General features: G+C 41.7%; 3 protein-coding genes and 1 long non-coding RNA gene across 5 annotated transcripts in view; 2 read left to right on the top strand and 2 right to left on the bottom strand.

Moving 5' to 3' along the window:
- Positions 1-24,583: 24,583 nt before the first annotated feature.
- LOC123081792 (CCR4-NOT transcription complex subunit 9) lies at positions 24,584-28,663 on the bottom strand. The gene is made up of 9 exons (XM_044504319.1): positions 28,289-28,663; positions 27,562-27,636; positions 27,241-27,330; positions 26,540-26,582; positions 26,283-26,389; positions 25,898-25,993; positions 25,106-25,317; positions 24,946-25,015; positions 24,584-24,814 (listed from the first exon to the last, which is right to left on the bottom strand). Exons 1-9 carry the CDS (start codon positions 28,475-28,477, stop codon positions 24,698-24,700), a joined length of 999 nt encoding a protein of 332 aa, XP_044360254.1. The 5' UTR covers positions 28,478-28,663; the 3' UTR covers positions 24,584-24,697.
- Positions 28,664-30,782: 2,119 nt separating this feature from the next.
- Positions 30,783-32,823, top strand: LOC123085266 (uncharacterized). The gene is made up of 3 exons (XR_006439645.1): positions 30,783-30,896; positions 31,773-31,887; positions 31,988-32,823. It is a non-coding gene; the product is annotated as an uncharacterized lncRNA (long non-coding RNA).
- A 56-nt stretch (positions 32,824-32,879) lies between these two features.
- On the bottom strand, positions 32,880-38,348 carry LOC123085265 (microtubule-associated protein 70-4). The gene is made up of 10 exons (XM_044506888.1): positions 38,059-38,348; positions 35,936-36,021; positions 35,718-35,783; positions 35,274-35,444; positions 34,995-35,165; positions 34,731-34,886; positions 34,504-34,650; positions 34,348-34,419; positions 33,593-34,256; positions 32,880-33,300 (listed from the first exon to the last, which is right to left on the bottom strand). The coding sequence occupies exons 1-9, from the start codon at positions 38,162-38,164 to the stop codon at positions 33,651-33,653; spliced, it is 1,581 nt and encodes a 526-aa protein (XP_044362823.1). The 5' UTR covers positions 38,165-38,348; the 3' UTR covers positions 32,880-33,300; positions 33,593-33,650.
- A 31,322-nt stretch (positions 38,349-69,670) lies between these two features.
- Positions 69,671-72,089, top strand: part of LOC123085264 (probable methionine--tRNA ligase) — a 6,129-nt gene continuing 3,710 nt past the window's right edge. The window contains exons 1-6 of one of the 2 annotated variants that reach the window (XM_044506886.1): positions 69,671-69,913; positions 70,026-70,170; positions 70,415-70,568; positions 70,651-70,806; positions 70,941-71,171; positions 71,244-71,387. In XM_044506886.1, coding sequence (XP_044362821.1) covers positions 69,799-69,913; positions 70,026-70,170; positions 70,415-70,568; positions 70,651-70,806; positions 70,941-71,171; positions 71,244-71,387 — 945 coding nt within the window. In that variant the 5' untranslated portion in view covers positions 69,671-69,798. Of the gene's footprint in view, positions 69,914-70,025; positions 70,302-70,414; positions 70,569-70,650; positions 70,807-70,940; positions 71,172-71,243; positions 71,388-72,089 lie in introns of those variants that run through there. The other variant, XM_044506887.1, reaches the window with a different exon arrangement.

Below are 72,089 nucleotides of genomic sequence, written 5' to 3'. Positions count from 1 at the left end.
ATCATCATCAAAAGCTTCATGCTTTTCAAACAAAGAATCAATTTCATAAGCACCCTTAAAAGCAACAAATTCTTCCATTTGTTCCACATCATAGTAATCATATATACCATTAGCATAAGAAGCTAAGGTTTCATTATCATTAAATTCACATGAAAAGGGAAGGTGTGGAGCCTTCACCCTGGAGCAACAAGTATAATCATATCTAAAGCATAGTTGCCTAGCATACCAGTTCAATATATGAATTTGATCCCATAATAGTTTCCCTTTTTGTGTCAAGCGGTAATCCCTAAAGTATTCACGTTGATCCAACGTTACTCCCATTACATAATTGAATGGGGTTTTCTCAGGATTATTAAAGTAGTACATAATATCTTTCACATAACCAGCATCGAGGGTTTTAGGAGGTTCCCCATCTCCATGAGCAGAAAGTACACCTAATTTTTTTGGTATTTCGTGTTCCATATCCATAACTAAAGATAAAGAACAACTAAGAACAGCAAATAAAAATTACTTAGTGATAAAGCAAACAATCACACATGAGAATATTCACCCCACTCTATTGCTCCCCAACAACGACGCCAGAAAAAGTTCTTGATAACCCACAAGTATAGGGGATCGCAACAGTTTTCGATAAGTAAGAGTGTCGAACCCAACGAGGAGCTAAAGGCAGAACAAATATTCCCTCAAGTTCTATCGACCACCGATACAACTCTACGCATGCTTGATGTTTGCTTTACCTAGAACAAGTATGAAACTAGAAGTACTTTGTAGGTGTTTTTGGATAGGTTTGCAAGATAATAAAGAGCACGTAAATAAAAAGTAGGGGCTGTTTATATAAAGACACGACTAAATTAGTTTTAGTAAAGAGTGTTTTGTTACGAGAAAGTTATTTGTCCCTAGGCAATCGATAACTAGACCGGTAATCATTATTGCAATTTTATATGAGGGAGAGGCATAAGCTAACATACTTTCTCTACTTGGATCATATGCACTTATGATTGGAACTCTAGCAAGCATCCGCAACTACTAAAGATCATTAAGGTAAAATCCAACCATAGCATTAAAGTATCAAGTCCTCTTTATCCCACACGCAACAACCCCCTTACTTGGGTTTGTGTTTCAGTCACTCACGCAACCCACTATAAGTGAATCATGAACGTATTGAAACACCCTACAGCGGGGATCCCTCATGCTTGCGCAACACAGAGAGCACCATAGGACAGCACCAATAATAAAACATGCAACTCAAACCAATCATGATCATCAAATAACCCATAGGACAAAACGGATCTACTCAAACATCATAGGATAGCCATACATCATTGGGAAATAATATATAGCGTTGAGCACCATTTTTAAGCAGAGATTACAGCGGGTAAGATAGAGGTTACACCGCTGCATAGAGGGGGGGGAAGAGTTGGTGATGATGGCGGTGAAGTTGTTGGTGAAGATTGTGGTGATGATGATGGCCCCCGGTGGCACTCTGGTGCCACCGGAAGCGAGGGGGAGAGAGCCCCCCTCCTTCTTATTCTTCCTTGACCTTCTCCCTAGATGGGAGAAGGGTTCCCCTCTGGTCCTTGGCCTCCATGTCATGGGAGGGGCGAGAGCCCCTCCGAGATTGGATCTGTCTCTCTGTCTCTCTCTGTTTCTGCGTTCTCAGATTCTACTCTTTCACCGTTTCTTATATTCCCGTAAATCCGTAACTCCGATTGGGCTGAAATTTTAACACGATCTCTATCCGGATATTAGCTTTCATGCGGCAAAAGAAGGGCATCAACCGCCTTACGGGGTAGCCACAAGGGTCAGGGGCACGCCTGCCCCCCTGGGGCGCGCCCCCTACCTCGTGGGCCCCTCGAGCATCGTCTCGCGTGGATTTTTTTTCCCAAAAATCATATATATTCCAAAAAAATCTCCGTCAGCTTTTATTCCAATTGGAGTCTGTTTGATATGGATATTCTGCGAAACAAAAAACATGCAACAAACAGGAACTGGCACTGGGCACTGGATCAATATGTTAGTCCCAAAAATAGTATAAAAAGTTGCCAAAAGTATATGAAAGTTGTAGAATATTGGCATGGAACAATCAAAAATTATAGATACGACGGAGACGTATCATGATCCCACATGTAATTATTATGAGAGAGGAAAATACGGTTGTAGAAATTTTCATGTTACTAAATTACCTCTCGCTATGTTGAGATTGCTATTGTTTCTTTCTCCTTCCTTGCATATGCTAGTTTTTGCTTGTCTTGATAATTTATTTGCTTATAAGATGCCTATGCATAGGAAGCATGTTAGACTTAGATGTGTTTGTCATGTGTTTCACGATGCTCTATTTTTTGCTTCAGTTCTTGTCTTTCATGTGAGCATCATTTGAAATCTAGATGCCTAGCTAGGGGCGTTAAACGATAGCGCTTGTTGGGAGGCAACCCAATTTTATTTTTATTACTTGCTTTTTGCTCCAGTTTAGTAATAAATAATTTATCTAGCCTATGTTTTGGTTGTGTTTTTTGTGTTTAATTAGTGTTTGTTCCAAGTAGAACCGTTGGGAAGACTTGGGGAAAGTCTTTTTGATCCTGCTGTAAAAAACAGAAACTTTAGCGCTCGCGATAATTGCTACCATTTTTTACTGGAGAGTTATATTTAGTTAATTCGTTTTGCAGATGATTAATAGTTAAATTACTCACGTCCAGAAATTTATGTTAGAATTTTTGGGATTCCATAAGTGGTCGAAACCTACAGATTACTACAGACTGTTCTGTTTTTGACAGATTCTGTTTTTCGTGTGTTGTTTGCTTATTTTGATGAATCTATGGCTAGTAATAGAGTTTATGAACCATAGAAAAGTTGGAATACAGTAGGTTTAACACCAATATAAACCAAGAATGAGTTCATTACAGTACCTTGAAGTTCATGAAGATTTTCTTTTAAGTTTTGTGTTGTGAAGTTTTCAAGTTTTGGGTAAGGATTTGATGGATTATGGAACAAGGAGTGGCAAGAGCCTAAGCTTGGGGATGCCCAAGGCACCCCAAGGTAATACAAGGACATCAAAAATCCTAAGCTTGGGGATGCCCCGGAAGGCATCCCCTCTTTCGTCTTCGTCTATCGGTAACTTTACTTGGAGCTATATTTTTATTCGCCACATGATATGTGTTTTGCTTGGAGCGTCTTGTATGGTTTGAGTCTTTGCTTCTTAGTTTACCACAATCATCCTTGATGTACACAACTTTTGGGAGAGACTCACATGAATTGGAATTTATTAGAATACTCTATGTGCTACACTTATATCTTTTGAGCTATATAATTTTTGCTCTAGTGCTTCGCTTATATCTTTTGGAGCACGGCGGTGGTTCTATTTTATAGAAATAATTGATCTATCATGCTTCACTTATATCATTTTGAGAGTCCTTTAGAACAGCATGGTAATTCACTTTGGTTATAATTTTAAATGCTAAGAGAAGTTGGATGCTTGATAGATGGTTTTGAGATATAAAGGTGGTAATATTAGAAGTGTGCTAGTTGAGTAATTGTGAAATTGATGAATACTTGTGTTGAAGTTGGCAAGTCCCGTAGCATGCATGTATGGTGAACGTTATGTGACAAATTCGATCAAGGTTGCTCAAGCAATCATCAAAAGAAGATCCATAGACGGAGAAATCATCCATGAAAACCTCACAAATCTTTTCACAAAAGTCAGAGAATATGGCCATCATGCATCTTTGAAAGGTAGCAGGTGCATTACATAAACCAAAAGGTATACGTCTATAAGAAAAAGTACCAAAAGGGCAAGTAAAAGTAGTCTTTGATTGATCCTTGGCTGACACAGGTATTTGAGAGAAACCAGAATAACCATCTAGAAAGCAAAAATGTGTATGTTTGGATAATCTTTCTAGCATTTGATCGATAAAAGGTAAGGGGTAATGATCCTTTTTAGTGGCCTTATTTAATTTGCGGAAATCAATTACCATCCTATAACCTGTAATAATTCTTTGAGGAATCAATTCATCTTTATCATTAGGAACGACGATAATACCTCCCTTCTTAGGGACACAATGGACAGGACTTACCCACTGACTATCAGCAACGGGATAGATTATACCTGCCTCAAGGAGCTTTAGTATTTCCTTTCTTACCACTTCTTTCATTTTAGGATTCAGCCGTCGTTGATGATCATGAACTGGTTTAGCATCTTCTTCCAAATTTATTTTATGTTGACATAGAGTGGGACTAATGCCCTTATAAGATCATCAAGAGTATACCCAATAGCAGCACGGTGCTTCTTCAGAGTTTTCAATAATATCTCTTCCTCATGCTCTGAAAGGTTAGCACTAATAATAATAGGATATATCTTTTTCTCATCAAGATAAGCATATTTAAGAGTATCAGGCAATGGTTTAAGCTCAAACACGGGATCACCCTTGGGTGGAGGAGGATCCCTAGGATTTCAACAGGCAAATTGTGTTTTAGAATAGGTTCCTGTTTAAAGAATGCTTCATCTATTTCCCTTCTTTCATTCATAAACATATCATTTTCATGGTCTAGCAAATATTGTTCTAAAGGATCACTAGGAGGTACGGCAATAGAGGCAATACCAATAATTTCATCCTTACTAGGTAATTCTTCTTCACGGTGTTGTCTACTAAATTTAGAGAAATTAAATTCCTGAGACATATCATCTAAACCGATAGTAACAACATCCTTTTCGCAATCTATCTTAGCATTAACAGTGTTCAAGAAGGGTCTACCAAATATAATGGGATAAAAGCTATCTTGTGGGGAACCAAGAACAAGAAAATCAACAGGATATTTAGTTTTCCCACACAAGACTTCAACATCTCTAACAATTCCCATTGGTGAAATAGTATCTCTATTGGCAAGTTTAATTGTGACATCAATATCTTCTATCTCAGCAGGTGCAATATCATGCATAATTTCTTTGTATAAGTCGTAAGCCATGATAACAATGATCTCCTATTTGAACAAAAATAACAGCTATGCCTACCACAGTTTGTTTTTATCTTTTGCACAAGGTTTAGCAATTCTAGCAGTCTCATCAAGGAAATAAATAACATGCCCATCAATATTATCAGCCAAAAGATCTTTAACAATAGCAATATTAGGTTCAACTTTAACTTGTTCAGGAGGTGTATATGTTCTAATGTTGCTTTTACGAACCACAGTTGAAGCTTTAGCATGATCCTTTATCCTAACATGGAAAGGTGGTTTCTCAACATAAGAAGTAGGAACAATAGGATCATTATAAGTGATAGTCCTTTCTTCAACTTTAGTAGGTGCAGCTACTTTTACTTCTATGGGAGGATGATATTTAAACCACTTCTCCTTGGTGAGATCAACATAAGTAGCAAAAGATTCACAGAAAGAAGCTACTATCTCAGAGTCAAGTCCATATTTAGTGCTAAATTTACGGAAAACATCGGTATCCATAAAAGATTTAACACAATCAAACTTAAGTGTCATACTTGGCTCCTTACCTTCGTCGAGGTCCCAATCTTCAGAGTTCCATTTAATTATTTCCAGTAAATCCCATTTGAATTCAATAGTCTTCGTCATAAAAGAGCCAGCACAAGAAGTATCGAGCATGGTGCGATTGTTATCAGAAAGCCGAGCATATAAATTTTGAATAATCATCTCTCTTGAGAGCTCATGATTGGGGCATGAATATAACATTGATTTAAGCCTCCCCAAATCTTGAGCGATGCTTTCTCCTTCATGAGGACAAAAATTATATATATAATTGCGATCGCGATGAACAAGATGCATAGGATAAAACTTCTGATGAAATTCCAATTTCAATTGTTTGTAGTTCCATGACCCCGTATCATCACATAGCCTATACCATGTCAATGCATCTTCCTTCAAAGATAAAGGGAAGACCTTCTTCTTAACAACATCTCCTGGTACACCTGCAAGCTTAAATAAACCACAAACTTCATCCACATATATTAGGTGCTCATCAGGATGCGTTGTTCCGTCTCCTGCAAAAGGATTAGCTAGCAGTTTTTCTATCATACCCGAAGGAATTTCAAAGAAGACATTTTCATTTTCAGTAGGTTCAGTAGGTTGAGGAGCAACTCTTTGCTCTACTAGTCGGGGTGAAGATACCCCGAACAAGCCCCTCGAAGGATTACTTTTCATAGTAACAAGTGACAGTAAATTTCAGCACACTATATAAATTTTCCTTACCAAATTCCACCTACCAAAGGCGCTTCACTCCCCGGCAACGGCGCCAGAAAAGAGTCTTGATGACCCACAAGTATAGGGGATCTATCATAGTCCTTTCGATAAGTAAGAGTGTCGAACCCAACGAGGAGCAGAAGGAAATGATAAGTGGTTTCCAGCAAGGTATTATCTGCAAGTACTGAAATAAGTGGTAACAGATAGTTTTGTGATAGGATAATTTGTAACGAGCAACAAGTAACAAAAGTAAATAAAGTGCAGCAAGGTGGCCCAATCCTTTTTGTAGCAAAGGACAAGCCTGGAAAAACTCTTATATAGAGAAAAGCGCTCCCGAGGACACATGGGAATATCGTCAAGCTAGTTTTAAACACGTTCATATGATTTGCGTTCGGTACTTTGATAATTTGGTATGTGGGTGGACCGGTGCTTGGATACTGTCCTTACTTGGACAAGCATCCCACTTATTACTTCCCAATGCCTTCCTCTAGGCCCAAATAGTGGTGAAGTGTTATGTAGTCGACGTTTACATAACACCATTAGAGGAGAGACAACATACATCTCATCAAAATATCGAACGAATACCAAATTCACATGACTACTAATAGCAAGACTTCTCCCATGTCCTCGGGAACAAACATAACTACTCACAAAGCATAATCATGTTCATAATCAGAGGGGTATTAATATGCATATAGGATCTGAACATATGATCTTCCATCAAATAAACCAACTAGCATCAACTACAAGGAGTAATTAACACTACTAGCAACCAACTAGTACCAATCCCGGACTTGGAGACAAGAATTGGATACAATAGATGAACTAGGGTTTTGAGAGGAGATGGTGCTGGTGAAGATGTTGATGAAGATTGTCCTCTCCCGATGAGAGGAGCATTGGTGATGATGATGGCGATGATTTCCCCCTCCCGGAGGGAAGTTTCCCCAGCAGAACAGCTCCACCAGAGCCCTAGATTGGTTCCGCCAAGGTTCCGCCTCGTGGTGGCAGAGTCTCGTCTAGAAAGATGGCTTATGATTTTTTTCCTTGTCGAAAGACTTCATATAGCAGAAGATGGAAATCGGAGGTCCACCAGAGGGCCCACGAGGTAGGGGCGCGCCCAGGGGGGTAGGGTGCGCCCCCCACCCTCGTGGGCAGGGTGTGGCCCCCTGGTGAACTTCTTGCGCTCAGTATTTTTTATATATTTTGAAAATGTCTTCCGTGAAGTTTTAGGACTTTTGGAGCTGTGCAGAATAGGTCTCTAATATTTTCTCCTTTTCCAGCCCAGAATCCCAGCTGCCGGCATTCTCCCTCTTTATGTAAACCATGTAAAATAAGAGAGAATAGGCGTAAGTATTGTGACATAATTTGTAATAGCAGCCCATAATGCAATAAATATCAATATAAAAGCATGATGCAAAATGGATATATCACCGCCGTAACCCTGGCCATCCCAACTTTGATGCGTCCCACCTCCACGTCCCAACGCCCGCGCTTTGGCCGCCAGCAGCTGCGTCGGCTCGTCCGAGTGCCGCGCATTCACCCAACCAGCAGCAGGAGCGCCCCGGCCAACACCAACTACGGGTGGTGGCGGAACAACAGGTGGCGACTGTCGCGCCACAGGATGAGGAGCGTTGCGGCCTGCCCCAACGGCGATCGTCGGACCCTGCTTGGCGGGCGGCGGTTGCCTCGTGAGGGGCGGATGTGCACCACGGCCTGCCCCAGTGGCGGGAGGCGGGCCTCCGCGTTCGGCCATCATGCCGGCGACGGAGATCCTAGTCGCTCTCCCCGCTCCGAGCGATGGAAACCCGGGCGAACGAGAAACCCTAGCCGAAACAAGGTGAGTCGAGGAGGGCCTCATCGTCTCATGCATGTACGTAGAACCGGGCAACCTGGCTTGGGATTCTGACTAGGCCACATGCCCCAAGTTCAGAGAGCCCACGACTGGTGTCAGCTCCGATTCCACATCGAGGCCCAGCAACGAGTTCAAATGCGCCTTCCTCGCCGCTCGAATCACGCTAGCCGACGTTGCCACTGGCGATCGCTGCGGTGCCGGCCTCGATGGCTGCCCATTCTTGCCTTTCTTCTTTCTAGTGACTAACGTCCAAGACTCTGAAATAAAATCAGACAATGTAATGGGTGCACGAGATACCTTAGGGATCGGACCGATCCAAGGTTTAACAATTTTCTTCAAAGCCGGAGCTTTGGATCGAGGACGATCAATTGAATGTGTAAATTCCGGCGATCTCTCCGGTCCCAGAGTAAAAACCGCCAAAGGATTCTTCTTGGCATGCTCGATCTCACCCTCATCTTCTTCATCGCTCTCGATTAGAACCCAGAAACGTCCTCCCGGTCGATCATGCCTTGTGGTGTTCATTTTGTTCGTCAGATCAACCAAGTCCACCGTCATGATCTGATCAACCTGCACACACTTGCCAACAACAACAAAATAGTTATCCAACTTAAATCGAAACCCTACCTCGATCTAATCTCCGTCGGGGAGGTAGTCTCCGGCCAACACGTCATTTTCCAAATCTATCAGGGCCATCCACCGAGAGGATGGAGTGAACCGGAGCCGCCCCACGATCCAATGATCGGGATCTGTCGCATTAGCCAAATGAACTTGCCACTGCCACCACTTTGGCAGCCCTCCCGTGATCTCACCATCCGACTTGCCGCCAAGATCCACTCCTGCCGCTGCCACTAGATCCGCCCCTCCCCCAGACGACGACGCCGCCGCATGAGTGGGAGATTGCGTCGAGGGCAAATCCGCTTCTTCAGACTCTTGCGAAGATCCGGTACCCGCGTCGAGGTCGGCCTCATCCGCGCCGGCCGTGGTGGCGGTGGCCACAACGGGCACCCGCGTGTCGTCGGGTGGCCTCATGGTGTCCCAACTAGTGAGGGCTGGTCACAAAATGGGGGAGAATTTCACTTCCCGGGCCTCTCTCTCAGTTGCTATGTATGTATAGTGGTATGAATCGGTATAGCAGAATGATATGGGACTACCAAACATAAACATCGACGCTTACTTGAGTGGGGAATCCTATTTGGCGCTTTATAGTGTTTTTGCAAACCAGCGCCTGAAGCACGCGGTAGTTGGGCTCGGCCCATCTTTTTCATCTTTTTCTCCTTTTAGAACGCAAAAAACAAGCCGCGATAGTATGGTTTGAACCGGCGACCTTGCTACTCCCTCTATAAACTAATATAAGAGCGTCTAGATAATCTAAAAGCTTTTATATTAGTTTACAGAGGGAGTAGTATATACACAGTGCACTAACCACCCAACCACCTCAACTGCTCTGTTTATAGGGCTTTTCTTTTCTTTTCTTTTCTTCTTTTGTTTATCTTTTTCCTTTCCTTTCCTTTTTTTGGAACGGGTTTTTGATGTTGTTTTTTATTTTCTTGGAATGGTTTTGTTCGGTTTGCTTTTTCTTTTCCTTTTCCTTTTTTCTCTTTTTCATTTTTCTTTTTGCTGAATGGCGATTTTGTTTCAAATTTATGGACATATAAAAAATCCATGCTATTTAAAATTCGTGAAATTTTTTAGAACATTGATGAATTTTTCAAAAAAATGACTTTTTCCAAATTTCCAAAAAAACATTTTTCAATTTTGTGAACTTCTTTCCTAATTTGTGAACTTTTTTCAAAATTGATGAACTTTTTATAAACAAATGGACCTTTTCCAAAATCGATGAACTTTTTTAAAAATTGGTGAACTTTTTCCAAATTTGTGAACCTTTTCAAATAGATGACTTTTTTTCAATTTTGTGAACTTTTTCCTAATTTGTGAAATGTTTTAAAAATCGATGATTTTTTCTGAAATTGATGAACTTTTTATAAAATCAATGAACTTTACTCAATTTTTTTGATTTTTTTCGAAATTGATGAACTTTTCTTAAATTTGTGAACTTTTTCAAAATTGATGGACCTTGTTTCATAATCGATGAACTACGTTTTACTAATGGGCGAACTTTTTCTATAAAATCTGTAAACCTTTTTTTATTCCAGAAATTTTTCATAAGTATTAAAAAACCAGCCGGTTCTTTCTACCCGATCAACAGCACAAAAAAAAACTAAACCGCATAGCATGGGGCGTGCCTGAACGAACGAGGAGGGGAGCAACTGTCAGAGCTTGTTGGGCCGGCCCATGACAGGGGCTACATGAGCACCAGGATCCCGAACTGGCACCTGAAGCGCTAATAACGGGGAGTAAGTAGCTGAGGAGCGCTCGTCCGCAGCCTCCCCAAGGGTTACTTGGGGTGGACTGCGCGCTCTCAGCCGCGATGTGTTGCGCTTTGGACGCTCCCTTCAGATTTAATTATTTATTTTTCAGCACTTGTTTTCGGCTTTTGAGATGGGTTTTTTCTGTTGTTTTGGCTTTTTGGGTTTTCACCGGTCTTTATTAGCTTTTTGACCAATAACAAATGTTTGAAAATTTTGCGTGAAAAAAGGTGTTTATCTTTGCTTTCGCGAGAGGCACGGTTGTGCTTCTCCGAAACGAAAAAACGTGTTCTTTTGGCTTCCACGAGAGGCACGGTTTTACTTTCGCGAGAAACATGGTTTTTGCTTACGGGAGAGCTCACAAAAGAAAAAAAAACGTATATTTTTTCTTCCGGGAGAAGCACCGTTTTGCTTTCGCAAGAGGCACGACCGTGCCTCTCGGAAACGAAAAAAACGTGTTTTTTCCTTTCCCGGTTGGCATGGTTTTGCTTTCGCGAGAGACACGATCGTGCCTCTTGAAAATGTAAAAATATATGTTTTTTTTCTTTTTTTCTTTCGTGAGAGGCTCGGTATTTTTCTGGATGATTTCGAGAGAAAAAAATTTGTCAAACCTATCAATATGAGATCTAATTCTGAAAATCTCGACGCGAGAAATCCAATGATGAAAATGGTATAAAATTTGAACGCACGATTTAAGAGATAAAACATTTTAAATAAAAGAATCTAAAAAAACTCACCGATTGTGACAAGTGACGCACATGCGGTGTGTCACTTGTTACAATTTGAAAAGGCACGGAGTGACCTTTGAAATAAGTACTCCTCGATCAGTGATTTTGCTGATTAGGAGGGCCCTAGATGAATTTGATCACCCCAGCACTACCTATTTTTCTCACGTGACTCACGGCTTAACAAAGGCCTAGCAGCAGGCCATCTATTTCGGTAAGCCCAGTGGTGCAGTTGTTTTAAGCCCAGCGGATGTTCTATATACAGTTTTTCTCTCTTGCAAACCACATAATAGGCCCAGTTTTTCTCTCTTACATATTTTCACTGCATATTTTACACGTTATTTTAGCTACAGTATGTAACTGTTACTCAAAAAAGCTACAATATGTAACTTACGATTACGAGGCCTTATTTCTTAATTTTTTTTCTTATTGTTGCGTAATCTACGGGTGATCAAGCCTGATTTGGTTTTTTTTAAGAAAGGGGGGAAGACCCCCGGCCTCTGCATCTGGACGATGCATGCAGCCATTTAGACAACAGTAAGACTAAAGTCACCATCTAGACAACATCTGTCGCTACTCCTAACCAGTTGATGAAGGGGCGTTGATAGTCTGGGCCTAATAGCAAACAGACCTCGCATCCAAACCTAACATCTAAGACCTGAGGTCCCAACCAGGGCGCCTGCCAGATATGGGGTACCCACCAGTCCGGCGCACTCCTCAACCAGGACGCCTGCCGGGTATGAGGCCGCCGCAGCCACCTGCCACCAATCCATCTTCAGTGTTGTACTTCTGCATCTACCTTGCCCGGTCGCGCTGTTGTCGACGCCACCATGGCGCCAGACAGCTCCACCGTCCTGCGCTCGTCCATCCAGCCGCATCCGTCGTCGATATGCAGCTGCACCATGCCACCAAAACTCGTCGTCATCTATGCGGTAGATACAACGTCGCACCACCTGGCAACCTCCACACCGTCGCCACTGCTGGAGGTACTCGGAGCCCACCATCCACAGCATCTCTCCCCCGAACAGAAGGTCCTCCCAAGACGGCGCCTCCATGGAGGATACGACGCACAAGACGCCGCCGCCGCCCAATCTAGACTGAATTTTGGACTTTCGTCCGGGAGAGGTTTGGAGGTGGATAGGAGAGACCTCGGCTTCGCCTCCACGGAGGGTAACTGCGTCGAGTGACGTCTGAAGGAAATATGCCCTAGAGGCAATAATAATGTTATTATTTTATTTCCTTATATCATGATAAATGTTTATTATTCATGCTAGAATTGTATTATCCGGAAACATAATACTTGTGTGAATACATAGACCAACTAAAACGTCATTAGTATGCCTCTACTTGACTAGCTTGTTAATCAAAGATGGTTATGTTTCCTAACCATAGACATGTGTTATCATTTGATTAACGGGGTCACATTATTAGGATAATGATGTGATCGACATGACCCATTCCATTAGCTTAGCACCCGATCGTTTAGTATGTTGCTATTGATTTCTTCATGACTTATACATGTTCCTATGACTATGAGATTATGCAACTCCCGTTTGCCGGAGGAACACTTTGTGTGCTACCAAACGTCACAACGTAACTGGGTGATTATAAAGGAGCTCTACAGGTGTCTCCAAAGCTAAATGTTGGGTTGGCGTATTTCGAGATTAGGATTTGTCACTCCGATTGTCGGAGAGGTATCTCTGGGCCCTCTCGGTAATGCACATCACATAAGCCTTGCAAGCATTGCAACTAATGAGTTAGTTGCGAGATGATGTATTACGAAACGAGTAAAGAGACTTGCCGGTAACGAGATTGAACTAGGTATTGAGATACCGACGATCGAATCTCGGGCAAGTAACATACCGATGACAAAGGGAACAACGTATGTTGTTATGCGGTCTGACCGATAAAGATCTTCGTAGAATATGTGGGAGCCAATATGAGCATCCAGGTTCCGCTATTGGTTATTGACCGGAGACATGTCTCGGTCATGTCTACATTGTTCTCGAACCCGTAGGGTCCGCACGCTTAAGGTTTCGATGACAGTTATATTATGAGTTTATGAGTTTTGATGTACCGAAGTTAGTTCGGAGTCCCGGATGTGATCACGGACATGACGAGGAGTCTCGAAATGGTCGAGACATAAAGATTGATATATTGGACGGCTATATTCGGACACCGGAAGTGTTCCGGGTGATTTCGGAGAAAACCGGAGTGCCGGAGGGTTACCGGAACCCCCCCCCCCCGGGAGAAGTAATGGGCCGTATGGGCCTTAGTGGAGAGAGAGAGGAGCAGCCAGGGTGGGCCGCGCGCCTCCTCCCCCTGGTCCGAATTGGACTAGGAGAGGGGGGGCGGCGCCCCCCCCTTTCCTTCTCCCTCCCCCCTTCCTTTCCCCCTCCTAGTAGGAGTAGGAAAGAGGGGAGTAGGAAAGAGGGGAGTCCTACTCCTACTAGGAGGAGGACTCCTCCTCCTTGGCGCGCCATAGGGCCGGCCGGCCTCCTCCCCTTGCTCCTTTATATACGGGGGCAGGGGGCACCCCTAGACACACAAGTTGATCCACGTGGCCCCCTTCCACCATAATCCTCAATAATATTGTAGTGGTGCTTAGGCGAAGCCCTGCGACGGTAGAACATCAAGATCGTCACCACGCCGTCGTGCTCACGGAACTCTTCCCCGACACTTTGCTGCATCGGAGTCCGGGGATCGTCATCGAGCTGAACGTGTGCTAAAACTCGGAGGTGTCGTAGTTTCGGTGCTTGATCGGTCAGGCCGTGAAGACGTACGACTACATCAACCGCGTTGTCATAACGCTTCCGCTGTCGGTCTACAAGGGTACGTAGATCACACTCTCCCCTCTTGTTGCTATGCATCACCATGATCTTGCGTGTGCGTAGGAATTTTTTTGAAATTACTACGTTCCCTAACAGTGGCATCCGAGCCTAGGTTTTATGTGTTGATGTTATATGCACGAGTAGAACACAAGTGAGTTGTGGGCGATATAAGTCATACTGCTTACCAGCATGTCATACTTTGGTTCGGCGGTATTGTTGGACGAAGCGGCCCGGACCGACATTACGCGTACGCTTACGCAAGACCGGTTCTCCCGACGTGCTTTGCACAAAGGTGGCTAGCGGGTGTCAGTTTCTCCAACTTTAGTTGAACCGAGTGTGGCTACGCCCGGTCCTTGCAAACGTTAAAACAGCACCAACTTGACAAACTATCGTTGTGGTTTTGATGCGTAGGTAAGATTGGTTCTTACTTAAGCCCGTAGCAGCCACGTAAAACTTGCAACAACAAAGTAGAGAACGTCTAACTTGTTTTTGCAGGGCATGTTGTGATGTGATATGGTCAAGACATGATGCTAAATTTTATTGTATGAGATGATCATGTTTTGTAACCGAGTTATCGGCAACTGGCAGGAGCCATATGGTTGTCGCTTTATTGTATGCAATGCAACTGCGCTGTAATGCTTTACTTTATCACTAAGCGGTAGCGATAGTCGTGGAAGCATAAGATTGGCGAGACAACAACGATGCTACGATGGTGATCAAGGTGTCGCGCCGGTGACGATGGTGATCATGACGGTGCTTCGAAGATGGAGATCACAAGCACAAGATGATGATGGCCATATCATATCACTTATATTGATTGCATGTGATGTTTATCTTTTATGCATCTTATCTTGCTTTGATTGACGGTAGCATTTTAAGATGATCTCTCACTAATTATCAAGAAGTGTTCTCCCTGAGTATGCACCGTTGCGAAAGTTCTTCGTGCTGAGACACCACGTGATGATCGGGTGTGATAGGCTCTACGTTCAAATACAACGGGTGCAAAACAGTTGCACACGCGGAATACTCAGGTTATACTTGACGAGCCAAGCATATACAGATATGGCCTCGGAACACGGAGACCGAAAGGTCGAGCGTGAATCATATAGTAGATATGATCAACATAGTGATGTTCACCAATGAAACTACTCCATCTCACGTGATGATCGGACATGGTTTAGTTGATTTGGATCACGTAATCACTTAGAGGATTAGAGGGATGTCTATCTAAGTGGGAGTTCTTTAGTAATATGATTAATTGAACCTAAATTTATCATGAACTTAGTAGCTGATGGTATCTTTCTTGTTTATGTTTGGTTGTAGATAGATGGCCCGTGTTGTTGTTCCGTTGAATTTTAATGTGTTCCTTGAGAAAGCAAAGTTGAAAGATGATGGTAGCAATTACACGGACTGGGTCCGTAACTTGAGGATTATCCTCATTGCTGCACAGAAGAATTACGTCCTGGAAGCACCGCTGGGTGCCAGGCCTGCTGCTGGAGCAACACCAGATGTTATGAACGTCTGGCAGAGCAAAGCTGATGACTACTCGATAGTTCAGTGTGCCATGCTTTACGGCTTAGAATCGGGACTTCAACGACGTTTTGAACGTCATGGAGCATATGAGATGTTCCAGGAGTTGAAGTTAATATTTCAAGCAAATGCCCGGATTGAGAGATATGAAGTCTCCAATAAGTTCTATAGCTGCAAGATGGAGGAGAACAGTTCTGTCAGTGAGCATATACTCAAAATGTCTGGGTATAATAATCACTTGATTCAATTGGGAGTTAATCTTCCAGATGATTGCGTCATTGACAGAATTCTCCAATCACTGCCACCTAGCTACAAGAGCTTCGTGATGAACTATAATATGCAAGGGATGAATAAGACTATTCCCGAGCTCTTCGCAATGCTGAAAGCTGCGGAGGTAGAAATCAAGAAGGAGCATCAAGTGTTGATGGTCAACAAGACCACTAGTTTCAAGAAAAAGGGCAAAGGGAAGAAGAAGGGGAACTTCAAAAAGAACAGCAAGCAAGTTGCTGCTCAAGAGAAGAAACCCAAACCTGGACCTAAGCCTGAAACTGAGTGCTTCTACTGCAAGCAGACTGGTCACTGGAAGCGGAACTGCCCCAAGTATTTGGCGGATAAGAAGGATGGCAAGGTGAACAAAGGTATATGTGATATACATGTTATTGATGTGTACCTTACTAATGCTCGCAGTAGCACCTGGGTATTTGATACTGGTTCTGTTGCTAACATTTGCAACTCGAAACAGGGACTACGGATTAAGCGAAGATTGGCTAAGGACGAGGTGACGATGCGCGTGGGAAATGGTTCCAAAGTCGATGTGATCGCGGTCGGCACGCTACCTCTACATCTACCTTCGGGATTAGTATTAGACCTAAATAATTGTTATTTGGTGCCAGCGTTGAGCATGAACATTATATCTGGATCTTGTTTGATGCGAGACGGTTATTCATTTAAATCAGAGAATAATGGTTGTTCTATTTATATGAGTAATATCTTTTATGGTCATGCACCCTTAAAGAGTGGTCTATTCTTATTAAATCTCGATAGTAGTGACACACATATTCATAATGTTGAAGCCAAAAGATGCAGAGTTGATAATGATAGTGCAACTTATTTGTGGCACTGCCGTTTGGGTCATATCGGTGTAAAGCGCATGAAGAAACTCCATACTGATGGACTTTTGGAACCACTTGATTATGAATCGCTTGGTACTTGCGAACCGTGCCTTATGGGTAAGATGACAAAAACACCGTTCTCCGGTACTATGGAGAGAGCAACAGATTTGTTGGAAATCATACATACAGATGTATGTGGTCCGATGAATGTTGAGGCTCGTGGCGGATATCGTTATTTTCTCACCTTCACAGATGACTTAAGCAGATATGGGTATATCTACTTAATGAAACATAAGTCTGAAACATTTGAAAAGTTCAAAGAATTTCAGAGTGAAGTTGAAAATCATCGTAACAAGAAAATAAAATTCCTACGATCTGATCGTGGAGGAGAATATTTGAGTTACGAGTTTGGTGTACATTTGAAACAATGCGGAATAGTTTCGCAACTCACGCCACCCGGAACACCACAGCGTAATGGTGTGTCCGAACGTCGTAATCGTACTTTACTTGATATGGTGCGATCTATGATGTCTCTTACTGATTTACCGCTATCGTTTTGGGGTTATGCTCTAGAGACGGCCGCATTCACGTTAAATAGGGCACCATCAAAATCCGTTGAGACGACGCCTTATGAACTGTGGTTTGGCAAGAAACCAAAGTTGTCGTTTCTGAAAGTTTGGGGCTGCGATGCTTATGTGAAAAAGCTTCAACCTGATAAGCTCGAACCCAAATCGGAGAAATGTGTCTTCATAGGATATCCAAAGGAAACTATTGGATACACCTTCTATCACAGATCCGAAGGCAAGACTTTTGTTGCTAAATTCGGAAATTTTCTAGAGAAGGAGTTTCTCTCGAAAGAAGTGAGTGGGAGGAAAGTAGAACTTGACGAGGTAACTGTACCTGCTCCCTTATTGGAAAGTAGCACATCACAGAAACCAGTTTCTGTGACACCTACACCAATTAGTGAGGAAGCTAATGATGATGATCATGAAACTTCAGAACAAGATACTACTGAACCTCGTAGATCAACCAGAGTAAGATCCGCACCAGAGTGGTACGGTAATCCTGTTCTGGAAATCATGCTACTAGATCATGATGAACCTACGAACTATGGAGAAGCGATGGTGAGCCCAGATTCCGCAAAATGGCTTGAAGCCATGAAATCTGAGATGGGATCCATGTATGAGAACAAAGTATGGACTTTGGTTGACTTGCCCAAAGATCGGCAAGCAATTGAGAATAAATGGATCTTCAAGAAGAAGACTGACGCTGACGGTAATGTTACTGTCTACAAAGCTCGACTTGTCGCAAAAGGTTTTCGACAAGTTCAAGGGATTGACTACGATGAGACCTTCTCACCCGTAGCGATGCTTAAGTCTGTCCGAATCATGTTAGCAATTGCCGCATTTTATAATTATGAAATTTGGCAGATGGATGTCAAAACTGCATTCCTGAATGGATTTCTGGAAGAAGAGTTGTATATGATGCAACCGGAAGGTTTTGTCGATCCAAAGGGAGCTAACAAAGTGTGCAAGCTCCAGCGATCCATTTATGGACTGGTGCAAGCTTCTCGGAGTTGGAATAAACGCTTTGATAGTGTGATCAAAGCATTTGGTTTTGTACAGACTTTTGGAGAAGCCTGTATTTACAAGAAAGTGAGTGGGAGCTCTGTAGCATTTCTGATATTATATGTAGATGACATATTACTAATCGGAAATGATATAGAATTTCTGGATAGCATAAAGGGATACTTGAATAAGAGTTTTTCAATGAAAGACCTCGGTGAAGCTGCTTACATATTGGGCATTAAGATCTATAGAGATAGATCAAGACGCTTAATTGGACTTTCACAAAGCACATACCTTGACAAAATTTTGAAGAAGTTCAAAATGGATCAAGCAAAGAAAGGATTCTTGCCTGTGTTACAAGGTGTGAAATTGAGTAAGACTCAATGCCCGACCAATGCAGAAGATAGAGAGAAAATGAAAGATGTTCCCTATGCTTCAGCCATAGGATCTATCATGTATGCAATGCTGTGTACCAGACCTGATGTGTGTCTTGCTATAAGTCTAGCAGGGAGGTACCAAAGTAATCCAGGAGTGGATCACTGGACAGCGGTCAAGAACATCCTGAAATACCTGAAAAGGACTAAGGATATGTTTCTCATATATGGAGGTGACAAAGAGCTCATCGTAAATGGTTACGTTGATGCAAGCTTTGACACTGATCCGGACGATTCTAAATCGCAAACCGGATACGTGTTTACATTAAACGGTGGAGCTGTCAGTTGGTGCAGTTCTAAACAAAGCGTTGTGGCGGGATCTACATGTGAAGCGGAGTACATAGCTGCTTCGGAAGCAGCAAACGAAGGAGTCTGGATGAAGGAGTTCATATCCGATCTAGGTGTCATACCTAGTGCATCGGGTCCAATGAAAATCTTTTGTGACAATACTGGTGCAATTGCCTTGGCAAAGGAATCCAGATTTCACAAGAGAACCAAGCACATCAAGAGACGCTTCAATTCCATCCGGGATCTAGTCCAGGTGGGAGACATAGAGATTTGCAAGATACATACGGATCTGAATGTTGCAGACCCGTTGACTAAGCCTCTTCCACGAGCAAAACATGATCAGCACCAAAGCTCCATGGGTGTTAGAATCATTACTGTGTAATCTAGATTATTGACTCTAGTGCAAGTGGGAGACTGAAGGAAATATGCCCTAGAGGCAATAATAATGTTATTATTTTATTTCCTTATATCATGATAAATGTTTATTATTCATGCTAGAATTGTATTATCCGGAAACATAATACTTGTGTGAATACATAGACAAACTAAAACGTCACTAGTATGCCTCTACTTGACTAGCTTGTTAATCAAAGATGGTTATGTTTCCTAACCATAGACATGTGTTGTCATTTGATTAACGGGATCACATTATTAGGAGAATGATGTGATTGACATGACCCATTCCATTAGCTTAGCACCCGATCGTTTAGTATGTTGCTATTGCTTTCTTCATGACTTATACATGTTCCTATGACTATGAGATTATGCAACTCCCGTTTCCGGAGGAACACTTTGTGTGCTACCAAATGTCACAACGTAACTGGGTGATTATAAAGGAGCTCTACAGGTGTCTCCAAAGGTAAATGTTGGGTTGGCGTATTTCTAGATTAGGATTTGTCACTCCGATTGTCGGAGAGGTATCTCTGGGCCCTCTCGGTAATGCACATCACATAAGCCTTGCAAGCATTGCAACTAATGAGTTAGTTGCGAGATGATGTATTACGAAACGAGTAAAGAGACTTGCCGGTAACGAGATTGAACTAGGTATTGAGATACCGACGATCGAATCTCAGGCAAGTAACATACCGATGACAAAGGGAACAACGTATGTTGTTATGCGTCTGACCGGTAAAGATCTTCGTCGAATATGTGGGAGCCAATATGAGCATCCAGGTTCCGCTATTGGTTATTGACCAGAGACATGTCTCGGTCATGTCTACATTGTTCTCGAACCCGTAGGGTCCGCACGCTTAAGGTTTCGATGACAGTTATATTATGAGTTTATGAGTTTTGATGTACCGAAGTTAGTTCGGAGTCCCGGATGTGATCACGGACATGACGAGGAGTCTCGAAATGGTCGAGACATAAAGATTGATATATTGGACGGCTATATTCGGACACCGGAAGTGTTCCGGGTGATTTCGGAGAAAACCAGAGTGCCGGAGGGTTACCGGAACCCCCCTGGGAGAAGTAATGGGCCATATGGGCCTTAGTGGAGAGAGAGAGGAGGAGCCAGGGTGGGCCGCGCGCCTCCTCCCCCCTGGTCCGAATTGGACTAGGAGAGGGGGGGCGGCGCCCCCCCTTTCCTTCTCCCTCCCCCCTTCCTTTCCCCCTCCTAGTAGGAGTAGGAAAGAGGGGAGTCCTACTCCTACTAGGAGGAGGACTCCTCCTCCTTGGCGCGCCATAGGGCCGGCCGGCCTCCTCCCCTTGCTCCTTTATATACGGGGGCAGGGGGCACCCCTAGACACACAAGTTGATCCACGTGATTGTTTTCTTAGCCGTGTGCGGTGCCCCCTTCCACCATAATCCTCAATAATATTGTAGCGGTGCTTAGGCGAAGCCCTGCGACGGTAGAACATCAAGATCGTCACCACGCCGTCATGCTGACGGAACTCTTCCCCGACACTTTGCTGGATCGAAGTCCGGAGATCGTCATCGAGCTGAACGTGTGCTAAAACTCAGAGGTGTCGTAGTTTCGGTGCTTGATCGGTCGGGCCGTGAAGACGTACGACTACATCAACCGCGTTGTCATAACGCTTCCGCTGTCGGTCTACAAGGGTACGTAGATCACACTCTCCCCTCTCGTTGCTATGCATCACCATGATCTTGCGTGTGCGTAGGAAATTTTTTGAAATTACTACGTTCCCTAACAACGTCGCCGATGCCGGGCCGGCCTAGCCGACCAAAGTTTCCTCCGGTCCCCATCATATGCCACCAAACCTCCGTCTGCTCTAGATCCGGCAGCGAGCCACGATCCAAAACCTGCCAAGATGCAAGAGCCATGGGACTCAACCCGCCATGACGATCGAGAAGAACCTATTGTAGATCTCCAGACGTCGAAACCCGCGGTCCGACGTGGCCAGTGACGACCATCACCACCTCGCGGCGGCCGACGGAGTCCGAAGACAGGATCCAGATGGATCCGATCTGGATCCGGCGGCACCCGCGACCACCGGGCAGGCCCAATGCAGCCACCACCTCGCGACACGCAGGCCGCCACCACCGTGCCGCGCACGACGCTGCTGGAAGACCCGCCGACCGCGCTGCCGAACCCCACATTCGCCCGACGCTCCTATCGACCCTGCTGTCCCACGCCAGCCAAGACGAAAAGGATGAGGAGAAGCCTCGCCGCCGGTCAGGCTTCGCCCGGCGGTGCTGCGGACGGCGGCGAGGAGGGAGAGGGGCGAAGGAGGTGCGAGACGCGGCGGCTAGGGTATCCCCCTGGGTCGCCCGCAGGGGCAACACGAGGGGGCGACCTCTGAAACCGCGAAGTTTTCCCCTCTTAACACGAGGGGGCGAGGGGGCGCCTGCCTCCTCTTGAAAGGGCTATTTTTTTCCTTTTTTTTGAACACTTGTTTTTTTCAATTGTCTGGTTGCCTCCGTCCTTGGGATTTGTCAAAATTAATGCAGACGCGGCTGTCGCACGTGATGGTAGTTATGGAGCAGCAGCGGTGGCATGTAGAGATCACTCTGGATTTTTTCTGGGAGCTTCTTCGGTCACACTCAAATTTGTTTCAGAACCAACAACACTTGAAGCCTTGGATGTTTGTGAAGGACGGGCAATTGCAGAAGATCTTTACGTTCATAAAATTCATATTGTGACGGACTGCAGGACGGTGGTGAATGACATCAAGGAGGATTCGTCGTCGGAGTATGGTGCCATAGTACGTGAAATAATAGAACGATCTAGGAGTTTTACTGTCTGTAATATTATTCATTGGTTTAGGAGCTCAATTTTAAAATGTGAAGGATAGGAATTAATCTTATGAAGAAATAGGAATCTGTTTCTATGAACCAAAGGGCTCTACAAAAAAAATTCCTATAAAAATCATATCCTATAAAATTCATCCAAACTAAAGGAGGCCTTAATAGAAATGGTGCGAGGAGAACATTCCCCGCCAGCCTTGGAGCACCCTCACGCCACCTCACACCACAATGTTACGGTGTGGCCCATTTGATTGACCTAGCTGCGACCGGAGGTCAATCATCCATGTGTCGGCATCAGGAAGCACGCTGCAGGCTAGATCTTGACTGTCCCTTCCCCCAAGCTCGCTCCCCGCGGCATGTGCTCTCCTTCGGTATGCTCCCACACCAGTGGAAGACCAGTCTCCCATTGCCCCATGCCAAAAGGAGCTGACTGACTTGGTGGACACCGCTCGTCTCCCACCAGCGGCCAGCGGGTCATGCACCGCCACGAGGCGTGAGTGGCCACGCTCGAATGCTCTGACGGGCCGTTCACATGGTGAGACAGGGAGCGCCAGCCGCAATCCCTCTGACCGCATGCGCTCGGAGGATCTTCCTGGCCTCCTGGATGACAGGAGGAGAGGCAAGGATGCGTGCATCACCATCGAGCGTCGCAGGCACAACCGCAGCATGGACAAAGATCTTTTATGAATGAGTATTCATCCACCAACAGTTGAAGATCCGCTTGGACAAACGAGCGACGGAAAGGGGGAGGCCAAGATAACACACCGAGAACTCCTTCATCAGGCACACAACATATCGCGGCGTCTTCGAAAGTTCACCACGTCGCAACGAATGAGAGATGCCGATCTCTTAGCCAGGTTACAGTGTAAGCAAGAGGCATCCTCGAACACCCCCTGAGACGCCCTGCCATCGTAGCCTCGTGCACATCCGGCCGGGTCAGCAGCATGTCACGACCCCGGATCAAGTCGTACAAATCAATGGATACAAGTGCTCCCTGTGTATGAATTAATTCATCAAACTAGGATTCACCAAGTGGATAAAATTGAGATAAAAGAATCAAGGATGGAAAGCGCACATAATTTTGGGTAGAGTAGCCAGAGGAGATACTTGTATGGAGACGAGGGAAGGAAGAGGAGGCGAGGAAGAAGAAGACTTGAAATTTGTTATGTTATGTTCGATCCTCTCCCTACTTGTCTCTTGTGTGTTTTATCCTTCGTACACAAAGACTATTGACTGGGCCGGGCCCGGGTGCAGCAGCCCATAACGCAAGTGCAGCCCGGGTAATCACCACATCATCAGCATAGTCAGAGAGCCCGTGCCTATGGGTGTAATTAAGTGTGCAGGATGCTGGCTCATTCGTGATTACGGCTCTCGATTCTAACCTAGCCGCCGCTGCCGCCATAGCTTCGGCCCCCTTCTCTTCTCTGTCCGACGGCCTCGTTGACAGAAAGAGGAGTGGGGCCCCGTCCATCCGTCTCATTTTTTGTTAGGTTTTTTCTTCTCCGGCGATATTGATGACGTGGTGGCGACGATGGCGTGTTGAAATAAGGTCTCTCCGGGCTTTCCCTACTTTGACGACGTTTGATCTGATGTCGACAAAGAGTCTGTGGGAGTTTGTGTCCTTAGATCTGTTGGTTTCCTTCAGATCTTGAGAGGTCGTGTGTCTTTCGAGGAGAACTTATGGCTGACTATTGGTGTGGCGACTTCGACATCTTCTTCTGTGTTTTTTTGGCTTGGCCCGGTTTCTCCAACCCTCTGTGCTGATGGTGATGGATTGCAAGCCTGCTCTGCGTGGGTTATGCTCCAGCCGATGCCGTTTCAACGATTTTTAGATCTTGTCTCAAGGGTCGAGTGGCTATTGCGGTCTTCAAGCCTGGTATGGTGAGGGCATTCGCAGGTGTCGCCTTTCTTCGCTGTTTGTTCAGTGCAATTTTCAATCTCCGGCGGATGACGTACAATCAAAGGAAGAAGACTAGTATGATTTTTAATATATTTTTATTCTGTACTGATCGTTCTACATCCAGTTGGCATTTGCTTTCCTCGATATTAGTCAGATTTAAAATGCCCCTTGGATGTCTTTATTAAAAAAAAAAGAGCCTGTGCCTAATACCTCAAGGCGGCACCTCTTCCACCTTCCTGAACAAGGCCGCCAGAACATCCGTAACCACTACGAACATGAGGGGAGACATGGGATCCCCTTGACGTAGCCCAGGGGCATGCCAGAATTGATCCCCTGGTGAGCCATTAATCAACACTCGCGTGCTTGCCGTAGAAAGATGCAGAGCAAGCCGAGCGATCCACTTGGGGCTAAAACAGCGGCAGCGAAGAAGTTTCAGAAGGAACGAGCGATTGTACCTTCATTTCTAGGGACTAAACTTCTAATGTTCATGAAAACGTAATGCTGCCTAAATTAGATATACATGCCTTGCTCAGAATTGAAGGGCCCCACGTAGATAAAAGGGACGAGCATTGGAGCATGACCAAGTCCTCTTTCTTTTCTTCTTAAAAATGTCGATCTGACATGGCAAAAAACCTACTTTCAACTCACAGAATATACAAGGTATCATTACCGTGAATTGCAACAACTAGCTAAATTGTTAAAATCCCCATCATGTGATCCAGGCCTGGCTGAGGAGCTCCTCCCACGCCTCCCACTTTCACATTATGCAGCAGTTGCTGGAGGCAGCGCCTTGTTGCAAGGTCATCCTGTGTTTTTCACAACATATATTATTTAAATTTTAGCAGTCAATAAATATATACATTTGATGGCAACTCCAGATTTGTCATTTTTGTGATGATAATGGAAAGGTAATGACCAACGGGTTGACATGACTCACGACAAGGTACGTCTCGACCATCCCATCTTTCAACACGTCAGGGAGGATGATTTGCAATGCAGCGCATGCCCTGCGCATGATTGGCAAAGGATAAAATTGGTGCATGTGAATCAAAGATAGACGCAGAATCATCATGTAACACACAGATGGAAGCACGAACCTGGCATCAGCTGATAACCCGTGAAAACACCGGATAACGTGCTTGACCAACTTTGCGGGATCACGCTGAACAGAGGCCACAGCAAGCAGACGCTCAGAATTTACCATCTGCGCTAAAACCTGGACCACAGCAAGCAGACGCTCAGCGTTGGTGCAGATGTAACGCAATCCAAGATCATCAGAGATAATCCTTTGGACAATGAAGGTAGCCACCTGCGTATAAACTTCACTAAATCAGTGTAACTGAAGTTGACGGCGGTGCTTGTTTAGAAGTATAACCTTGTTGCCTAGAATTCAACTTCGAATTCCACCTAGAAAGCCTGAACAAATCTTAAGTTCATGTTCAACTTGTGTGGTTTATACAGTGAGACATGTCACAGCAAAGTTGGCATATTTACATTTCGACAACGTTATAAATCGTCAGGTTCAAGTGGTAACTGATAAAACCTTATGATCGTCAGATACTGAAATTAGCAGCAAGAATAGTTGCTGGATTACCAAATAACTTCTTTTGAGGCCTCTTACGATAATCCATCCATTGGGTTTATTAACTGTAAGGTGGTGTTAGGATCCCACTAGAACAAGCCTGTTTTCTGACAAGATACTATGGATAATGTACGGTCTAGCTTACATTCTGGACCTGACCAAAACGTGAACTGATGGTAGTGTAATATTCCATATACCCTTCAGACAAAAAACATTAAAGAAGTTTCACCTTTGCTAGTGCTAGATCTATAGAGCGATCAGAAAATGAGGATTGTTGTAGGTGAGGACTGAGATGCTAGGTACATACGGTTTTTGACAGCTCATGGCCGTTCTCCATGCAAAACAGGCATGGAGGAATTATTTCAGTTCTCAGTAGAAACTCGACAACTCCAGGATCATTGGTCTGCATGTATCACAAGGTAAATCAGTTAGATTTCACTTGCATAGTAGCTAGTATTGATGAACACATGCAGATACAATCATCACCTTCTCTTATAATCAAGTTATAAGATTAGTTATGTTTTCGTTCCACATAAGGAAGCCCCATCTTTATAGTTCCAATAGCCAAGTTTGGAATAATAACAACATGAATATCCATTGACGCGGTATTACAGAATTAGTACTCTTATCCAGAGTTGGATATACATTATAGTGAATTTACTAATTCATGTAAACTTCCATATGTAGGTTACCTTAACAAGAGCGCCTATAACACCCAAGCTGGCAAGCCGCAAGTGCTCAAGAGGTCTTGTGTTGGTTTTCGTAATCATGAAGGGATACATGAAGATTGGAATATTGGCTGGAAAAAAAGAACGAAGAAGAGAGTAAGTGAATAGCCAGCAAGAATAATATAGAAAAAAACATTACAAATAGCTGGGGTGTGGGTTGGAGGCAGTGCACTTCCAGAGTGTAGGACAACTTTGATAAGCTAAAGGATGTGCTTGTTTACCGTTCAAGAAAAGCATCCTTGTCTTGGGGTGTGATGCAATACACTGCAAAAGGATTTAAAATGACAAAAAATAAAACTTAGACACATCAACGACAGCATCAACTTAACCAGCTTAAAGGGATCAATCCTCAGAGCGGATTTTCTGATTTTGGGTTCATATGAACCCAATATGATAATTTAGGGAAGAAACATAGCATGACTTTCAGAAAATTGTGAAAAAGAGCCAAGCATGTAGAGAATAGATCACACACATAAATCTTGTTAAGCAAATGATATTCTGCGAGCCAAGGAAAAAATCACAGAATTTTCTATGTTAAAAGTAAGTCCAGATCATAAATGATTTTAAATTTTACTGAATTTTACATATGTGTGTTTTTGCTTGTTCTCTACATGGATCGGTTTTTATAAAGAATTTAGGAACTTAGAGATTTAATTGATCGTGAACTTCTAGTTATTTGGCTCATATATGAGCCAAGATGAGTGGCTGCATGCATGATGCATCTCCCAAATGCAGAGGCCGGGGGTCATCCTCCTTTTCCAAAAAAAAAATGAGCCAAGATAAGAATATCGTTTCTTAGGTTAGAACCTTATAAACAGAACGGACTTTCCGGTTCTGCTTTTTCTTAGTATGCAAGACAACAACAAAACTTTCTTCTTTATCCTGAACCTCTCTTATCTTAAAAAAATAAATCAAAATGTACCTGAAAGAGAGCAAGTGCGTTGCAGGCTCGGTTTGATGCACCTGGTGATAAAGTTGGAGGATCAAGTGCAGGATAGATCGGCACGATTTCCTGCATTTGTTTCCAGATTGCCAAAATATAGCAAGTTAGAAAGCTCAGTTGAAACCTCGGCAAATTTGAAGGACATAACAGAAGAAATAAAGTACACACACATTTTCAGGAACAGATCATCAATTCATAAAAAAACATTAAGAATAAGTAGGCTCAAAGCTTCTCATTCTTTTTCATTCTTAATTTAAGCATGCCATAAACATAGAGGACAAATGAATTAAAAACATATACCTGAAGTAGAGCAGCAATAGTACCAAACGAGTGCCACAACAGTGGGGCCAACGCATCTTGACAAATCTCCTTTTTCTGGAAAAAGTTAATGGAAGGTTTACTTATAAGAAATAGTATTGCCTCGCAAAATGCATTAGTTGTTAATGACTGAGCATGCAATTAATCTGCAAGTTCTTAGTTCAGCATAAATTTTTAGGGGAAAGTTGAGCATAATTGTTCTGAATTAGCTACAAAAGAGCCGTTGATAAACTACTTGTTAGTAAGTTATAAGTTTTATAAAACTAGCTCATCAAAACAACCGTATTGGCGATGAATGCATAAATTGATTTTCATACCCTAGCAACTCTACATCTATATAAGTGTAGACACAGTATAAAGTTGACATTGTGCTTGAGCTAATCTATAAGCAAATAGATTTGTTCCCGTAACGATGCCCTTGCGCATAGTGCTGCTAACATGCTGATCAAATTGATTATATATATACAACAATAGCTAGCAGGCGCTAAGGCCTTGTACAATTAATGCCAGGTGCTTAAAAAAATAAATCAGATTTTTTTGAAGCATCAGTGTCTATTTTTAGAGAAGAGACGTCTAATTATGCATCTGCCCTGTACAAATAAGCATCGATACTTAAGAAAAATCTGATTTATTTCTTCAAGTAACTTTCTTAAGCACCTTGCATTGTATAAGGCCTAAAACCCTAGAAAGACAGTGCACGTGACGGAACCTTAGAGATGACCAATAGGGCGTGCTCGCGCAGCGCGGGGTCGCAGAGGTCGAGCACCAGCTGCTCCGCCGACTCCAGGTCCCTGCCATTGCCTTCCTGCACGACGGCAGCGCCGCCGGCGATCGGCGAGGGAGACGCCCTGATGGAGGGGGGTACGGCGAGGGAATGCTGCAGATTCGCCGTCGCCATCGCGGACGCACCAACTGCAACCGGCACTGCACGAGAGCGGCGAAACAGCGATCGGCCCAGCCTTCAGCAATGACCTCGATCGCTTTTTTTTTTGTGACGAACGATTGCTTGCACGAGAATAGGAGTTGGAATTGGATGGAATGACCCAAACGGATTAGGATGGATTTATTTGCTGAAAGCACGGGGACGGTAATTCGGATCTCTTCTCCAGTCAAACCTTTGAGACAATATTTATCAAAACAAAAATGTTATTAATCTAAAAGAAAATGTTATTGGGAATGTCACAAATCTCGCTGCCCCGCGTGAATGCCTCATTGACCGTCTGATGCGTCGCACCAATCTTGGCGCAGAGAAGAGGTGACACGTCAGCTCTGAAACTCGTTCGTAGAACACAAAAGCAGCTCTCAGTCCTATCGAAACATACCTGCCCATTGCATTGGCTAGTGCCTCAAGTCTCCACCCGGGAGGCTTGTATTGGATCTTAGTTTCTCCTCTCTTTTTTTCTTTTTACTAGATGGCAAAAATATACAACTTTTAGTTTTAGATACATGGCAAAAAAATTAAAAATATACATGAAAAATTTATAATTTTTGAACTTCTCAAATGGCAAAAAAAAATTGTAATGTTCATGTGTCTAGTTGCTTTGTACCCATGGCCAGTTTTAGATAAATTTTCTCTTGATCCTATGGCAAATTAATAACATTGTTGTCTCCCAAACATGTTAATTTTAAGTCTTTTTGTAATGCTCTCATGGAAATGTTATCACTTATTCATGGCGATTTAGGAAATCTTTTTCTACTTTTTCACATGACAAATTTATTTTTAATAACATGTCAATTTTTTTATCATGGCAATTTCCTGTGTGTGATTTTTATGCTTTTGGAAACAAAAATATAAAGCATGGAAAATCCCTTGTATGTCTTTTTTTAACTATAATATGCAATGCCATGTATGATCCTCCTTGTCCACTGTACTGTTTTGTTGGTTTCTTCTTTTTTACCATGACCTTTTTTGCCATGTAGGTATTTTAAATTTAAGAATTTTTAGCATGTGCTTTTTATAAACAGTTTGCATCTTTTTCGAATAGGGTCAAATCTATTATAAAAATTCATCAGAAGTATAAAATGCCTAAAACTTAATAAAAAATGCATCGACATTTTAAGGCCACCAAACAACCACTAATACCGACATAACGAGCCACCGACGCGCCGCTATGGCGCCTCCTACCGTAGCCGGCTTGACCTTGTCGATAACAGCCGGAAAGTCTTCGTGCACGTGTCCCTAAGGACCAGCGCCCTCGAGGCGTAGTCATTGTCGTTGAACTCTTACATACTCCCTCCGTCCATGAATAAGTGTACTTTTAGTTTTTTTCTTAAGTCAAAGTTTTAAAACTTTGACCAACTTTATAGGGAAAAGTAGCAGCATTTATGACACTAAATTAGTATCACTAGATTCGTTTTGAATTGTAATTTCATAATATATCAATTTTATGTCATATATGTTACTACTCTTTTGTATATATTTGGTCAAAATTTTAAAACTTTGACTTAGAACAAAGGCTAGAAGTACACTTATTCGCGGACGGAGGGAGTAGATCTGAAGCACCAGACATCAAATCTCATCACATGACGAGAAACCCCAACCTTACCACCCAAAGAAAACGGCAGGAATCTACAACATAGCTCCACGGACTACATCCAAACGGATGAACTTGAGGGGCGTCGAAGCCCGGAAGACAAAACTCGAAGAAGGATGCTGCCATGATCAAAGACGCGGCGGCAACGGCTCTTTGAAGATAAAATAAGATTCTCCATGTCTAGCCTCCTGTTCCGGTGGTGCTTCTATCGTCATTAGAGGACGTGTGAAGGTGTGCCTCCGGTGGATCTTGCGCGATTCGGTATTTGTCTTTGGGTGATCTACTTCGATCCAGTCTTCACTCGTGTGCGTTCGTGTATCTACAGATTGAATCCTACTAATCTACGCTTCTTCTTATCGGCAACAACAATTACTTTTATGGTGTGTTGGTATTTTGAGACCTTAACATAACAACTTCCCGACTGGCAACTACAACAAGATTTTTCCCGGCTTCAGTGAGGGAGGAGCGACGACGACAACACGTCTTTGGCTTGATCCAGTGGTTGTAGTTGTCGTTAGGTGGTCTACATACATGAATGTAATTTTTATTGCTTCTTATGTTCTTTGAACTATGGTTTTTTATGAACAGACGGAAAGTAAAAAAAAAATAGTGTCCACACCGGGAGAAAAAAGGCAAGTGTGACAAAAAAAAAAGAGAAAAACATGGTGTTGTATTTGCAATTTTCACGGTGCCGCCGCCTCCGCCTCACCGGAGCGGGGGTTCTCGCGCGCGGCCGCGGGCTCCTGGCCGCTCGGCGCCCGTCGCTCATCTACGGCCTAGCAGGTAAGGCACCTCCTCCCATGCCGGTAGAGATCTGCTTCAGCACTTGCATATTTGATATGTATTCGTGCGTATTCCAAAAAAAAAATTCGATCTGTTCGTGTGACAGTTTGTATTTCGGAGAAGTTTTACTGCCAATTTCTCTGATATAAACACTCAAAAAAAATCTCTGATATAAAGGACCCAATTTGACCAGTCTACTTTCAGTTGGTGTGCTCCGAGATTAATAGTCGATCGAAGGCTCTGAAGCTTCTACTTAGGTATTTGATGGGACGATTTTGTATTTTCATATTAATCCTCTTCGGGGGCCTAATATTTGGTAGATTTAATCGTCGGAAATACAAGCAATTGCAAGGAGAATATAATTTTGGTTTATAACAAAGTAGCAGTTGATGGGCAAAACGACCAGACAGTTTGAACCTCAGTTGCCCAGCTTTGCCTTGCCCAAAATCTAGGCTAGGAAGAGAACCAAAAATGCCATGAAGTAGAAAAGTATGAAATTTCAGAGAATTAACTCACAATGCTGGATGGTTAGAAACCGTTAGGTATGGGTAATTACCAGTGTCAACTCTCAATATTGGCTAGCAGATGAGATGTATTTGCTTGATTAGGATGTTGAGCACAATAACTGCAATTCATAGGGATGCAAGCAGTGGCCTGCTTGTCCTGCAAAACTATGCAACTAGTGTAGTAGTGGGTGGCAAAATTAGCACTGATAGGGTACGAGATATGCACGCACTTTCCTTGCTTGCACCCCTGGAAACCATGATACTTCTGTTAGATAGTTCTACCTGTCTTACAAGATCATATCTGTCCTAGTATCCCCGCAGTTAGCTGTATGTTAAACTCATGGTGTTGTTCATCTTATCTTTGTATCAGTGTTCCATTGGGAGAAGCAATGTCTGGAGTAATAACTAAGTTTGCTGTTACATCGATGTTCATGTGGATGCCCCAGTTGCAATTATGTGTGGGTTCTGCCACCAGATTTTTCCAGGTTTGCTTGTTGTTCCTTTCATGTTACGATGTTCTTCATCTTTTCTATGGAAGTGAAGTGCATACGTTTGCAAGGAAACAACATCTCACTCCTTTGTCAGGTATTAGTCACCTTTCATCCTCAGCGCAAACTCTGGCCAGTGGGTTCCTTGCTGTCATATCGGTTAATATTGTGATTGGCTTCTACATATACTCTGCGATGAAGGAGGCTCCCCGCCAAGAGCCACAACCTGATGCACCTTCTCAGCGAATGCTAAAGCAAGTATTAACCAGCCAGCATCTTCTCAAGTGAGTTATGATTCCAAGGGGAAGGTGGAGTAGGCAGGAACACAACTTGACTTGGGTTTTCTTTCCAGTATACACATGTTATTCAGAATCAGTTGTGTCATGTGCATAAGGTAACATCACAGCCTTTCATTAGATGCACTGCTGTCAATTTTGAGAAGTATGAAGCCAGAACCTAATATTCCGTATGTTTAACTTTGCGCTAGCCTGAACTCATAGTGAAGCAATGTGTCCTTGCTAGAGGAGTTTGTTTGCAAACCTTAACTAGTGAATTTATATTTTCTCCCTGAAACAACTATCTCTCATATCATTGTTGTGTATTCTTTCGGTGACTGGCCGCTGTTGAATATATTATGTTGATTTTCATTGGAAGGGAAAGATTTATCTTGTACTTGCTCTTAATTTGCCTTGTACTCATTTTGTCACCAGAGAGCCATTTCACTGTCGCTTGTTTTCCCTCCACTTTTGCCAAATGGGCACATCTTATAATTTCTGCTTTCTGACATGTTTATATGAATTTGGCTTTTAAATAATTTCTAGTCTTAATCTGAGTTTACATGTTTCCTATGCTCGCTGTCCTGTTAGAATTGGCCAATGAGCACTTTTCATTTTCACGAAGTTTTCACACCTTTGGTGCAACAAAAAGAAGGAAGTTTTCTAAATAAATAAATAAATTAGAAGATATTCTGAATAAAATGGTGTAGTATGAAACAGAGAAATTCCACAAGAATCTCTGACTACAAATCTACAATATACATTCAAATCCAGCGTCATAAGGGACAGTGATGGACTGATCTTTTACATGAATAAAGGGACGGAAAATGGAAACAACCATAGTAGTTATAGAACATAGATTCAAATCAAAGTAGAGACACAAACATCCCTTCTTTTTGTATTGTTCCCAGTCCCATTACATCAGCACCAACCTTCTTATTTTAAACAGCCTTTCCTCAAAACACCACAAACTGCATTTGTATTTTTTTATAGGCACGAATTGCTTTGCTGTACAAGCGAGAATAAAGAAACGGAACAACATAGCCTGCTGGTTTTGTTGTTCAAACAATCTCCCAAGTTGAAGAATATTGCAGAGAGGCATACATGTTCTTAGAAATAAATTACCATGTTGCACCTGTATGAAACAAAGAAAGAAACGATTTTAGATCCAAAGAATCTCAGGTGTAATTTTTGGTCCTGTGTATCCCTTGAACCATAATCTTACAAATTTCCGATAATTGTCAAGCAATGGTAATATAATTGTTTTAAATTCCAAGAAATAGTAATATAATTGTTTAAAATTCCAAGAAATAGTAATATAATTGTTTAAAATTCCAAGAAATAGTAATAGAATTGTTTAAAAGTACAATATATGTCTGCAAATACTTTTCTCGGAGTGTCTGCAAACACTAGAGGAGATCACTTACCAGTACATGATAACTGTTTTCACCCTTGTATTTGGCTTCCTCTTGCAAACGAAATTCCTTAGTTTCCCCTGTTGCCACCCTGAGTACTCTCTGCATTCGAAGCATCCGCCTTTTTGTCATCCAAGTTCTCCAAATCCATGTCTTTGTGATGTTCACTGCGCTGAACTCCACAGTCTCCATTCGCATCAAATACTACAGCTTGTGGCTTTGTGGCATCATGTCCCTGCTCATGTGGAGCGCTTGAATGTGGCTTGTAATTTGGATTCTGCTCCTTGTTCTCTTTGCCAGCATCGCTGGTCACTTTACTTCTTGTCGCCCACAGGTGATTTCTCACAGGACGCTCCTTTCTAGCAGCAGCAGTTCTCACTCTTGGGCTGTCAGGTTGTTTAATGTTTCTCGTCTTCTCTGCAGGCTCGGTGTCCGAATTAGGTTGCTTCAGCACCTTCCCTCCCACAGCCGCCCTTGGTTGGGATGTTGGTCTTCTCTTGTCAACAATGCCTTCGAATGAAGCCAGTTGCTGTGACATTCTGGGTGTGCTTGGCTGTCTTGGTTGAGATGTTGATCTTTTCGGAGTGCCTCTCCTATTGGCATCACTGGCAGGTGTGTTGGGCTTTCCATTTCTCATGTCCTCTTCCAAAGATTTCAGTCTCCTTTTGAGTTTATCCTTTGAAAGAATTAAAGCAATAGAAGTTGAAACAACAATGTAAGAATTGAGTGCTCATGGTTGCTCGGGATAGTCTTGCAGAATTTCTTACATTAAGTTGGGCTTCCACCTTTGCAGACCTCTCTGCTATGGCTATCTTGTCGCGCAGCCGTTGTATCTCTCCCTGGATGATCGATATGACATATTTAAATTTAGATAATGGGATTGCAGCGGCATTATGTATGTGCTCACTCCCTTTTTTCTGTACCTGCAGGAGTCTTCGTTCTTCCAGCCACCTCTTAACCGGCATCAATTTATCAGCATCGTCCTTCCATTCGTTTGCTGTTGTTGTCGCCACACGGTTGACGTAGACTTTAGCTCGAGCCAGCTCCCTCTCGAGCGTCTTCTTCTCCTCCTAAAAGTTAAAGATCGTTATGAAACAAACTAGAATGGGATCGACCCAAACTTCTGAACACTTACATCGATCTCACTTACATTCAATCTGGTAGCCTGGTTCTGGTAGAAGTGCACAGCGTTGGCAACGTCTCTGCTGGCAAGAATGGACTCCTCAAGCTCACCAACGGTGTGGGTGAGCTTCTCAATTTCCAGGACCTTCTGCCTGTTGCTCTTCTCCAAAAGCATGTTCTCCTCCTGCAGGTTCAGGCAAACAAGAAAAAAGGTTCAGTTATGCAAGTTTTATTGTATAAGAAAAATGAGGTATGGCTGCCATGTCGATAATGGATTGTTGTGTGCACATACGTGGTAGATCTCCATCTGTTTCTTCAGCTCAATATTCTGGTTCTGGACATCCTCTACAATCAGCGCTCTCTCGAGTGCGCTACGCAGAATGTCCCCAGCCTCAACGAACGCCGCCTCATTGAGCTTCAGGTGCCGTTCAAGCGCCTTTTTGTCATCCTGGAGCACCGCAATCTGACAAGAACCAAACGAGCAACCACATGTAAGCATGATATGCAGCTATGGAGGTCTTGTTAATCACTCTGCTCAAATGGTGACGAATCAAACTTCACATGTGTGCACCTCATGCTTGTACTTCTTGATGTCAGACTCCAGGGGCCCTATGATGGCATCAAAGGGAACCACTTCCTCATCTCTCTGGGCCGAGTGGATCCTCCTGAGCGATGCCTCAGCAGCGAACTGTGCAGACAACGCTTCCTTGCGCTCATTGCATAACCTTTTCACATCCAGATTCTGTCATATCAAATTGAATTTACCCGTCATGTAACCGGAAAAGGAAGAAGAATGGAGCTAGTTGATTTGATGTCAAATCAAATGAGCTACGCAAGTACTCCATCCATTCCTAAATATTTGTCTTTCTAGAGATTTCAACAACTGACTACATACAGAGCAAAATGAGTGAATCTACACTCTAAAATATGTATATGTACATCCGTATGTGATAGTCCATTTGAAATCTCTAAAAAGACAAATATTTAGGAACGGAAGGAGTAAGTACTAAGCAACCTTCTGTTCAAGCTGCTTCTCCAGGATGCTCAGCTTCTCGTCCTGTTTCTTCAGCTCCTTGCTCAGCTGAATGCAGACGTCAGGTAAAGTTAAGTCCAGGTTGCATCCAGTTAGCAGTGTACAAGTTAACTTAACTTGCTAACTTAAGCTCAGAAGAAACAGAGCGCAAGTTAACTTGTAAACAACTCAAGGAAGCTGACCAGTGAAGCAAATTATACCTCAGCAATGGCCTTGTCCTTCAGAGCTTCTGTCACCTTCAAACCTTTTATTTCACTGTGTGTGTGTCCTAGTTCTCGTTCCTTTTCTGCAGGAACAGACGGCAGTTGTTATACGAGCATCATATTTTCTTTTCTCCTTCCATGAATATTCTTTTCTAGAAGACAAATATTTTGGTGGTAAACATTACGGGGTGTAAAGCCTCCTCGGAAAGCTTATATAGAAGAAAAAGTAAGTAATTATTGCTCCTTTCACTTTTGGGCGAAAAAGTTAGCTTGTTTCTCCTATTGTTCGGAGTGAAACAGAAGTTATTTGAATCAGCATATAGTGGTTGAATGAGACGGGTGACAGTAACAGCTTTGAACAAGGAGGAGTCTTGGTGAAAAACATTGCCTGCTGGAGTACTATTTATTGCAAGTTTGGCATGGAATTCCTTAAGAAACATGTTAGGTGAATCCACTATTAACGGAAAAGTTTGAAACAGGAGGCTTCATGTGCCCATTCAGTTGTCAAAAAAAGTTGTGTAGGTTATGCGAGTCAGCTCTGTGCTCAGAATAAAAAGGTTCATCACATTTAAACCGAATGGCAGTAGAAAGCAGCAAGATTACTTAGCACTGTGCACCTTACAGTTCACACAGGTAACAGAACAGAAACAGCGCCCTGTACTGTCGGCACAAGTGTCTGGCTTGAATATCTGGTGACGATTAACCTGCAGAGTGCAGTTTCAGTGCTAACCAAAATCTGCACCCTGCCAACTATGCCTACTATAAATTATTAATTCTCGGTCATGCTGACATCCTACCAACCGCAAGCATGTTAGAAATTCTATTGTTTTGTCACACCTGTATCTTAGAATCTGGGCAATTTCTTGTAGCCTACTTTTTGGTGGTCCCCGTCTAATTTTGTCCCGGCTGAAGAAAAACCAGATATGCCGAGACCCAAGAGCACGTCTTAGAAAGACAAATGTTTTATTTTGAGAAGATATCGAACTTAATTTAGCCTGCTTTGCTGTTAATTTGTAAAGTTTTTTTTTGAGTTGCATCAAGAATGTAGTAGCCAATTAATAAGCTGGCTTTATGCACGATTTCTCTAAAACCATTTTGAGCATGCAGCATATAGTGTGTCACAAGTCACAAAGCAATACGTGTTGCATAAGTAAATTAATCGTGAGTTATATTATACTCCTATATGGTGGTACTTAGGCCAAAAAATCAAAAAATCTGCTCCCTATTTACTAAGAAGTTCAACACCTCACGTCCACAGCTATATGTGTACTGCTGCACTTATGAGATCATTTGGATACATATATACTCCCTCCTTTCCGGTTTATAAGGCTCAATTCAAAAATCTCATCAACCAAGGTAGATGATGAGTGGTGGAATATTTTTTGTAGTTTGCAAAAGCACTCAATTAATGTTCTTGTTTTCCTCAAAAAAATATGTTTACGAATGCATTAATTGCAATGCATGCATGCATAAAATGTATTCATTGGTCAGTTTTCTCTTAATACTTGCATACAATGATTTAATGTACCTTGAAGTCTGAACATGTGATGGGAAACAATTAAATTGAGTCTTATAAAATGAAAAAACTAAAATTTTGAGATAAGTCCTATAAACCGGAAAGGAGGGAGTATGTAAACCAAGTTTCCTCTCGGATTAGATACTTGAAAGTGAAATAGACAAATAACTAAGAAAAACGTATCTTGTTTAATTAGCACTCACACAACCACACAAGCAAAGTTGCACCACGATAATATACAAAAGTTCATGTCGTAGGTTTTCGTCAATCAATAACATAACACACACGCATGCATGCTCACAGGAACTAAGTAAGCTTGGTTCAACCAGAACCTCTCTGATCCCAGGAGGTTTTCGTCAACAAACATACTCCTACAACACTTGCATGCCTCTTAATTCGATTCAAATATGCATGGGTGCCTACTGCCCAGCCACTTCTTTTGCTTGGCAACATGGTACCCATATTAATTAATATGCATGGGCAAAGCCCCAGTTCACCATGCATACATGCACCGTTGCACTTCGAGCTGGTCTCAGCCTTGTGAGGTGCATATATGTATGCTCCTGGATTATCAAAGCCAGAGTAGCTAGATGATGGAGCAAACCTCTGAGGAGATTCTCCAGCCTGTTGAGCTCGTCGACGACGGGGTCGGCGTGGCCATGGAACATCTCCCTGCCGCCATGGTCGACCTCGGATCCCAAGCTACCCATGTCTCTCTCTCTCGGCCCTCTCTCTTGGAACCTGCAGGTAGGTACGTACACACACACACACACCTAGCTAGCAAGGCTAGCTACGGAGAGGCTAGCAGTTTCTCGGCCTACGTACTGCCGGCCGGGGAGAAAGAAAGGGTTAAACGGGGAAGACACGGAAGCGTTGCTGCACACGAAGAGTAGTGGGTGGGTTTGGTTGGGATTTATGGTGCTCGACCGATGGTGCTGGCTAGTGTGTCTTGAGGAGCACCCCATTGTCGCCCCGCGCTTTGGGGTTGCGCGCGCGCGCGCAGGGCGAGGTTGACTGGGGGAGGGAGGGAAGGAGTGCGGTTGAAGAGACCGGAGATGGCACGCACGCCCGGGCGGGGCCAGGGACGAGGCACATGGAGCCGCGCCCTGGAGCCGGCTTACCGCAGCGCGCGCGCGGAGCTGGCACGAGAGCGACACACGTTTCTGGCGACCCTTTCCACGGCCGGGGTAGGGTGCACGCGGTTGATGGGTCCAACTGTTGCACTGCATTGCATAGTTTGGTTCACATGTCCGGGTGTTGTTTGCGTATAATTTCTGCTGGAGAAATGAAGACCTCCCCCCCCCCCCCCCCCCCCCAATTGGATGGTGTATATATGGCCATGCGTTTCACCAACTTTAAAAGGGTACAATGCTGTAGAATCATGCAAAACATGCATACAAAATTCTAAAAGGAAAATCACAACCTTTTGAAGTGTGAAAAATGAAATTTGAACATCAGATACACATCCATCGGAGGAATAAAGTTCATCCGGTTCTTCAAGAAAGGAAAAAAGAATGAAGTTCATCCCTGGTCTGAAGCCTCACAACCCGCATAGCATGGGGTTTTCAAGATGAACCAACCGCAATTATTTTTCATGACACATGATGCATATCAACACAAAATTTCAACGCTCGTGCATATTTTTAAATAAAAATTTCATTCCAACCATTGGGTGGACCGTGGTCAGCCATATATGTGTGATGGAGAGTTGGAGATCATGAAGGAATTTTATGACGGACATGTAAAAATCACCACCGTCTTGAGTTGCCTGTTAAAGACGGTCGTGATATTTGTCGTAGTATCATAAGATTCAACGATTATCGGATCTATTTCAATGCAAAGCCCACATATGGTAGAGATACATAATCAACGGTCTCGATGTGTATGTTTTCGAGGTGCGGTTGTACCATGATCCTATCGCACTAACCCTAAAGCAATCGTATTGATCACGATATCAACAATGTTGGCCATAACCTGATGTCTTCATCTTTGCTCCAAAGAAGAGAAAAGAAGCCAGAGAAAATATCTTTGATGGTCTGGTGATTTATGGGTATATTTTTTCCATCATGTCATTGTCCCCAACCCTCTCTCAATAAGAAAGTACTATAGGTTGTTGTGAGAAAATATCTCCAACTACTATACGGTGGTTTGTACTTTTATGTATATAGCCTTTTCAGTGCATGCTTTTTATGGAATGCGGTTTTCGGGAAGCTCTTTGAAACCTCTCACTCTTGTGATCCAACACGGAGAGAGCGTAAATTAGGTTTTTGGGAAGCGACTTGCGTGACTGCTCAAGTTCGTCATCACGGGTCGTCTTCCATCTAAGTCGGACGGCGTCGCGCACCGACGTTTCCAACATTGTCTGCTTCGGCCGGTCTTCGCCAACGTCATCCTCAACAACATCGCCTCTAGAACAACCACGGCTGCTTCTTCTACAACCGATCAGTACGTGTGTCGTAACCCGATCCAGTCTTTTATTATGGATATCGTTTCATGTGCGATGCTGCTATACATGGTTTTCTGTTCGTCTAGTATGCTAGATTGTTGCATGCTAATAATACTTTTAATCACGATTTATATTCTAGAGTTAATCACAAAATTGCCTGATTATCCTAGTATTTCGTAAAATTAATGGGCAGTACAATCGGATGTGGTTAGTTGAACGACAATCTTTCTCCGGGCAACACGTTTTCAATGAAGAAAAGAAAAGTGAGGGGCCGTGTTAAATTAATGCGGGGCAATGATAATATCTCCATCCATCTCTTCTCACACACTTCACTGTGGCAGGTCCAGAAGCAGGCAACTGCGTTTCGTAACAGTCACTGAGAACAGATAAAGCGGTTACGTTGACGCACACTAAAGGCCGGGTTAAGCGTGTAACGCCCCATGCCGATGCCGACGAGCGAGGTTAGGAGCCTTCCCTTTGTCGTTTGCATCGCCGCAAAATTACTCCAGACTGGACGAACACTCCTAATGTGTTCCAAATGGCAAATGGAGGCAGCACTACAAGCTAGCATCCATCAGTCTTCAAACTTTAAAGGTAAGGACGGTAGGCTTTGCTTCTCCTATGGAAAAGATCTGACGCTTCCAAGGCACTAAAGAAACAATAAATAAGAATCAGCCTAACACCTAGCTAATCGATCAGGCAGTGTGTAGCTGAAGCTGATTTACTCGTCCAAATTAACCGTTGGACTATATGCAATGCAAGGTGTTTGTAAAAAAATCGATTTTCACTTAAACATCGGTGCTTGTTTCTATAGCAGAGAAGTTTAAGTAAGCATCGGTGTTTAAGAAAAAATGGATTCATTTTCACACACACCTCACTAAACACCTTACATTGTACATAGCCTTATGCACATCCCGTGCAGAGAACTGATGTGGTAACCGGAGGTGACCATGAGATGCCAAGAGAAAAAAAATCAGGTGATGCTTTGACTAATCAATCTATTCCGGGTTTCAAAACTTGTGGGTATGTTCTTAATTAACTTGATGTCTGCCCAACTTTTATAGGAATCCGTGTTAGGGCATCTCCAACGCTGATCCTCAAACCGCCCGCATACGTTCATACCGTGCTATCCGGGCGTGTTCTGCCGTCCAACGCGGGCCTGTATCAGTCCTCCAAGCAGTTTGGATGTGCTTTTTCTTGCAAATTGGAAGCAAAGTTAGGGGGCTTTGCGGGAGTCCAGACAACAGCCACATAGGACTCTGACACCCCAGGCCCACTAAATCCCCCGTCCCGGTTCCATTTTCTTCTAATCCGCCCCTTCTTCCCCTTGCTTTGCATCCGTACCCTCCTCCTCCGACGTCGTTGTTGTACCTCTTCGTCTGCCACACATGCATTGCTGGACCTCTGCAACCAGCACTGACGCGCCCGCTCGCCTTTTACGACGGCGTCGTCCATCCAGGACCCGTCCATGGTCAGGTACACTCCTCCTCCCCTATCGACGACGTCCATGGCGGACACCACGCCCGGCAGGTATTTGGTCAAATGCCATTGAGCTAATTTTCGAATGTCGTGTTGTTTTTGTAGAGTCCGAAGGATGGCAGGGTACCCGACCATGGAGGATGGGTTGTTGTGCGATGCGTGGTTGGCCGTAACCGTGGATTTCGTAGGCAGACACAGAAGAGGCTATTCTGGCAGCGTGTGCATGCTTCGTTTCACGCATGAAAGCACATTGCGCTCTACAGCATGCACATCATCCAACAAGGCAATGTGAGGTCATTATCGTATCGATGGTACACTGTCCAAACCACCATCACCAAGCTTTGTGACACAGTTGCTCGGCTGGAGGTAAGGTGGCCATTACGTGCGACAGCGAAGGAGATCTTGAGTTTTGCTTCTTCTTGCTCAACTTGACGATTGAATCATTCATTTACTCAATGTTGCTCTATATATTGTGTAGCCCGTATGCGCTGCCATGATGTACCACAGAATAGAGGGACGACTATTTAGGTACATACACAGTTGGATGAAGCTGAAGGGGCAACATGTGTGAGACTACATGATTCGTTTATGAAAAACTTGTTGAACATCCGGTTAATCTCGTTGAATTTGAACTATTGTTGTATTAGACTTATTTATATGCTATGTATGGATGATTTGTGCTATTTTATATCCGAACTTTAGACTTCCGTTGGGTTTGCATGAATTTCGCTCGATCTGTTGAAATGCGGTTTCAAATGTATGTGGATAGTGTTGGATGCCGTCTCCCCAATCCGTGTCCGTAAACTGGTCCCTGTCCGTGGACGGATGCAGAAGAAAATTTACGGGTTAGTGTTGGAGATGTCCTTTTTTTTTCTTTTTACGGGTTTATTGGTTTGTTGACATGGATGACATCTGATAGCTAGGAAAGATAAGAAGTTAGCAAGAGGATCACGCTCACTAGCTTGTCTTGTCGAGATGTAGAAATGTAGAATCATGGATGATGTTGGAATAATTGATTAGTTGTGTGCTTACTACTAAACCTGATTTGAAGAGCCCGCTAGCTGGACAGATTGGGACGACACAATTCTTTTTTTCTCTTTCACATGGAGGAGATGTTTCAGGCAGCCAACACAAAAATAAGAGCCTCTTCGATTCGCAGATTTCTCAAAACGTGAGAATAGAGAAAATGGAGGAATGGAGTGACATGACCTCTTTGTATGATGTATCTTATAGGATTACAAACCTACATAAATCTGGATTGAAGTGTGTTTGAAAGCACATGTTTTTTTCAACATGAAGCACAAATAAATCATATGAAAAAAATTCATAAGGATCACAATTCTGCAGACCAAAATACTACGGCGGGAAAAATTACTAATTAAGGATTCAGATCCTCGCCCTGCAAAAGAAAAGGATTCAAATCTTCTAAAAATTACATGAAATTCCTTTGAATCAAAGAGCCCTAATTCTTGAGCCGCTCTAATTTCGGAAATAAATTTAGAAGTACACTTTACCATAAACTAATGGCAAAGCGACATGCTTTACCATATTTAAAAGTTTGTGACATGGCTTACTAGATTTAAGAAGCATAATTCAATAGTTCACCATATTTTGGCTCAGTTTGTAGTAGCTGAACTTATCTTTTACTACCTCCATCCGAAACTACTTGACGTGGCATCTAGATACATCGAATGTTCAGCCTCAAGTAATTCCGGGCGGTGTTGGAGATGCCCTAATGCAGGTAATTTCTAGTACGTGTAGCGAAACTGATGAAACAACATCGAATGGTGGCCGGTTAGTTGTGATCTAATTCCTCACGCACAGCGCAAGGGTTTCGACTGTGTGGCATCCTCACCGTGTGGATGCCATGGAAGGAGCACAACAGCCGCGTCTTCCAGCACTTAGCGGTCATGGCTCGAGAGCTATGTCGTCGTATCGAAGAGAAAGCCGGGTTGTGGAAGATATTTGGAGCAAAAGGGTTGACCGATGTTTGGAGATAGTTTCCTCTCCTTTGTAGGGTGTTGTCTTTCTTCCTGCCCCATTCTGGTTGTCTGCCAGGAACAGTCGTGTTGTCCCTTGCAACCGTGGCCCGCCACCGGACACCTTGTACTATTATTTTTCTTCTAATACATCGGCGGGCAAGCCTTTTGCATATTCGCAAAAAAAAAAAAGAACTGATGAAAGAAAAACGTTGAGAAAGACTAGAAAGTCCGCCCCTCTGGGAACAAGAAGATGTATTACCGCAGTTTGAGCTCAGGGTGAGGTATGGAGAAAGGTTGTTGGCAACTTATCTGGTTCAAAACATTGATGACGTGGGCGCTAGTTGTTAATGGTCAGGTCAAGATTAACCTACTAATCATGCTTGTCTAGCGCGAATAATGTTCCATCACGAACATCCCTCGGAAAAATGTTGAATCACGGACATGATTCTTCTACAACGCGACGCGGACATCACGGGCATGATTCTTCTGCAATGCGACGCGGACCTAACCACATGATGTAGCCTTTAATTCTGAGTGGCTCAGTGCATTCCCCTTCCATCCGTTCGAGCCTATACATGTGGACAATACTTAACCTTATCGGTTCTTAGTGAAAAGGTGATAATGCACAAGCTGGTTAATTTGTAGATCAAGCTCCAGCAATGCCCATGCTGGACCTAGTGAAAACCATACGGACCAAACCGCATGATGTACTAGTGTGTTAATGATCTAATTAGTGCCTTTCTTTTTCGCTCCATTGTGGCATGGACTTTATCTGTCAGTGCTTAATCATTATGAGGTAATGTCCTTGACAGTGGCGTTAACTTGCAGGTCAAGCTGCAATAGTGCGGTCATATCAGATCCTTCAAAGTAGTATCTAGACTCAGGCCTAGTAGATAACTCTGTTCTGCAATCCTGCCTTGCTTGGGAAGACAAAGCAAAGCTATGGTCCTTTTAACTTGGTTCGTCTGGAAAGCTAACAGAAAGCAGTGTTAACCCTTGGCCGGTTACATTTTTCTGTAGAGTAGCAAGAACTAGCAAATATAAGATGTTTTGATTTTTTTTCTTCTAAATCAGATGTATATAGACACGTTTTAGCGTGTTATCTACTTGTTTCAGTATGTAGGTAGTATATCAAAAATGGAAACAATTTACCTTTACCATATATACCGCATGCCCATTAAGTAGCGATCAAATCAAGGAAATTGATCAAACGATCCCGGAACACTATGAGGAGCTTCAGTGTCAATCACGTCCATTCCTCTCGTCAACCCATTTCCGCGGTACTTTTCTTTACTTTTTAGAAAGCCCAGATGACGGAATGAAGAGACCTAGGTTGTAACATGAGCGATTCGACAAATTTGGGTTAAAAACACCCATAACATCTTAGAGAATCTACAACCAAAAGTATCAAATTTCGGTCCCAAACTGTTGGGTTCTGCGGTAGAATGTGTCGACTGCAAATTAAAATTTTCCTAGCGCAGAACAACCAAGAATATGCTGCGGGAGATGGATCACAGATCGTTACCACTAGACACGTAGTGCCGTGCAACGGAAGAAGAGTTGGGGCAGCGCGTCCGCGTGGATTGTCTCCTCCTCGTCCGATCTCTCTCGAACAACCGGTCGTCGGTTCCCACGTACAGGTTCGCCGGAGCGGCGCAGGTGCACTGCCTCTAACGGTATGCACGCGTGCAGGAGGAACGTCGTGCGACGGACTACTAGGTCCGATCACACAGTTGGCGACGAGTGGAGGTGGCTATTCGCAACACATGCAAACCCTAGTGACAACGCCGAAGCGATCAATCGCATGAGTGTGCCGCACCCCCACTTTATACAGGCTTCCGTCGCGGGCTTAACACTTGGGCCTCGCATGGATCCTAAAGCCCAAAATCTGTTCGGCCTGGATCCGAGTCTAAATAGAATCACTTCTGACTCGTGGTCGTGGAGTCGAACCAGGCCTCACAGGTTCCTTCCCTTATATTAAGCGCGCGACCCCTTAGGTTCTCGTTCACTTAGTCGTGAGTCATATCACATCCGACTCGGCTGGTCGGTTGTGACATCTAGCAAAGCGTGTCGACTCCAAGTGCCCGATGAAGCTGGTTAGGCGAACCCGTACATCACACATCTGTTCCCTTTGCCACACGATATATACTGTCGGGCTCAAGACGAGTCTGTTATCCTTGTGCTAGCCCGACCTTTTTCTCGTTCAAGTGATGTCGACCACAAACCGGATTATCTCATAATCCTAATCGCATGGCCATGCTTATCTTGGTCGGATCACACGAGGGGTCCAGAGTATATCTCTCCTGATCAGAGGGGCAAATCATATCTTGCTCGACCATGTCTCGCAGCATGGGTCTGGACAAGCCGGAAACCTGCCTTTGTAACTACCCAGTTGCTACGTCTTGAGCTTGTGTTGGTTTTCCCCGAAGAGGAAGGGATGATGCAGCAGAGTAGCGTAAGTATTTCCCTTAGTTTTTGAAAACCAAGGTATCAATCTAGTAGGAGCCCACACTCAAGTCCCTCGTACCTGCACAAAGCGATAGCTACTCGCAACCAACACGATTAGGGGTTGTCAAGCCCTTCACGGCCACTTACGAGAGTGAGATCTGATAGATAGAATATTTTTGGTATTTTTGATATAAAGATGCAAAGTAAAAAGTAAAGCAAAGTAAATAGCAAAACAATATAAAAGTGATGGAGGTTGATATGATAAGAATAGACCCGGGGGCCATAGGTTTCACTAGTGGCTTCTCTCAAGAGCATAAGTATTCTATGATGGATGAACAAATTACTATTGAGAAATTGATAGAATTGAGCATAATTATGAGAATATCTAGGCATGATCATGTATATAGGCATCACGTCTGTGACAAGTAGATCGAAACGATTCTGCATCTACTACTATTACTCCACTCATCGACCGCTATCCAGCATGCATCTAGAGTATTAAGTTAAAAACAGAGTAACGCCTTAAGCAAGATGACATGATGTAGAGAGATAAATTCATGCAATATGAAATAAACCCCATCTTGTTATCCTCGATGGCAACGATACAATACGTGCCTTGCTGCCCCTTCTGTCACTGGGTAAGGACACCGCAAGATCGAACCCAAAGCTAAGCACTTCTCCCATGGCAAGAACTACCAATCTAGTTGGCCAAACCAAACGGATAATTCGAAGAGACTTGCAAAGATAACCGACCATACATAAAAGAATTCAGAGAAGATTCAAATATTATTCATAGATAGACTTGATCATAAACCCACAATTCATCGGTCTCAACAAACACACCGCAAAAAGAAGATTACATCGAATAGATCTCCACGAGAGAGGGGGAGAACTTTGTATTGAGATTCAAAGAGAGAGAAGAAGCCATCTAGCTACTAACTATGGACCCGAAGGTCTGAGGTAAACTACTCACACTTCATCGGAGAGGCTATGGTGATGTAGAAGCCCTCCGTGATGAAGGCCCTCTTCCGGCGGAGCTCCGGAATAGGCCACAAGATGGGATCTCGTGGATACAGAAAGTTGCGGCGGTGGAATTAGGTTTTTGGCTCCTCTTCTGATCGTTTGGGGGTACGTGTGTATATATAGGAGGAAGAAGTACGCCGGAGGAGCAACGAGGGGCCCACGAGGCAGTGGGCGCGCCCTAGGGGGGCACCCCCCACCCTCGTGACCGCCTCTTTTGTTCCTTGGAGCAGAGTCCAAGTCTCCTGGATCACATTCGGTGAGATAATCACGTTCCCAAAGATTTTATTCCGTTTGGACTCCGTTTGATATTCCATTTCTTCGAAACACTGAAATAGGCAAAAAACAGCAATTCTGGGTTGGGCCTCCGGTTAATAGGTTAGTCCCAAAAATAATATAAAAGTGGAAAATAAAGCCCAATATAGTCCAAAACAGTAGATAATATAGCATGGAGCAATCAAAAATTATAGATACGTTGGAGACGTATCAGGCATCCCCAAGCTTAATTCCTGCTCGTCCTCGAGTAGGTAAATGATAAAAAGAGAATTTTTGATGCGGAGTGCTACTTGGCATAATTTCAATGCAAATCTTCTTAATTGTGGTATGAATATTCAGATTATAAAGATTCAAGACAAATGTTTATATTGACATAGAAAATAATAATACTTCAAGCATATTAACAAAGCAATTATGTCTTCTCAAAATAACATGGCTAAAGAAAGTTATCCCTACAAAATCATTTAGTCTGGCTATGCTCCATCTTCCCCACACAAAGTATTTAAATCATTCACAACCCCGATGACAAGCCAAGCAATTGTTTCATACTCTAACTTTTTCAAAACTTTTTCAATCTCCACGCAATACATGAGAGTGAGCCATGGATATAGCACTATAGGTGGAATAGAATGATGGTTGTGGAGAAGAAAAAAAGGGAGAAGATAGTCTCACATCAACTAGGCGTATCAACGGGCTATGGAGATGCCCATCAATAGATATCAATGTGAGTGAGTAGGGATTGCCATGCAACGGATGCACTAGAGCTATAAATATATGAAAGCTCAACAAAAAAACTAGTGGGTGTGCATCCAACTTGCTTGCTCATGAAGACCTAGGGCAATTTGAGAAAGCCCATCATTGGAATATACAAGCCAAGTTCTATAATGAAAGATTCCCACTAGTATATGAAAGTGATAACATGAGAGACTCTCTACTATGAAGATCATGGTGCTACTTTGAAGCACAAGTGTGGTAAAAGGATAGTAACATTGTCCCTTCTCTCTTTTTCTCTCATCATTTTATATATTTTTTTGTATGGCCTTTCTCTCTTTTTTATGGCCTTTCTCTTTTTTTATTTGGGCTTCTTTGGCCTCTCTTTTTTTTCGTCCGGAGTCTCATTCCGACTTGTGGGGGAATCATAGTCTCCATCATTCTTCCCTCACTGGGACAATGCTCTAATAATGATGATCATCACACTTTTATTTTTCTTACAACTCAACAATTACAACTCGATACTTAGAACAAAATATGACTCTATGTGAATGCATCCGGTGGTGTACCGAGATATGCAATATGACAATGATGAATGTGTCATGATGAACTAGATGGTGGAAAGTTACATGGCAATATATCTCGGAATGGCTATGGAAATGCCATAGTAGGTAGGTATGGTGGCTGTTTTGAGGAAGGTATATGGTAGGTGTATGATACCGGCGAAAGTTGCGCGGTATTAGAGAGGCTAGCAAGGGTGGAAGGGTGAGAGTGCGTATAATCCATGGACTCAACATTAGTCATAAAGAACTCATATACTTATTGCAAAAAATTTAGAAGCTATCAAAGCAAAGTACTACGCGCATGCTCCTAGGGGGATAGATTGGTAGGAAAAAACCATCGCTCATCCCCGACCGCCACTCATAAGAAAGACAATCAATAAATAAATCATGCTCCGACTTCATCACATAACGGTTCACCATACGTGCATGCTATGGGAATCACAAACTTCAACACAAGTATTCTTTAAATTCACAACTACTCAACTAGCATGACTTTAATATTATCACCTCCATATCTCAAAACAATTATCATGCTTCAATCTTTTCTTAGTATTCAACACACTCAAAAGAAAGTTTCAAAAATCTTGAATACCAAGCATATTATTATTAGGCTAATTACCATGCTATTTAAGAAACTCTCAAATTAATTTAAGTGAAGCATAAGAGATCAATAGTTTCTTTAAAACGAATCCACCACCATGCTCTAAAAGATCTAAGTGAAGCACATAGAGCAAAATCATCTAACTCGAAGGATATAAGTGAAGCACATAAAGCAAAATTATCTAGCTCAAAAGATATAAGTGAAGCACATAGAGTATTATATCAAATTTTAATTCATGTATGGCTCTCTCAAAAGGTGTGTACAACAAGGATGATTGTGATATACTAGCAAACAAAGACACAAATAATACAAGACGCTTCAAGCAAAACACATATCATGTTGGTGAATAAAAATATAGCTCCAAGTAAATTACCGATGGAAGTGGACGAAAAGAGGGGATGCCTTCCGGGGCATCCCCAAGCTTTAACTTTTTGGTGTCCTTGGATTATCTTTGGGGTGCCATGGGCATCCCCAAGCTTAGGCTCTTTCCACTCCTTATTCCATGATCCATCAAAAGAATTCACTCAAAACTTGAAAACTTCACAACACAAAACTCAAAATAGAAAACTCGTGAGCTCCGTTAGCGAAAGAAAACAAAAGACCACTTCAAGGTACTGTAATGAACTCATTTTTATTTATATTGGTGTTAAACCTACTGTATTAAAACTTCTCTATGGATTATAAACTATTTTACTAGCCATAGATTCATCAAAATAAGCAAACAACACACGAAAAACAGAATCTGTCAAAAACAGAACAGTCTGTAGTGATCTGTAGCTAGCGCAAGATCTGGAACCCCAAAAATTCTAAAATAAATTTCTGGACGTGAGGAATTTATCTATTAATCATCTTCAAAAAGAATTAACTAAATATCACTCTTAAAATAAAAATGATAGCTGTTCTCGTGAGCGCTAAAGTTTCTGTTTTTTACAGCAAGTTCAACAAGACTTTCCCCAAGTCTTTCCAACGATTCTACTTGGCCCAAACACTAATTAAACACAAAAAACACAACCTAAACAGAGGCTAAATAATTTATTTATTACTAAACAGGAGCAAATATCAAGGAATAAGAATAAAATTGGGTTGCCTCCCAACAAGCGCTATCGTTTAACGCCGCTAACTAGGCATAACAAGCAAGAATAGATTTAGGTATTGCCATCTTTGGTAGGCAATTGATGAGAGTTTCATATGGTAATTTTATTTTCTTTCTTGGAAAGTGTCCCATGCCCCTTTTTAATGGAAATTGGAATCTAATATTCCTTCCTTCATATCAATAATCGCACCAACGTTCTAAGGAAAGGTCTACCAAGAATAATAGGGCAAGAAGGATTACAATCTATATCAAGAACAATGAAATCTACGGGCACATAATTCCTATTTGCAACAATAAGAACATCATTAATTCTTCCCATAGGTTTCTTAATAGTGGAATCCGCAAGATGCAAGTCTAGAGAGCAATCATCAAAATTACGGAAATCTAGTAAATCACACAAAGTCTTGGGAATAGTAGAGACACTAGCACCCAAATCACACAAAGCATAAAACGCATGATCTTTAATTTTAATTTTAATAGTTGGTTCCCACTCATCATAGAGTTTTCTAGGGATAGAAACTTTCAACTCAAGTTTTTCTTCATAGGATTGCATCAAGGCATCAACAATATGTTCGGTAAAGGCTTTATTTCGACTATAAGCGTGTGGAGAATTTAGCACGGATTGCAACAAGGAAATACAATCAATCAAAGAGCAACTTTCATAATTAAATTCCTTGAAATCCAATATAATGGGTTTAGCAACATCTAGATTTTTATTTCTTTCGATCCCACTTTCATCAATTTCATCATTAAGATCTAAACACTCCAAATTTTTAGAAAGCCTTCTAGGTAAAGGAAGATCATATTCAGTTCCATCAAGATTTATATTGCAAAACAAAGATTTAATTGAAGACACATCAATAACTTTTAGATCTTCATCATTACTTTCATAGGAATTGGAAGAACACGCTTTAATAAAGGCATCTTTGGAAGCACGCATCCTAGCGGTTCTTTCTTTACACTCATCAATTGAAATTCCCATGGCTTTTAGAGACTCATTAATATCATGCTTAGGTGGAATAGATCTAAGTTTCAAAGCATCAACATCAAGAGCAATTCTATCAACGTTCCTACCCAAATCATCAATCTTAAGCAATTTTTCTTCAATCATAGCATTAAAATTCTTTTGCGAGAAATAAATTCTTTAAATATTAATTCAAAATCAGAGGGCATCTTATTATAATTTCCATAAGAGTTTGTTGTAGGAATTCTCATAATTATTAGAAGGATTACTAGGATATGGCCTAGGATTAAAAATTCCCTCTATAAGCGTTGTTACCAAAATTTATTCCTACCAACCACTGTTCAAGATATCTTCCGATATTCTGATAAATCGGCCCGATTTACCGCTTACCGTTGTTTGACCGATAAGATAAATCGGCCGATAAATCAGCCAATATGGCGATAAATTGGCTGAAATGCCGATAAACTGGCCGATTTACCCCTTATCATGGGTCAACCGATAATTCCCGATAAGCGATATCCCCAAACATTGCTACCAACAAAATTCAGATCCATAGATTCATTATTATTCTCAATCAAAGTAGACAAAGGCATATCATTAGGATCAGGAAACACTCTTAGTAGCAAAAATTTCATAAGTTCATCCATCTTTCCACTCAACACATCAATTTCCTCTATCACATGCACTTTTTTATTAGAAGTTCTTTTAGTATGCCATTGAGAATAATTAACCATAATATTATCTAGGAGTTTAGTAGCATCTGCTAAAGTGATTTCCATAAAAGTGCCTCCCGCAGCCGAATCTAAAAGATTTCTAGAAGCAAAATTCAATCCGGCATAAATTTTTGTATAATCATCCAAAATTCAAACCATGAGTAGGGCAATTACGTATCATTAATTTCATTCTCTCCCAAGCTTGTGCAACATGTTCATGATCAAATTGTTTAAAGTTCATAATATCGTTTCTAAGATAGATGATCTTAGCGGGAGGAAAATACTTAGAGATAAAAGCATCTTTGGACTTGTTCCATGAATCAATACTATTCTTAGGCAAATATGAAAACCAAGCTTTAGCACGATCTCTAAGAGAAAAAGGAAATAGATTCAATTTAACGACATCATTATTGACATCCTTTTTCTTTTGCATATCACATAAATCAACGAAGCTATTTAGATGAGTAGCGACATCTTCACTAGGAAGGCCGGCGAATTGATCTTTCATAACAAGATTCAACAAAGCAGTATTAATTTCACAAGATTCAGCATCGGTAAAAGGAGCAATTGGAGTGCTAAGGAAATCATTATTATTGGTATTGGTGAAGTCACACAATTTAGTAGTATCTTGAGCCATCGCGACAAACAAGCAATCTAACACACAAGCAAACAAAAGCAAACGAGCAAAAAGAGGCAAATAGAGAGGGAGGATAGAGAGAGAGGGCAAATAAAATGGCAAGGGTGAATTGAGGGGAGAGGAAAATGAGAGGCAAATGGCAAATAATGTAATGCGAGAGATAGGGATTGTGATGGGTACTTGGTATATGACTTTTTGCGTAGACTCCCCGGCAACGGCGCCAGAAATCCTTCTTGCTACGTCTTGAGCTTGTGTTGGTTTTCCCCGAAGAGGAAGGGATGATGCAGCAGAGTAGCGTAAGTATTTCCCTCAGTTTTTGAGAACCAAGGTATCAATCCAGTAGGAGCCCACGCTCAAGTCCCTCGTACCTGCACAAAGCGATAGCTACTCGCAACCAACGCGATTAGGGGTTGTCAAGCCCTTCACGGTCACTTACGAGAGTGAGATCTGATAGATAGAATATTTTTGGTATTTTTGATATAAAGATGCAAAGTAAAAAGTAAAGCAAAGTAAATAGCAAAACAATATAAAGTGATGGAGATTGATATGATGAGAATAGACCCGGGGGCCATAGGTTTCACTAGTGGCTTCTCTCAAGAGCATAAGTATTCTACGGTGGGTGAACAAATTACTGTTGAGCAATTGATAGAATTGAGCATAATTATGAGAATATCTAGGCATGATCATGTATATAGGCATCACGTCCGTGACAAGTAGATCGAAACGATTCTGCATCTACTACTATTACTCCACTCATCGACCGCTATCCAGCATGCATCTAGAGTATTAAGTTAAAAACAGAGTAACGCCTTAAGCAAGATGACATGATGTAGAGAGATAAATTCATGCAATATGAAATAAACCCCATCTTGTTATCCTCGATGGCAATGATACAATACGTGCCTTGCTGCCCCTTCTGTCACTGGGTAAGGACACCGCAAGATCGAACCCAAAGCTAAGCACTTCTCCCATGGCAAGAACTACCAATCTAGTTGGCCAAACCAAACGGATAATTCGAAGAGACTTGCAAAGATAACCAATCATACATAAAAGAATTCAGAGAAGATTCAAATATTATTCATAGATAGACTTGATCATAAACCCACAATTCATCGGTCTCAACAAACACACCGCAAAAAGAAGATTACATCGAATAGATCTCCACGAGAGAGGGGGAGAACTTTGTATTGAGATTCAAAGAGAGAGAAGAAGCCATCTAGCTACTAACTATGGACCCGAAGGTCTGAGGTAAACTACTCACACTTCATCGGAGAGGCTATGGTGATGTAGAAGCCCTCCGTGATGACGGCCCTCTTCCGGCGGAGCTTCGGAACAGGCCCCAAGATGGGATCTCGTGGATACAGAAAGTTGCGGCGGTGGAATTAGGTTTTTGGCTCCTCTTCTAATCGTTTGGGGGTACGTGTGTATATATAGGAGGAAGAAGTACGCCGGAGGAGCAACGAGGGGCCCACGAGGCAGGGGGCGCGCCCTAGGGGGGCGCCCCCACCCTCGTGACCGCCTCTTTTGTTCCTTGGAGCAGGGTCCAAGTCTCCTGGATCACGTTCGGTGAGAAAATCACGTTCCCGAAGATTTTATTCCGTTTGGACTCCGTTTGATATTCCGTTTCTTCGAAACACTGAAATAGGCAAAAAACAGCAATTCTGGGCTGGGCCTCCGGTTAATAGGTTAGTCCCAAAAATAATATAAAAGTGGAAAATAAAGCCCAATATAGTCCAAAACAGTAGATAATATAGCATGGAGCAATCAAAAATTATAGATACGTTGGAGACGTATCAGGCATCCCCAAGCTTAATTCCTGCTCGTCCTCGAGTAGGTAAATGATAAAAAGAGAATTTTTGATGCGGAGTGCTACTTGGCATAATTTCAATGCAAATCTTCTTAATTGTGGTATGAATATTCAGATTAGAAAGATTCAAGACAAAGGTTTATATTGACATAGAAAATAATAATACTTCAGCATACTAACAAAGCAATTATGTCTTCTCAAAATAACATGGCTAAAGAAAGTTATCCCTACAAAATCATATAGTCTGGCTATGCTCCATCTTCCCCACACAAAGTATTTAAATCATGCACAACCCCGATGACAAGCCAAGCAATTGTTTCATACTCTAACTTTTTCAAAACTTTTTCAATCTTCACGCAATACATGAGCGTGAGCCATGGATATAGCACTATAGGTGGAATAGAATGGTGGTTGTGGAGAAGACAAAAAGGGAGAAGATAGTCTCACATCAACTAGGCGTATCAACGGGCTATGGAGATGCCCATCAATAGATATCAATGTGAGTGAGTAGGGATTGCCATGCAACGGATGCACTAGAGCTATAAATATATGAAAGCTCAACAAAAGAAACTAGTGGGTGTGCATCCAACTTGCTTGCTCATGAAGACCTAGGGCAATTTGAGGAAGCCCATCATTGGAATATACAAGCCAAGTTCTATAATGAAAGATTCCCACTAGTATATGAAAGTGATAACATGAGAGACTCTCTACTATGAAGATCATGGTGCTACTTTGAAGCACAAGTGTGGTAAAAGGATAGTAACATTGTCCCTTCTCTCTTTTTCTCTCATTTTTATATTTTTGTATGGCCTTTCTCTCTTTTTATGGCCTTTCTCTTTTTTATTTGGGCTTCTTTGGCCTCTCTTTTTTTTCGTCCGGAGTCTCATCCCGACTTGTGGGGGAATCATAGTCTCCATCATTCTTTCCTCACTGGGACAATGCTCTAATAATGATGATCATCACACTTTTATTTTTCTTACAACTCAACAATTACAACTCGATACTTAGAACAAAATATGACTCTATGTGAATGCATCCGGTGGTGTACCGGGATATGCAATATGACAATGATGAATGTGTCATGATGAACTAGATGGTGGAAAGTTACATGGCAATATATCTCGGAATGGCTATGGAAATGCCATAGTAGGTAGGTATGGTGGCTGTTTTGAGGAAGGTATATGGTAGGTGTATGATACCGGCGAAAGTTGCGCGGTATTAGAGAGGCTAGCAAGGGTGGAAGGGTGAGAGTGCGTATAATCCATGGACTCAACATTAGTCATAAAGAACTCATATACTTATTGCAAAAATTTAGAAGCTATCAAAGCAAAGTACTACGCGCATGCTCCTAGGGGGATAGATTGGTAGGAAAAAACCATCGCTCATCCCCGACCGCCACTCATAAGGAAGACAATCAATAAATAAATCATGCTCCGACTTCATCACATAACGGTTCACCATACGTGCATGCTATGGGAATCACAAACTTCAACACAAGTATTCTTTAAATTCACAACTACTCAACTAGCATGACTTTAATATTATCACCTCCATATCTCAAAACAATTATCATGCTTCAATCTTTTCTTAGTATTCAACACACTCAAAAGAAAGTTTCAGAAATCTTGAATACCAAGCATATTATTATTAGGCTAATTACCATGCTATTTAAGAAACTCTCAAATTAATTTAAGTGAAGCATAAGAGATCAATAGTTTCTTTAAAACGAATCCACCACCATGCTCTAAAAGATCTAAGTGAAGCACATAGAGCAAAATCATCTAACTCGAAGGATATAAGTGAAGCACATAAAGCAAAATTATCTAGCTCAAAAGATATAAGTGAAGCACATAGAGTATTATATCAAATTTTAATTCATGTATGGCTCTCTCAAAAGGTGTGTACAACAAGGATGATTGTGATATACTAGCAAACAAAGACACAAATAATACAAGACGCTTCAAGCAAAACACATATCATGTTGGTGAATAAAAATATAGCTCCAAGTAAATTACCGATGGAAGTGGACGAAAAGAGGGGATGCCTTCCGGGGCATCCCCAAGCTTTGACTTTTTGGTGTCCTTGGATTATCTTGGGGTGCCATGGGCATCCCCAAGCTTAGGCTCTTGCCACTCCTTGTTCCATGATCCATCAAAAGAATTCACCCAAAACTTGAAAACTTCACAACACAAAACTCAAAATAGAAAACTCGTGAGCTCCGTTAGCGAAAGAAAACAAAAGACCACTTCAAGGTACTGTAATGAACTCATTCTTTATTTATATTGGTGTTAAACCTACTGTATTCCAACTTCTCTATGGATTATAAACTATTTTACTAGCCATAGATTCATCAAAATAAGCAAACAACACACGAAAAACAGAATCTGTCAAAAACAGAACAGTCTGTAGTAATCTGTAGCTAGCGCAAGATCTGGAACCCCAAAAATTCTAAAATAAATTTCTGGACGTGAGGAATTTATCTATTAATCATCTTCAAAAAGAATTAACTAAATATCACTCTTAAAATAAAAATGACAGCAGTTCTTGTGAGCTCTAAAGTTTCTGTTTTTTACAGCAAGTTCAACAAGACTTTCCCCAAGTCTTCCAACGGTTCTACTTGGCCCAAACACTAATTAAACACAAAAAACACAACCTAAACAGAGGCTAAATAATTTATTTATTACTAAACAGGAGCAAATAACAAGGAATAAAATAAAATTGGGTTGCCTCCCAACAAGCGCTATCGTTTAACGCCCCTAGCTAGGCATAACAAGCAAGAATAGATTTAGGTATTGCCATCTTTGGTAGGCAATAGTGCTCATGATAGTTTCATATGGTAATTTTATTTTCTTTCTTGGAAAGTGTTCCATGCCCCTTTTTTAATGGAAATTGGAATCTAATATTCCTTCCTTCATATCAATAATCGCACCAACCGTTCTAAGGAAAGGTCTACCAAGAATAATAGGGCAAGAAGGATTGCAATCTATATCAAGAACAATGAAATCTACGGGCACATAATTCCTATTTGCAACAATAAGAACATCATTAATTCTTCCCATAGGTTTCTTAATAGTGGAATCCGCAAGATGCAAGTTTAGAGAGCAATCATCAAAATTACGGAAATCTAGTAAATCACACAAAGTCTTGGGAATAGTAGAGACACTAGCACCCAAATGACACAAAGCATAAAACTCATGATCTTTAATTTTAATTTTAATAGTTGGTTCCCACTCATCATAGAGTTTTCTAGGGATAGAAACTTTCAACTCAAGTTTTTCTTCATAGGATTGCATCAAGGCATCAACAATATGTTCGGTAAAGGCTTTATTTCGAGTATAAGCATGTGGAGAATTTAGCACGGATTGCAATAAGGAAATACAATCAATCAAAGAGCAACTTTCATAATTAAATTCCTTGAAATCCAATATAGTGGGTTTAGCAACATCTAGATTTTTATTTCTTTCCATCCCACTTTCATCAATTTTATCATTAAGATCTAAACACTCCAAATTTTTAGAACGCCTTCTAGGTAAAGGAAGATCATATTCAGTTCCATCAAGATTTATATTGCAAAACAAAGATTTAATTGAAGACACATCAATAACTTTTAGATCTTCATCATTACTTTCATAGGAATTGGAAGAACACGCTTTAATAAAGGCATCTTTGGAAGCACGCATCCTAGCGGTTCTTTCTTTACACTCATCAATTGAAATTCCCATGGCTTTTAGAGACTCATTAATATCATGCTTAGGTGGAATAGATCTAAGTTTCAAAGCATCAACATCAAGAGCAATTCTATCAACGTTCCTAGCCAAATCATCAATCTTAAGCAAGTTTTCTTCAATCATAGCATTAAAATTCTTTTGCGAAGAAATAAATTCTTTAATATTAGATTCAAAATCAGAGGGCATCTTATTATAATTTCCATAAGAGTTGTTGTAGGAATTCTCATAATTATTAGAAGGATTACTAGGATATGGCCTAGGATTAAAATTCCCTCTATAACCGTTGTTACCAAAATTATTCCTACCAACCACTGTTCAAGATATCTTCCGATATTCTGATAAATCGGCCGATTTACCGCTTACCGTTGTTTGACCGATAAGATAAATCGGCCGATAAATCAGCCGATATGGCGATAAATTGGCCGAAATGCCGATAAACTGGCTGATTTACCCCTTATCATGGGTCAACCGATAAGTTCCCGATAAGCGATATCCCCAACATTGCTACCAACAAAATTCATATCCATAGATTCATTATTATTCTCAATCAAAGTAGACAAAGGCATATCATTAGGATCAGAGGAAACACTCTTAGTAGCAAATAATTTCATAAGTTCATCCATCTTTCCACTCAACACATTAATTTCCTCTATCACATGCACTTTTTTATTAGAAGTTCTTTCAGTATGCCATTGATAATAATTAACCATAATATTATCCAGGAGTTTAGTAGCATCTCCTAAAGTGATTTCCATAAAAGTGCCTCCCGCAGCCGAATCTAAAAGATTTTTAGAAGCAAAATTCAATCCGGCATAAATTTTTTGTATAATCATCCACAAATTCAAACCATGAGTAGGGCAATTACGTATCATTAATTTCATTCTCTCCCAAGCTTGTGCAACATGTTCATGATCAAATTGTTTAAAGTTCATAATATCGTTTCTAAGATAGATGATCTTAGCGGGAGGAAAATACTTAGAGATAAAAGCATCTTTGCACTTGTTCCATGAATCAATACTATTCTTAGGCAAAGACGAAAACCAAGCTTTAGCACGATCTCTAAGAGAAAAAGGAAATAGCTTCAATTTAACGACATCATTATTGACATCCTTTTTCTTTTGCATATCACATAAATCAACGAAGCTATTTAGATGAGTAGCGGCATCTTCACTAGGAAGGCCGACGAATTTGATCTTTCATAACAAGATTCAACAAAGCAGTATTAATTTCACAAGATTCAGCATCGGTAAGAGCAGCAATCGGAGTGCTAAGGAAATCATTATTATTGGTATTGGTGAAGTCACACAATTTAGTAGTATCTTGAGCCATCGCGACAAACAAGCAATCTAACACACAAGCAAACAAAAGCAAACGAGCAAAAAGAGGCAAATAGAGAGGGAGGATAGAGAGAGAGGGCAAATAAAACGGCAAGGGTGAATTGAGGGGAGAGGAAAATGAGAGGCAAATGGCAAATAATGTAATGCGAGAGATATGGATTGTGATGGGTACTTGGTATATGACTTTTTGCGTAGACTCCCCGGCAACGGCGCCAGAAATCCTTCTTGCTACGTCTTGAGCTTGTGTTGGTTTTCCCCGAAGAGGAAGGGATGATGCAACAGAGTAGCGTAAGTATTTCCCTTAGTTTTTGAAAACCAAGGTATCAATCTAGTAGGAGCCCACGCTCAAGTCCCTCGTACCTACACAAAGCGATAGCTACTCGCAACCAACGCGATTAGGGGTTGTCAAGCCCTTCACGGTCACTTACGAGAGTGAGATCTGATAGATAGAATATTTTTGGTATTTTTGATATAAAGATGCAAAGTAAAAAGTAAAAGCAAAGTAAATAGCAAAACAATATAAAGTGATGGAGATTGATATGATGAGAATAGACCCGGGGGCCATAGGTTTCACTAGTGGCTTCTCTCAAGAGCATAAGTATTCTACGGTGGGTGAACAAATTACTGTTGAGCAATTGATAGAATTGAGCATAATTATGAGAATATCTAGGCATGATCATGTATATAGGCATCACGTCCGTGACAAGTAGATCGAAACGATTCTGCATCTACTACTATTACTCCACTCATCGACCGCTATCCAGCATGCATCTAGAGTATTAAGTTAAAAACAGAGTAACGCCTTAAGCAAGATGACATGATGTAGAGAGATAAATTCATGCAATATGAAATAAACCCCATCTTGTTATCCTCGATGGCAACGATACAATACGTGCCTTGCTGCCCCTTCTGTCACTGGGTAAGGACACCGCAAGATCGAACCCAAAGCTAAGCACTTCTCCCATGGCAAGAACTACCAATCTAGTTGGCCAAACCAAACGGATAATTCGAAGAGACTTGCAAAGATAACCAATCATACATAAAAGAATTCAGAGAAGATTCAAATATTATTCATAGATAGACTTGATCATAAACCCACAATTCATCGGTCTCAACAAACACACCGCAAAAAGAAGATTACATCGAATAGATCTCCACGAGAGAGGGGGAGAACTTTGTATTGAGATTGAAAGAGAGAGAAGAAGCCATCTAGCTACTAACTATGGACCCGAAGGTCTGAGGTAAACTACTCACACTTCATCGGAGAGGCTATGATGATGTAGAAGCCCTCCGTGATGACGGCCCTCTTCCGGCGGAGCTCCGGAACAGGCCCTAAGATGGGATCTCGTGGATACAGAAAGTTGCGGCGGTGGAATTAGGTTTTTGGCTCCTGTTCTGATCGTTTGGGGGTACGTGTGTATATATAGGAGGAAAAAGTACGCCGGAGGAGCAACGAGGGGCCCACGAGGCAGGGGCGCGCCCTAGGGGGGTGCCCACCACCCTCGTGACCGCCTCTTTTGTTCCTTGGAGCAGGGTCCAAGTCTCCTGGATCACGTTCGGTGAGAAAATCACGTTCCTGAAGATTTTATTCCGTTTGGACTCCGTTTGATATTCCGTTTCTTCGAAACACTGAAATAGGCAAAAAACAGCAATTCTGGGCTGGGCCTCCGGTTAATAGGTTAGTCCCAAAAATAATATAAAAGTGGAAAATAAAGCCCAATATAGTCCAAAACAGTAGATAATATAGCATGGAGCAATCAAAAATTATAGATACGTTGGAGACGTATCAGGCATCCCCAAGCTTAATTCCTGCTCGTCCTCGAGTAGGTAAATGATAAAAAGAGAATTTTTGATGCGGAGTGCTACTTGGCATAATTTCAATGCAAATCTTCTTAATTGTGGTATGAATATTCAGATTATAAAGATTCAAGACAAATGTTTATATTGACATAGAAAATAATAATACTTCAAGCATACTAACAAAGCAATTATGTCTTCTCAAAATAACATGGCTAAAGAAAGTTATCCCTACAAAATCATTTAGTCTAGCTATGCTCCATCTTCCCCACACAAAGTATTTAAATCATTCACAACCCCGATGACAAGCCAAGCAATTGTTTCATACTCTAACTTTTTCAAAACTTTTTCAATCTCCATGCAATACATGAGCGTGAGCCATGGATATAGCACTATAGGTGGAATGGAATGATGGTTGTGGAGAAGACAAAAAGGGAGAAGATAGTCTCACATCAACTAGGCGTATCAACGGGCTATGGAGATGCCCATCAATAGATATCAATGTGAGTGAGTAGGGATTGCCATGCAACGGATGCACTAGAGCTATAAATATATGAAAGCTCAACAAAAAAACTAGTGGGTGTGCATCCAACTTGCTTGCTCATGAAGACCTAGGGCAATTTGAGAAAGCCCATCATTGGAATATACAAGCCAAGTTCTATAATGAAAGATTCCCACTAGTATATGAAAGTGATAACATGAGAGACTCTCTACTATGAAGATCATGGTGCTACTTTGAAGCACAAGTGTGGTAAAAGGATAGTAACATTGTCCCTTCTCTCTTTTTCTCTCATCATTTTATATATTTTTTTGTATGGCCTTTCTCTTTTTTATGGCCTTTCTCTTTTTTATTTGGGCTTCTTTGGCCTCTCTTTTTTTTCGTCCGGAGTCTCATTCCGACTTGTGGGGGAATCATAGTCTCCATCATTCTTCCCTCACTGGGACAATGCTCTAATAATGATGATCATCACACTTTTATTTTTCTTACAACTCAACAATTACAACTCGATACTTAGAACAAAATATGACTCTATGTGAATGCATCCGGTGGTGTACCGGGATATGCAATATGACAATGATGAATGTGTCATGATGAACTAGATGGTGGAAAGTTGCATGGCAATATATCTCGGAATGGCTATGGAAATGCCATAATAGGTAGGTATGGTGGCTGTTTTGAGGAAGGTATATGGTAGGTGTATGATACCGGCGAAAGTTGCGCGGTATTAGAGAGGCTAGCAAGGGTGGAAGGGTGAGAGTGCGTATAATCCATGGACTCAACATTAGTCATAAAGAACTCATATACTTATTGCAAAAATTTAGAAGCTATCAAAGCAAAGTACTACGCGCATGCTCCTAGGGGGATAGATTGGTAGGAAAAGACCATCGCTCATCCCCGACCGCCACTCATAAGAAGACAATCAATAAATAAATCATGCTCCGACTTCATCACATAACGGTTCACCATACGTGCATGCTATGGGAATCACAAACTTCAACACAAGTATTCTTTAAATTCACAACTACTCAACTAGCATGACTTTAATATTATCACCTCCATATCTCAAAACAATTATCATGCTTCAATCTTTTCTTAGTATTCAACACACTCAAAAGAAAGTTTCAGAAATCTTGAATACCAAGCATATTATTATTAGGCTAATTACCATGCTATTTAAGAAACTCTCAAATTAATTTAAGTGAAGCATAAGAGATCAATAGTTTCTTTAAAACGAATCCACCACCATGCTCTAAAAGATCTAAGTGAAGCACATAGAGCAAAATCATCTAATCGAAGGATATAAGTGAAGCACATAAAGCAAAATTATCTAGCTCAAAAGATATAAGTGAAGCACATAGAGTATTATATCAAATTTTAATTCATGTATGGCTCTCTCAAAAGGTGTGTACAACAAGGATGATTGTGATATACTAGCAAACAAAGACACAAATAATACAAGACGCTTCAAGCAAAACACATATCATGTTGGTGAATAAAAATATAGCTCCAAGTAAATTACCGATGGAAGTGGACGAAAAGAGGGGATGCCTTCCGGGGCATCCCCAAGCTTTAACTTTTTGGTGTCCTTGGATTATCTTTGGAGTGCCATGGGCATCCCCAAGCTTAGGCTCTTTCCACTCCTTATTCCATGATCCATCAAAAGAATTCACTCAAAACTTGAAAACTTCACAACACAAAACTCAAAATAGAAAACTCGTGAGCTCCGTTAGCGAAAGAAAACAAAAGACCACTTCAAGGTACTGTAATGAACTCATTTTTTATTTATATTGGTGTTAAACCTACTGTATTAAAACTTCTCTATGGATTATAAACTATTTTACTAGCCATAGATTCATCAAAATAAGCAAACAACACACGAAAAACAGAATCTGTCAAAAACAGAACAGTCTGTAGTGATCTGTAGCTAGCGCAAGATCTGGAACCCCAAAAATTCTAAAATAAATTTCTGGACGTGAGGAATTTATCTATTAATCATCTTCAAAAAGAATTAACTAAATATCACTCTTAAAATAAAAATGATAGCTGTTCTCGTGAGCGCTAAAGTTTCTGTTTTTTTACAGCAAGTTCAACAAGACTTTCCCCAAGTCTTTCCAACGATTCTACTTGGCCCAAACACTAATTAAACACAAAAAACACAACCTAAACAGAGGCTAAATAATTTATTTATTACTAAACAGGAGCAAATATCAAGGAATAAGAATAAAATTGGGTTGCCTCCCAACAGGCGCTATCGTTTAACGCCCCTAACTAGGCATAACAAGCAAGAATAGATTTAGGTATTGCCATCTTTGGTAGGCAATTCATGAGAGTTTCATATGGTAATTTTATTTTCTTTCTTGGAAAGTGTTCCATGCCCCTTTTTAATGGAAATTGGAATCTAATATTTCCTTCCTTCATATCAATAATCGCACCAAACGTTCTAAGGAAAGGTCTACCAAGAATAATAGGACAAGAAGGATTACAATCTATATCAAGAACAATGAAATCTACGGGCACATAATTCCTATTTGCAATAATAAGAACATCATTAATTCTTCCCATAGGTTTCTTAATAGTGGAATCCGCAAGATGCAAGTTTAGAGAGCAATCATCAAAATTACGGAAATCTAGTAAATCACACAAAGTCTTGGGAATAGTAGAGACACTAGCACCCAAATCACACAAAGCATAAAACTCATGATCTTTAATTTTAATTTTAATAGTTGGTTCCCACTCATCATAGAGTTTTCTAGGGATAGAAACTTTCAACTCAAGTTTTTCTTCATAGGATTGCATCAAGGCATCAACAATATGTTCGGTAAAGGCTTTATTTCGACTATAAGCGTGTGGAGAATTTAGCACGGATTGCAACAAGGAAATACAATCAATCAAAGAGCAACTTTCATAATTAAATTCCTTGAAATCCAATATAATGGGTTTAGCAACATCTAGATTTTTATTTCTTTCGATCCCACTTTCATCAATTTCATCATTAAGATCTAAACACTCCAAATTTTTAGAAAGCCTTCTAGGTAAAGGAAGATCATATTCAGTTCCATCAAGATTTATATTGCAAAACAAAGATTTAATTGAAGACACATCAATAACTTTTAGATCTTCATCATTACTTTCATAGGAATTGGAAGAACACGCTTTAATAAAGGCATCTTTGGAAGCACGCATCCTAGCGGTTCTTTCTTTACACTCATCAATTGAAATTCCCATGGCTTTTAGAGACTCATTAATATCATGCTTAGGTGGAATAGATCTAAGTTTCAAAGCATCAACATCAAGAGCAATTCTATCAACGTTCCTACCCAAATCATCAATCTTAAGCAATTTTTCTTCAATCATAGCATTAAAATTCTTTTGCGAAGAAATAAATTCTTTAATATTAGATTCAAAATCAGAGGGCATCTTATTATAATTTCCATAAGAGTTGTTGTAGGAATTCTCATAATTATTAGAAGGATTACTAGGATATGGCCTAGGATTAAAATTCCCTCTATAAGCGTTGTTACCAAAATTATTCCTACCAACCACTGTTCAAGATATCTTCCGATATTCTGATAAATCGGCCGATTTACCGCTTACCGTTGTTTGACCGATAAGATAAATCGGCCGATAAATCAGCCAATATGGCGATAAATTGGCTGAAATGCCGATAAACTGGCCGATTTACCCCTTATCATGGGTCAACCGATAAGTTCCCGATAAGCGATATCCCCAACATTGCTACCAACAAAATTCAGATCCATAGATTCATTATTATTCTTAATCAAAGTAGACAAAGGCATATCATTAGGATCAGAGGAAACACTCTTAGTAGCAAATAATTTCATAAGTTCATCCATCTTTCCACTCAACACATCAATTTCCTCTATCACATGCACTTTTTTATTAGAAGTTCTTTTAGTATGCCATTGAGAATAATTAACCATAATATTATCTAGGAGTTTAGTAGCATCTGCTAAAGTGATTTCCATAAAAGTGCCTCCCGCAGCCGAATCTAAAAGATTTCTAGAAGCAAAATTCAATCCGGCATAAATTTTTTGTATAATCATCCAAAAATTCAAACCATGAGTAGGGCAATTACGTATCATTAATTTCATTCTCTCCCAAGCTTGTGCAACATGTTCATGATCAAATTGTTTAAAGTTCATAATATCGTTTCTAAGATAGATGATCTTAGCGGGAGGAAAATACTTAGAGATAAAAGCATCTTTGGACTTGTTCCATGAATCAATACTATTCTTAGGCAAATATGAAAACCAAGCTTTAGCACGATCTCTAAGAGAAAAAGGAAATAGATTCAATTTAACGACATCATTATTGACATCCTTTTTCTTTTGCATATCACATAAATCAACGAAGCTATTTAGATGAGTAGCGACATCTTCACTAGGAAGGCCGGCGAATTTGATCTTTCATAACAAGATTCAACAAAGCAGTATTAATTTCACAAGATTCAGCATCGGTAAAAGGAGCAATTGGAGTGCTAAGGAAATCATTATTATTGGTATTGGTGAAGTCACACAATTTAGTAGTATCTTGAGCCATCGCGACAAACAAGCAATCTAACACACAAGCAAACAAAAGCAAACGAGCAAAAAGAGGCAAATAGAGAGGGAGGATAGAGAGAGAGGGCAAATAAAACGGCAAGGGTGAATTGAGGGGAGAGGAAAATGAGAGGCAAATGGCAAATAATGTAATGCGAGAGATATGGATTGTGATGGGTACTTGGTATATGACTTTTTGCGTAGACTCCCCGGCAACGGCGCCAGAAATCCTTCTTGCTACGTCTTGAGCTTGTGTTGGTTTTCCCCGAAGAGGAAGGGATGATGCAACAGAGTAGCGTAAGTATTTCCCTTAGTTTTTGAAAACCAAGGTATCAATCTAGTAGGAGCCCACGCTCAAGTCCCTCGTACCTACACAAAGCGATAGCTACTCGCAACCAACGCGATTAGGGGTTGTCAAGCCCTTCACGGTCACTTACGAGAGTGAGATCTGATAGATAGAATATTTTTGGTATTTTTGATATAAAGATGCAAAGTAAAAAGTAAAATCAAAGTAAATAGCAAAACAATATAAATGTGATGGAGGTTGATATGATGAGAATAGACCCGGGGGCCATAGGTTTCACTAGTGGCTTCTCTCAAGAGCATAAGTATTCTACGGTGGGTGAACAAATTACTGTTGAGCAATTGATAGAATTGAGCATAATTATGAGAATATCTAGGCATGATCATGTATATAGGCATCACGTCCGTGACAAGTAGATCGAAACGATTCTGCATCTACTACTATTACTCCACTCATCGACCGCTATCCAGCATGCATCTAGAGTATTAAGTTAAAAACAGAGTAATGCCTTAAGCAAGATGACATGATGTAGAGAGATAAATTCATGCAATATGAAATAAACCCCATCTTGTTATCCTCGATGGCAATGATACAATACGTGCCTTGCTGCCCCTTCTGTCACTGGGTAAGGACACCGCAAGATCGAACCCAAAGCTAAGCACTTCTCTCATGGCAAGAACTACCAATCTAGTTGGCCAAACCAAACGGATAATTCGAAGAGACTTGCAAAGATAACCGAGCATACATAAAAGAATTCAGAGAAGATTCAAATATTATTCATAGATAGACTTGATCATAAACCCACAATTCATCGGTCTCAACAAACACACCGCAAAAAGAAGATTACATCGAATAGATCTCCACGAGAGAGGGGGAGAACTTTGTATTGAGATTCAAAGAGAGAGAAGAAGCCATCTAGCTACTAACTATGGACCCGAAGGTCTGAGGTAAACTACTCACACTTCATCGGAGAGGCTATGGTGATGTAGAAGCCCTCCGTGATGACGGCCCTCTTCCGGCGGAGCTTCGGAACAGGCCCCAAGATGGGATCTCGTGGATACAGAAAGTTGCGGCGGTGGAATTAGGTTTTTGGCTCCTCTTCTGATCGTTTGGGGGTACGTGTGTATATATAGGAGGAAAAAGTATGCCAGAGGAGCAACATGGGCCCACGAGGCAGGGGGACGCACCCTAGGGGGGGCGCCCCCCACCCTCGTGACCGCCTCTTTTGTTCCTTGGAGCAGGGTCCAAGTCTCCTGGATCACGTTCGGTGAGAAAACCACGTTTCCGGAGATTTTATTCCGTTTGGACTCCGTTTGATATTCCGTTTCTTCGAAACACTGAAATAGGCAAAAAACAGCAATTCTGAGCTGGGCCTCCGGTTAATAGATTAGTCCCCAAAATAATATAAAAGTGGAAAATAAAGCCCAATATAGTCCAAAACAGTAGATAATATAGCATGAAGCAATCAAAAATTATAGATACGTTGGAGACATATCACCAGTCACGGAGTAGCGTTTGGTTGGCCCAAAGCAAGTCTGTCGAGTACATGCGCCAGCTCAGGTCTTAGGACATAGAACGTATGTTGTAATAGAGACTCACATATGACATATCGCTGCGTCTCATAGTTGGGCCTGTCCGACTCGGACCTTATCTCAACTCGGATCCGACCACGTCGAATCCGACCAGATCCTTCCGAGTCCATATTATCCGGTTAGCATCCAATGCTCCATGGCTAGTGAGACCAAGCCATCGACCGTGGCATATGCTAGTCTAGTCGGCTGCACGTCCAGACAACCCTTTCGACTACAGACCTTTTAGGACGTTCATCATACAATGCATAGTCCCACAAACAAGTCACGTACTTGCTGATACACCTCATTGATAATGTCCAAGGACTATCTTTATTCATAAACGCATAGAAAATATCATCATACATGATTGCCTTTAGGGCATATCTCCAACACAAACGTACGCGGACGCGCCTGTGGACAGTGACCGGGCATCACACAAAATTGCTCCTCCACAACCGGATGCATCTAAACCGAATACTAAAATCCATATTAGCTCATGCAAATCCATATTAGTGTACGTAGCTAAATGCATGTCATCGGACTACCAACATTTGACATGCCATGTTAACTACAAACAAAATGATGCCTGGAGAAGTTCATCCATGGCCGACCTTGCCCTTGCCTTTGCTCTTCCCGTCGTCCTTGCAGAAGTAGCGGTCGAAAACACAGAACGGATCTAGTCGGATCTGCTCACTGTCGGAATTGTCTGATTCGTCGCCGACTCGCCGTCCTCGTCTTTCTCCTCCTTGGGGGGCAGTCCGGACATAGCGCGGATCGCCTGGCTTTGGTCTTTTCGGGAAGGGAAAAAATGAGTGGCTTTTCAGAAAGGAAAAAATGCTCCCGATTCATTTTTTTCGTGAAAAAATGTTTGTCGAAACCTATCAACACGGGATCTAGTTTTGAAGATTTTGAGGTGAAAATGATGGACGCGTGGTATAAGAGATTAAACATTTTAAATAAACGAATGCACAAAAAAAGAGAAAACTCTAAGGTTGCAACAAGTGGTGCACATGCAACACGCTACTTGTCGCAACTTGTCAAGGTGGAAGTGATCTTTGGAAGGAATACTTCTTAGTTAGTTATTTCGAAAAAACCCGCATGATTAAGATGACATGTCTACTTAGATTCTATATGTTTTTTATTTATCAAAATTTGTTTGATTACACCAAAGTAAACACAAAGAATTATTTGCATAAAGGTTGAGTGGATGAAAATTTTCCTACAAATTGTATTGAAATGGATTTTCTATAGAATTTAACCCTATGAATTAAACAACAAAAATAGAAAAAATCATAGGAATATAATCCTCCAGAATCCATATGAAACCTTTTGAATCATACTCCCTTTATTCCAAAATATAGTGGCTCATGTTTTTCAAGGTACAACTTTAACCATAAATTTAACTAACGATCTTGTATTCCCGTCGCAGTCGGTCTTGTTGGTTAAATTTATGATCAAAGTTAAAGCATGGAAAAAAATGAAGCACTATATTTTGGAACGGAGGGAGTAGTAGTCTGAAAAAAATGTCCAGTTCAACATTTTATAACCATGAGTGCAAAAAGAGGAGCTTTAAGATTCCAACTGCCTGGTCTGAAGGCTGGAGCACCCGTTCGTTCTATTGGATGGAGCACGCCTTTTACTTTTGCGAGAATCTTGGATGGAGCACGCTGCACGCCTGTCTCCCTGCCATATAGGCCCCAGAGCCAGAGGGACCCATAGTTTAATGGGACCAATGAGACAGTGACTCACAGAAAACCATCGCTAATTCTCCTAACCCTAAACGGCTAAACCCTCTCGTCCCTCCCCATGGCGTCACCGCCGCCGCCGCCGAAGCTTCCGATCCCCGGTCGCCGCAACATACTCATCACCAGCGCTTTGCCCTATGTCAACAACGTCCCGCACCTGGGGAACATCATCGGCTGTGAGCATCCCTTCTGCTGTGCTATCTCCCCCAATTTTGTTTCCTCGAGCTCTCGCTGTTCGCCCCCGGTTTTATCTTCTCTGATGGTTTCGATTTTGGTCGCGTTCTGCAGGCGTGCTCAGCGCCGACGTGTTCGCGCGGTACTGCCGGCTGCGGGGGTACAACGCCATCTACATATGCGGCACCGACGAGTACGGGACGGCCACCGAGACCAAGGCCTTGGAGGAGAAGTGCTCGCCCAAGGAGATCTGCGACAAGTGAGAGAGCCTTCACCTCTCGATGCCTTTTTAGTTTAATTTTGGTTTGTTTGTACAGGATTCGGCAATCGACCGTTATGAAATCTATCCAACACTGCTTTGAATTGCCGCACATACAAATACGCACGAAGGTTTCAGTTATCAACCTATGATATGCTATACACCTAGTTAGTAAAATTTCCATAGTTCATATGAATAATGAAGGCATTTTATTCGTAGTAAGCTTTCCTGGCTGAAAATGCAGGTACCATGTTATCCATGACGAGGTCTACAAGTGGTTCGACATAAAGTTTGACAAGTTTGGGCGGACGTCCGCTCCTGAACAGACAGAAGTCTGCCAGGCAATTTTCCATAAACTGATGGAAAACAAATGGCTCACAGAGAACACCATGCAGCAGGTACAGCTAATTCCTTGCCCGACCTTGTATATATTCATCTCCGCATGTTGTTTCTGTTATGCAATATTTTTCTGCTTTGCAGCTTTATTGTGACACGTGTGAGCGATTCTTAGCCGATAGGCTTGTGGAGGGGAAATGTCCGACAGAAGGCTGTAACTATGAAGCAGCAAGGGGTGATCAATGTGAAAACTGCAGCAAATTGTTGAACCCAACTGAGTTAATTGATCCAAAGTGTAAGGTGAGCATACAGAATACTTTTTGTAACATATTTAGTTGTGTTCGGTGTATCATTATGATTCACCTGAGCACACGAGGTGTGTGCCGCGTGAAACTGCATATGATGAATTTTCCTGTGCTGTTTCTTTTTTGCAGGTCTGTAAGAATGCTCCACGTATTCGTGACACAGATCACTTATTCCTGGAGCTTCCTCTATTGAGTGATAAGTTGGTAAACTATATTAACAACACTTCAGTAGCTGGTATGTGGAGTCAAAATGCTATTCAAGCAACAAACGCATGGTTGAAGGAAGGGTTAAAGCAACGCTGTATCACCAGAGATCTTAAATGGGGAGTTCCTGTTCCACATGAGAAGTATAAAGACAAGGTTTGGGCATATCAGATATGAATATATCTTTGCTGTTATGCGTTTATCTTATCTCATTTCTGTTTTTTGCAGGTGTTTTATGTCTGGTTTGATGCACCAATTGGATACATATCTATCACAGCATCATATACGCCTGATTGGGAGAAGTGGTGGAAGGATCCTGATAATGTAGAGTTGTTCCAGTTCATGGGTAAAGATAATGTGCCATTTCACACGGTATGATGCCTATGATATGGTGAACATCTTTAGTCATTCAAGCTTTGTTTTGGCACAAATTTAGTAGTTATTTGGCTTCATGTTTGGTTTGTGCCCAAGTTAGACATACCAAACAATTTGCTAGCCAAAATTTTGGTCAAGCTTTTCCTTGCCCATGAGTTGGGCAATATGGCAAGAAAGATGAACTAGAGTTACCAAAAGAGGCATTGGCAAGCCAAAATGTCATCAGCCATCCAACCAAATAACAAAGTTTTGGCCATGACCAAATAATTTGTAGGGTAGGTTTTGGATACCATCCAAACATACCCTATATTAGTGCATATATTTGTGAATAAAGTTTTGTTTAACTGCCAAGTCAGGACAATAGTACTTCCAGCCACGAGTGGATATGTTTTCACCACAAAATACGACTGAAAAATGCAGATTATGATTTCTTGCTGAATATTTGACCCTCCATTCAGTCGAGTCCTGTGATTGTTTGACATTATTTTTTATAAGGATATTTTGTTTTATTTTATAACCAATGGTTAAATCACGCAAGAGCTACAAGCACACAGATCCATTTATTTGAGGGCCAGTTGCATTTGATGTGCTTTAGCTAATTCCGGCATGAATTTTCTGTTATACCTCATAAAAGGTTGCTTTCGTTTCAAGTAATTAGTACTTTCTGAAATCGAAAAAAGTCCTTTAAGAAGCCAGTCT

Source organism: Triticum aestivum, chromosome 4A, assembly GCF_018294505.1.
Source record: "Triticum aestivum cultivar Chinese Spring chromosome 4A, IWGSC CS RefSeq v2.1, whole genome shotgun sequence".
In the NCBI taxonomy this organism is placed as follows: domain Eukaryota; kingdom Viridiplantae; phylum Streptophyta; class Magnoliopsida; order Poales; family Poaceae; genus Triticum; species Triticum aestivum.
This window is presented reverse-complemented; position numbering and strand designations above follow the sequence as displayed.

Excerpts from the sequence above, each read along its gene's own strand:
- LOC123081792 (XM_044504319.1), bottom strand. The coding sequence starts at position 28,477 with ATGGCGACGGCGAATCTGCAGCATTCCCTCGCCGTACCCCCCTCCATC. Across the intron at positions 27,331-27,561 it reads CTATTGCTGCTCTACTTCAG|GAAATCGTGCCGATCTATCC; the intron begins GTATATGTTTTT and ends AAACAAATGCAG. Across the intron at positions 25,016-25,105 it reads GGGTTATCAGCTGATGCCAG|GGCATGCGCTGCATTGCAAA; the intron begins GTTCGTGCTTCC and ends AATCATGCGCAG.
- LOC123085265 (XM_044506888.1), bottom strand. The coding sequence starts at position 38,164 with ATGGGTAGCTTGGGATCCGAGGTCGACCATGGCGGCAGGGAGATGTTC. Across the intron at positions 34,651-34,730 it reads ACCAGGCTACCAGATTGAAT|GAGGAGAAGAAGACGCTCGA; the intron begins GTAAGTGAGATC and ends TTTAACTTTTAG. Across the intron at positions 34,257-34,347 it reads AGGTGGAAGCCCAACTTAAT|GATAAACTCAAAAGGAGACT; the intron begins GTAAGAAATTCT and ends ATTCTTTCAAAG.